At 43.3% G+C, this 72,089-nt stretch overlaps 2 protein-coding genes across 4 annotated transcripts; one reads left to right on the forward strand and one right to left on the reverse strand.

The window, feature by feature from the left end:
* Window positions 1-18,550: 18,550 nt before the first annotated feature.
* Window positions 18,551-39,130, forward strand: LOC136479420 (uncharacterized). The gene is made up of 5 exons (XM_066477295.1): window positions 18,551-18,706; window positions 19,410-20,211; window positions 36,736-38,222; window positions 38,632-39,011; window positions 39,127-39,130. The coding sequence occupies exons 1-5, from the start codon at window positions 18,551-18,553 to the stop codon at window positions 39,128-39,130; spliced, it is 2,829 nt and encodes a 942-aa protein (XP_066333392.1).
* A 7,503-nt stretch (window positions 39,131-46,633) lies between these two features.
* On the reverse strand, window positions 46,634-47,914 carry LOC136481533 (probable serine/threonine-protein kinase WNK6). Of its 3 annotated transcripts, XM_066478861.1 has the most exons (4): window positions 47,684-47,914; window positions 47,443-47,478; window positions 47,087-47,245; window positions 46,634-46,765 (listed from the first exon to the last, which is right to left on the reverse strand). In XM_066478861.1, exons 1-4 carry the CDS (start codon window positions 47,789-47,791, stop codon window positions 46,739-46,741), a joined length of 330 nt encoding a protein of 109 aa, XP_066334958.1. In that variant the 5' UTR covers window positions 47,792-47,914; the 3' UTR covers window positions 46,634-46,738. The 3 variants fall into 3 exon arrangements, 2 of the variants coding, with proteins under 2 accessions (XP_066334958.1, XP_066334959.1); XM_066478862.1 differs by lacking the exon at window positions 47,443-47,478; XR_010764746.1 differs by lacking the exon at window positions 46,634-46,765 and having other exon boundaries at window positions 46,982-47,245; window positions 47,441-47,530.
* Window positions 47,915-72,089: the final 24,175 nt, after the last annotated feature.

Here is a 72,089-nt window from a genome sequence, read left to right on the forward strand (position 1 = left end):
CGGTGATGTCATCAACAGGGAAGCGCAACCCAGCGTCGTCTTGAATAACTGGCAGCTCCGTAGAAGCACAACTGCTTTTTATCTGACCAACGGGGCTAATGGTGACTCCCGGCGTTGATTGCGATTGCATTTGACTCATTGCTAGCTGCACTTGCCTCTTGATCTCCTCCTGCATTCTTGCCTCAAGAGATTTTTCTCGTTAACGTGATTCAAGCAATGCTTGTCGTGACTCATCAACAAATTGCTCCAATGCACAGATTCGTTCTGCCTCCTCATCCTTCTTTCTTTGGCGGCTTCTGTAGGTATCCTTGTCTGCTGGGAATGCGTGTAGCCACGGAACCGCCCCATAGCCTCTTGTTCGACCACCGTGTTCGGGATTCTCTAGGGCATATGTCAATTCATCCTTCTCTCTGTTGGGCTTGAAAACACCACTATCAGCTTCTTCCCTAGCACGAGCTAGTCTCTGTGTTGCTCTCTCAATTTTTTGGCCGAAAATTAGCTTGCCAGTGTCTGGGTCTAGGCTTCCCCCATGAGCGTAGAACCAATTCTTCGCGCGTTGAGGCCAGTTCTTCTCTATTGTTTCAGGTATGATTCCCTTGGCAGTAATCTCTGCTTCTAGGTTCTGCCACTTGGGAATAGCACTCTTATAACCACCTGATCCCATGCGATAATGGTATTGCTTCTGTTGGGCATTCTGTCGATTCCTCATCACACGTTCCTCACTGTCTTGGGATGTCTTCTATTCTACGAAGGCATCCCAATGGGACTCCAACTTGACAAACGCCTTAGCATTGAAATTCGGCGTAGCATTCTTCAAGATAAACTTTTTATACAATGTCTTCTTCTAACTCTGGAACAATGTTGCCATCTTCTTCATTGTCCAATCCCTCACTAGCTCCTTCAAAGCATCATCTGCTTGTAATGTGAAATGTTGAGTGATATCTCTCCAAGCTAGGTTCTTGTCATGATCAGATACAAAACTAACATTAGGAGCGGATATCTTCTGCTTCCATTCACGAGCACTAACTGGGATCCTATCCCTTACAACGAACCCACATTGATTGACATATGTCTGAGCATGTGGTCCCAATGGTTTGCCGGTGTCGGTGTCGAATTCTGATATTATGAAACGGCCCTCTAATGGCTTTTTTGGCCCTTGGACTTTCCTACTTTTGTTGGTGGTTGATGTAGATCCAGAGACCGGCTACATGAGTAGAAACACAATGATTAACAACAAATATACGTACGCATGCATCTATAAGAGATGATAGATAATCGAATATACCTCGCCAGTATTTTCTTGCGCGACAATTTGTTGATCTTCAACCACCGGCATATTCAGGATATCCTCATAATCAGCAAAGTACTGACTCGTGTCATCTACATCCACATTGGTGCCGGCGTTGATAATATCCGCCATTATGTCATCACTCAAGTTATCATTCGGAGCAGCCATTTGTATCTTCAAGATAACACATAGATAGAATTACTATGGTACATAACATAAGTACATGTGATAACACATATAGAATTACTAAATCCAATTAAATATAATAACACATAATATTTCATCAACATGGAAATAAGTACATGTATATATATACACATAGAATGATACAATATATTTTCTCTCTCTCAACACATAGAAATAAGTGCATATGTCTATATCTCTAGATATGCATGTGATACACATAGAATGTCTCTCTAGATACAATTTTCTCTCTCTCTCTCAACACATGAAAATAAGTACATGTATATATACATATAGAAATAATTAAGTACATATGTATACATATAGAATCTCTCTCTAGATATAATATATATAGAGAGATAGAATATATAATTACTAAATCCAATTAAATAAATCTAACATGAAATTAGATAAACTAGTAAGATAATTCATTTTAATCTAACATATATCAAAAACTATAATAAAAAACTATCTAAAAAAACTATCTAAATAAAATACTAATTAAATTTTAATACATTTAAATCTAATATATCAAAAACTATCTAAAAATAACTAAAAAACTAACAATAAACTACTAATTAAAATTGAATACATTTTAATCTAACATACAACCGAGACTTTGTAAAAAAAAATCTAAAAAACTTGACCGATCGAGAGCAGCAGATCAAGATCGAATTCGACGGAGGCCGTACGGCGTGGGCGCGCGGGAAGCGTCGGCGACGGAGGGTGGGGTCGGGTGCGGCGGCGGAGACGGGATGCGGCGATGCGGGCCTGGAGAATGGCGTGGCCGGGCGGGGGTAGACGACAACGGCGGCGCGGCAGAGACGAGCTCGACGACGGCGGATGGCGCGGCCAGGCGGGGCTGAGCGACGAAGGCGAGATCGAAGATGAACAGAACAGACGTTCGATATGTATAGCCCGCGACCCTTTAGTCCCGGCTGGTAACACCAGCCGGGACTAAAGGACATTTAGTCCCGGCTGGTAATACCAACCAGGACTAAAGGTCCAACCGACCAGCCGGGACTAAATGTCCTTTAGTCCCGGCTCGTGTTGCCAGCCGGGACTAAAGGTATTTTTTTGGCGGGCACTGAAATTGCCGCCCACCCTTTAGTCCCGGTTCTTGGTCTGGGCCGGGACTGAAGCCCTGAAAATTTTGCCAACCCGCCAGCGTAATTGGAAAGGCTTGGGATTTTGTTTTTGTTTAATACTAGGTTAATCAATTAATTCCATAGCAACTTCAATACTTTGCAATATTTATTTTAAAAAATACTATTGACTAACTAATTATTTATTGTAAATAGGAAAATTTTGTAACCTAAAGTTTTTAATTTCTTTTATGAATATAGAATATAAATGTTACTAATACTAAGTATTTTGTTAATGCAAAAATATATTTCTAACTTAAAATTAATAAAACTAATATTATTCGATAGGAAATTTATTATCACATTATTGTAACGTCAATGTTTCAATTTTTTCTCGGTTTTTGACCAAAATTGACAGAATTTTTTTGTTGAACCTATAAAAATAGAGAAAATGTAGTATTTTTTGTTCTACAACTTTCTCAAATGAAAAAATGGCCTATATAAGGATTGTATATATTGATGAGCTTAACAAACTCGGTATTCAAAACTTTTCAATTTGAGACAATCTAGGGACCCGAAAACTAGTTTGTAGGCATCGAAATTTAAAAATCACAAATTTAAACCGTCCAAACTTTCTCAAATGGAAAGTTGACCAAAACAACAATTGTAGATCTTTTTGAGTTTAACAAACTTGGTATTTAAAACTTTTCAATTTGAAGTCATTTAGAGTTCATAATACTAGAGTCAAAGTGTTGTTTTTTTATTTGACCAAATTTGACTTGGTCAAACTTGCTCAAATGAGACACTAAATGACCTCAGATGAAAAAACTCTGAATACCAAGTTTGATCATCTCAGCAAGATCTACAATTGTTATATAGCTCATTTTTCCATTTGAGAAATTTTTATCAAACACTAGTCACAACTTCTTGAATCTCATATGTACTTTCTAAAACTATGTCACACACTTGTGAAATTTGAACTACATTTTGTTCAAGCTTTCTCAAATGAAAAAATGGCCTATATAAGGATTGTATATATTGATGAGCTTAACAAACTCGGTATTCAAAACTTTTCAATTTGAGACAATCTAGGGTCCCGAAAACTTGTTTGTAGGCGTCGAAATTTAAAAATCACAAATTTGAACCGTCCAAACTTTCTCAAATGGAAAGTTGACCAAAACAACAATTGTAGATCTTTTTGAGTTTAACAAACTTGGTATTCAAAACTTTTCAATTTGAAGTCATTTAGAGTTCATAATACTAGAGTCAAAGTGTTGTTTTTTTTATTTGACCAAATTTGACTTGATCAAACTTGCTCAAATGAGACACTAAATGACCTCAGATGAAAAAACTCCGAATACCAAGTTTGATCATCTCAGCAAGGTCTACAATTGTGAAGTCATAACATATTACATAATATCCGTCTCTAAAACATAATATATTAAACATGCATCGTTGTATCATGCGGGCACAACAGTGAATTTCTTCTTGACGTATGACCCTTGGTTATGATCTTGTCGTAACCATGGAGTGTCTTCATCATTTAACATGATGCTTGGATCTTTCTTCACTATGAAGGGTGGAATTCGGACATTTCTTTCATAATCTTCTGATATGTCTGACTTGTCTTCAATTCCCACTATATTTATTTTCCCAGAAAGAATTATGTGGCGCTTTGGCTCATTGATCATTGAGTTGATGTCTTCGTTTTTTCCTCTCTTTGATTTTGTAGACATGTCTTTCACATAGAACACCTGACTCACATCGATAGCAAGGACGAATGGTTCCTCTTTGTACCCAATATTGTTGAGGTCCACTGTTGTCATTCCATACTCTTTGTCGACTGTTGCCCCTCCTCCGGTCAGCTTCACTCATTGGCACCGGAACAAAGGGACTTTAAAATTAGGTGCGTAGTCTAGTTCCCATATCTCTTCTATGCAGCCATAATATGTTTGTATATTCCCATTTGGATCTGTTCCATCTATGCGAACACCACTATTTTGATTGGTGCTCCTTTTATCTTGGGCAACTGTGTAAAATGTATTCCCATTTATCTCGTACCCTTGGTACGTGAGGATATGCCACGATGGCTGCCTAGCCAACAAATACAGTTGCTCATCAATATTGTCATCGCCTTGACATTCTTTTCGCAACCAACCACTGAAACTTTCCATGTGTTGACGCCTAATCCAAGCTTCAGTCTTCCCTGAAAATTTGGATCGTAAGAACTCCTTATGTATCTCGATGTACGGATGCACCAATGACGAGTTCTGAAGAACTGTGTAGTATGCTTTATTGAAATAATCGTCTTCCATGCCGATATATGTTTTCTTCCCTAAAGTTCCTTTACCACTGAGTCGCCCCTCGTGTCGTGATTCGGGAATGCCAATCGGGGCAAGGTCAGGAATAAAGTCAACACAGAACTCAATGACCTCCTCTGTTCCATAGCCCTAGGCGATGCTTCCTTCAAGCTTAGAATGAACTTTCACATATTTCTTCAAGACTCCCATAAACCTCTCGAAGGGGAACATGTTATGTAAGAACACAGGTCCAAGAATACTAATCTCCTTCACCAAATGAACTAGGATGTGTGTCATGATATTAAAGAAGGATGGAGGGAACACCAACTCAAAGCTGACAAGACATTGAACCACATCATTCTGTAGAGTATCTAGTTCCACTGGATTGATTGCCTTCTGAGAAATTGCATTGAGGAATGCACATAGCTTCACGGTGGCTAGACGTACATGTGGAGGTAGAATTCCTCTTAAAGCAACTGGAAGCAATTACGTCATAAGCACGTGGCAGTCATGGGACTTTAAGTTTAGGAATTTCTTATCTGGCACATTTATTATACCCTTTATATTGGAGGAGAATCCTGATGGGACCTTGATGCTGCTTAGACATTCGAACATGCTATCCCTCTCTTCTTTGCTAAGCGTGTAGCTAGCAAGACTTAAGTAATGACGTCCATCATCTGTCTTCTCTGGATGAAGGTTGTCTCATTCTTTCATGCCCTGCAAGTCCTGGCGTGCTTCAAGTGAATCCTTTGGCTTCCCGTACACACCCATGAATCCTAACAGGTTCACACAAAGATTCTTTGTTAGGTGCATCACGTCGATTGCGTTGCGGACCTCTAGGACTTGCCAATAGGGTAGCTCCCAAAAGATGGACTTCTTCTTCCACATGGGTGCGTGTCCCTTAGCATCTTTGGGAACAGATTCACTGCCTTGTCCCTTTCCAAATACTACTTTCACATCCTTGACCATTGCGAGTACATCTTCCCCGGTTCGGTTATGAGGTTTCTTCCGATGGTCTGGCTTACCTTTAAAATGCTTCCCTTTCTTTCTTACTTGGTGATTCAACGGAAGGAATCGACGATGGCCAAGGTACACGACCTTTCGACATCTTTTCAAATATATACTATCAAGGTCATCAAAACAATGTGTGCATGCATTATATCCTTTGTTTGTCTGACCTGAAAGATTACTTAAAGCAGGCCAATCATTGATTGTTACGAACAACATTGCTCGTAGGTCAAAGTGTTCTTGTTTGTACTCATCCCAGACACGTACACCTGGTTTGTTCCATAAAACTAGAAGTTCTTTAACTAATGGCTTCAGATAGACATCAATATCATTGCCAGGTTGCCTCGGACCTTGGATGAGGATCGGCATCATAATGAACTTCCGCTTCATGCATAACTATGGAGGAAGGTTGTAGATACATAGAGTAACTGGCCAAGTGCTATGACTAGTGCTCTGCTCTCCAAAAGGATTCATACCATCTGTACTTAAGGTGAACCTTAAGTTTCTAGCCTCATTTGCAAACTCTGGAAATTCCCTGTCTATCGCTCTCCACTGGGACTCATCAGCTGGGTGTCTCAGCATATTGTCTACCTTATGGTCTTCTTTATACCACCGCAACAACTTTGCATGGTCTTTATTTCTGAACAAACGTTTTAAGCGTGGTATTATAGGAGCATACCACATAACCTTGGCAGGGATTTTCTTTCTAGGACGTTGTTCACCCTCGACGTCACCAGGATCATCGCGCCTGATCTTATACCGTGATGCTTTACATACCGGGCATTCATCCAAATTCTCGTATTCATTGCCATGGTAGAGGATGCAGTCATTAGGACATGCATGTATCTTTTGGATTTTTAATCCCAATGGGCAGACAACCTTTTTTGCTTCGTACATAGTGGTGGGCAATTCATTTGGCTTCGAAAGCATCTTCTTTATGAGGTTCAATAAATTCCCAAATGCCTTGTCGGATATACCATTCTTTGCCTTCCACTGTAGCAATTCCAGTGTTGTACCCAGCTTTTTTGCCCCTCTTCGGCCGTCGGGTATAGCAACTTCCTATGATCCTCAAGCATGCGCTCGAACTTAACTTTCTCTTTTTCACTTTCCCATTCTTGTTGTGCATCACGAATGGCATCGCCAAGAGCATCACCGAGATCATCTTCTACCGCTACCTCTTCTTCATCTCCCCCCATTGTAGTATCATCAAAGGCACCATACTGAGCAATAATATCATCAATGTCTAAATCTTCTCCTTCACCTTCTTCCATCATGATCCTGCTTTCTCCATGCTTAGTCCAACATATATAGTTTGACATGAAACCTGACTTAAGCAAATGTGAATGAAGACTCATTGAGCTTGAATATTCCTTTAAATTCTTACATAGGGCACATGGACAGCACATGAAACCATCCCGCTTATTTGCCTCGGCCACACCTAAGAAATAGTGCAAGCCCTCAATAAAGTCTTGGGAGCGGCGATCGGCATTGCACATCCAATGGCGTGACTTAATCTATATTACACGACAAATTATGAAAACCTTGAACATAATTTAGTATTTTATTACACAACATAAATGATACACACACGGTTGATTAATTAACTAAGTCTGGCTACAACGTAAGCAATCCCAACTATCACTAAACAAACTAAAACTACAATGCACTTCAGTAACATAATTGTTTCGTGATCGTACGCAACTAAAACAGACAAATCATTCTTCTGTTGAATATCAATAAGCTTCTCCTGCTGGCTCACTGCCTCATCAGCAGCAGCCGCTACCTCAAGCGCACCCAAATTCTGCACGTATGTAGCATAATCTTCCTCCCAGTACCAACCATCGCATCCATTGCCCTCCCACTGTAATTAAAGCCAAAAAATATTTAGTCAAAAATATTCAAGAAAAGCAAGTCAATTAGCCATAAAGATAAAATGCGTAAGAAACTCACATCGCGATCCGGGCACTTGTAGAAAACACGACCCTTGTTGAGTCCCTGTCTCTTGACTCGGTACTCCATCACAATCTTCTGCTTACACTTGCCGCAGATAATGAGAGGGAGTTCTGGCCTCAGTCGTTTCGCAACCGAACGAGAGGCCGATGATCCGGTACCAGTTGTCATCTACTTTCTATACTTATTTTTGCAAACTAGTGTAAATTTCATATTTTCTAAAATGATATATTTAAACAAAACTAGTACGGATTTCACATGTTTCAATAAATAACCATCCGTACTAGTTGACCTTGCTTACGTGATCATCTCGGCCAGCATTTCTCCACCGGACGGCACCGTACTTGGCCAAGGAAGAGCTCCGATTCTACGAGAAAGGGAACACGGTCTTCCACGACCGTTGCCGCTCTCCCTCGTAGCATCAAAGTTCCTCCTTGACGTCCGTTACCGCTCGGCAGAGAACATGTTGGCCGAGCTAAACACGGTCCGCAAGTTCAACTAGTACGGATTTTCTATAATTTTCTAACTATTTACTAAGTTTTTTATTTCATGGAAAATTTAATTCTAAAAAAAGGCATGATTTCTAAGTAGTTCATTTCATGGAAAAAATAATTCTAAGTGACATGCTCGATATCGGTGAGCTCGCGGACGTTTAGGTTGCCGAGGATAGTAACATTTGTAGATGACATTTGTAGGTCTGAAGTTATCAAATATCCATCAAATTATAGCTCAAAAATATGTTTCAATAAATAACCATCCGTACTAGTTGACCTTGCTTACGTGATCAACTCGGCGAGCATTTCTCCACCGGACGGCACCGTACTAGGCCAAGGAAGAGCTCCGATTCTACGAGAAAGGGAACACGGTCTTCCACGACCGTTGCCGCTCTCCCTCGTAGAATCAAAGCTCCTCCTTGACGTCCGTTACCGCTCGGCAGAGAACATGCTCGCCGACTTGAACACGGTCCGCAAGTTCAACTAGTACGGATTTTCTATAATTTTCTAACTATTTTTTAAGTTTCTCATTTCGTGAACTAATTTAACTTTTGTTTATCCAAACATATATGCAAATCATCATGTGATTTTGAGCTAAAAATGACATATAAAAGCATAATAAAGTCCAACATATAAAGTTACACATGCATCTACATCGCAAAATGAGATAAGCTACTGATAAAACATAAGAGGATTAAGTTTGTTACCTCCAAAATCGAAGAACAACACCAATGGAGGGGGAGAGAGCAAGAACAACAGCAAGCTGAAAAACAGAGGCAGTGAGTTTGAATGAAATGGCTCGGGCTCGGGGAGGAAGAAATGAGCTGAATTATAGGCCGGGATTATTAGTCCCGGTTAAGGGTCCAAACCGGGACTAAAGATTAATCTTTATTCCCGGAGCATCACCCAAACCGGTACTAAAAGCTTTAGTCCCGGTTGGTATTACCAGCCGGGACTAAAGGTTTACCTTTAGTCCCGGTTGGTAATACCAGCCGGGACTAAAGGCCCCTGCCCCACGGACGACCGTTGGGCAGGGACCTTTAGTCCCGGTTGGTATTACCAACCGGGACTAATCCCAGGAGCAAAAAATGCCGAGGCTATTGCCAAATTAGGACATCGTTCTAAAGTGTGTTCTCTAGCTGTATGCATCTTCCTCTGAAGTAAAAGTAATGCCAAGGTTCGGCACAAGTTCATTTGAGAGACTTTGGTCATTACCCTACGTACATCAAAACCAAATATCGCATATCAATAATTACTTCTACCGAGAGCATCTTTGTAGGCATCTTTGTAGCAAATTACTTATGAATTACTTTTTCATAGAAATATGTATGACTGACCTCCGGATCTGCTGAAGTAATTTCTTCAGATTTCTCATCATCATAGTCAGCGGCGGATCCACAGTGATTTCAAGCCTAATCACTGTAGCAAAAACTTAATTTCATCATTAAATCTTCATGCAAATCAACATCTCCATTGTTTTAGTCTCTCCTTATCCCGCATCGTGCATCCGCCACTCATAGTTGAAATCTCCACCACCGTCCTCAAAGTTGTGGCAAGAGTTCACCCACATCATCACGAAAAGTTGGCGGCAACATAGGGGCAAGCGGCGATCTGTCGAGACTTAGCGGCGAGCATGAAGATGGATAAGCTGCTGACCTCTACTTCCTTTTCTTTTTAATTTTGGTTCTCCAGCCTATCTTGAAGCAGCTGTGAAGCTTCCACTGAAAGGGACATTAGCTCTGTCGGTGGCTTTCTCTGGAAGACAACTGCAGGTCTGCAGCTGCCCGCCCCCTGCGTGTGCTGTGCTAACGGCGTCACTAGCTAGGATAAAATGGGTAGGCCCACAGGTTGCTTTGAGATTGGTGTATGCCACGTGCAAGCAAAGGAGGGAGGTCTCTTTAGAAGAAGGAAGGGGAGAGTCTCTTATAATTTGCCTCCCCCTGGATGGCTCCTCCATAGACCATCGCCCTATTTGTTTGGGCTTGTTTTGGCTTGTTTTTAGCCAACGAATAGTATTTTTCTCTCACACTAAATTAGCCAACAGTACTTTCAGGCATGGTTTATAAGTCAAATACGACCAAGCGAATAGACTGCATAGTAGTCCATGCCCACCGCGTCAACGCACGATGAAAGCGAGCCCCATTCTTCTCAGGTTTTGAAGGCAGCATCTTTGGAATTGGATCTCCGTGCAAGCCTGATCAGTTGTCCAACAGGTTAGTGATCGATTCTGCCACTGATTTCTCTCCATCCATGGCAAAAGCACTTCCGTACTGCCTTGAGCTAGTAACCTCTGCTTTACTGATCCGTGATTAAGAATGTTATAGATGGGTCTCTGTGTTAGTGTCTGTACAAAACAAATTCGGAGTAGATGACTTGGGATCTAACCCGGCCAAATAGGACCGTATGGAACGTAGATACTCCATGATGTTAGTTGAATTTACACCACACGTGGTTTTTTTAAGGTTTGTATAATTAATTTGTTTCCACTTCCTGCTTTTATGTTGCAAAAGGCTAGCATAAGCCTGAAATAAACGAGGCCTAAATTTGAAAATTTCCTGCTATTTCTTATTATTTCACTACCACAGAACGGAATTTTCTTGGCGGCCAAAAACCGCCAAGGAATATAGGAAAACCACCAAGGAAATGTTTTTTGGCGGTGCACCGCCAAGCATGAACCGCCAAGTTTGGATTGCAAGGAAAATAGAGTTTCCTTGGCGGCTGGCCCTCAAGCAATGTTTTCTTGACTGCCAACCTGCCAAGAAAAACATGGACATGTAACAACCGACAAGAGGACAGGAAAATGAGTAGATCGACAAGTAAATACATTTTCTTGGGGGTGAATAACCGACAAGTAAATACATTTTCTTGAGGGTCATACACCGTCAAGTAATCATATTTCCTTGGGGGTGCTTGACCGCCAAGTAATTGCATTTTCTTGAGTGCTACTTACCGCCAAGTTAAGGGTGTATTACTTGGCGGCCTTAAACCGTCAAGAAACCTTGTTTTCCTTGTCTGTTGTCCCGCCAAAAAAATTAATTTTCCTTGCTCCCTTCTCAGCCAAGGCAATACATTTTGCACAAATATGGTAGCCAAGGAAATATGATCTCGCCAAGGAAAAGGCAGAAATATTTCACCAGAACAATTAAATCGAATGGATCAAACAATATCCATTAATGATCCAATAGTCATATAGATAATAACATCAGAAAATCATACATAACATGCAACATCCGATGGTTCATTACAAGACCATTTTGCAGATATATACAAAATCTATATGGCAACATTGTTTCATGCCTTCATGTAGCAGCCATGCTTAAGGCAACATTGTTCACTACATTAGCAAAAGGATAGCTGGCACCAGCACCAGTCATGCCTACATGTCAGCAACACATGCTTAAGGCAACATTGCTTACTACATCGATCAGCAAAAGGTTAGTTGGTGCGCACTTGCATTTGGAGGGTACCAGCACCAATACACTACAACACTGTTGGTTTCTACCAAATTAGACCAAAAGGAAATCCAAACTGCAGCCTACCAGTCACTTGGAGCCATTGGCGTTACCATGTCGTGTGCCACTCCCATCTGTTGCCACTCTCATCTTTTTGTTGCGTGCATGGCCAGTTAAGTGCTCATCGTCACCTTGGACATTTTCAACATCTCTGCAGCCATTGCCATCATTATCCCTTGCACTCCTCAACAATGGAAAACAGATCACATCTACTGAGATCAAACCTGGTAAAAAAAGGCATGACCAGTTTACACATGGGTTCCCTGAAGACGAACACAATCAAGACGAACACATGGGTTCCCTGAAGACGAACACCAATTTCCATGTGAACTATCTAAAGTCCAACCAGATGTTTCAGATAGCAACAATTAATTTGTTTGAATCGAAAGCCTCAAAAGTTTAGAATATCCAATGTCTCTCAGAACTAATTTCAGACCTATGTCCTAGCGCACAGTATGTGTACTAGTAATGATGAAGAAAAACAAAAAAAAACAAAATAAGAAAGCCATCCTCACCAGGCTCTGAAGTGTTTGTCTGGATCTACAGGATATTGACCTCCGGAGCTGTCCAGACCATGGACCAGTGCGAACACCAGGGCAACAGCGTCCAGGCCAACTTGCTACAGAATCCCCACTACGGCAGCAGCGTCCACGACAACACACTGCAGAATCCCCACCACGGCAGCAGCATCCACGGCACTCAGCACCAACATAGTCCAACACGCTGAAGAATCCCCACCACGACGCCAGAGATAGGCTTCACATCATCACAGATCTTGCACGTCTGGGCGTGGGAACAGAGGGGATGAGTGGAGAAGCTGACGATGTCAAGCCAAAGGGTGGAGGACACCGATTTCAGAGCTAAGCCATGGAGATCTTGGGACGAAGGTTCGAGGGGGGTGGAGAATGGAGAGGGTGGTGCTGAGGGGGGTCGGGAGTGGAAGAGAAGGGCATTGAGAGGAGGCGGAGGGCGTCGAGGAGAGACGACGGAGGAGGTTGCGTCGAGGGGAGGAGGTGGCGTGGGCGGCAGATGGGTGGCGGCGGCAGGGGGAATTTTGGTCTGTGTTGGGGACGTCCCTGTGTTGGATGAGTTGCCTTTGGGGCGGCGGCGGGTTAGGGTTACGCGCGGGAGCCAATTTTTTCGCGGGAGAGCGACGCGGGACTTGGCTAACTTTGGCGTTGGCACCCAAAACATTTCCTTGGCCGCCGGCAGTCAGAAAAATTTATAGTTTCCTTGAGGGTTTTGCGAAACCGCCGAGAAATATCTATATTTTCTTGGCGGGTCTCACCAACCTTCAAGAAATATATATTTCCTTGACTGTTTTATAGCACCGCCAAGGAAATACCATATTTCTTGGCGGTTTCAATTTGGCCTTCAAGAAAAATCCTAGCCCTCAAGAAATTTCAGGATTGTGGTAGTGTTTGCACTTAAATAGATTTCTCTAAACACACACGGATTACAATTATTAGCATTTCCTTGCTTCATGCTCTCTGCCCTTGGTTATACTACTTTTTGAGTGGGGGGCCGAGATGGGATGGAGATTTCCCCTCCTGTCACAGGTTGCTACAAAGCTGTGAATGGAACAGCTTATCTGTTGTTATGAATGAAAGAAGGCATGATCGAATCATTAAGCTTAGAAAAGTAAGTACTAAGCTGTCGTTAGCAGCTACGCTAGAATAAAATAAAATTTTTACCGTGTTCTACTAGAACAACATGCGAGTAGGAGATCATAGATCATTACCACTTGACGCAGCGCAACAAAAGAAGAGTTGAAGCAGCCTGATCCAACATTGTGCGCGTCAATGTGTCGGCTTCCACGGCACCGGTGGTCCGGTGCCACAGCCGCAGCACGAGATGGAGTACCGAGCGATGCATGCGGCCATGCGGGTGGTGTCTACTCTGACCTAATGAAGATGTTCTTGACTAGCTAGCTAGCTATTCTCTCGTAGCATGCACCATCGATTGGTTACAAACTGTAGGAATCCTGAAATCAGTCCAAACCAAACCGTTTGTGTGCTCAAACTGCTTTGCCCCATCCAAACAAGACCCAAAGGTAAAACCAAACCACGTAACCCGGTTTCAATCCAAACCATTCCCAGCTTTACGGTGCTCTCACATGGGCTAGATTTTATGAAACATAAGCATTACTTATTGTTTAATACAAGTAACTAATAAAAAAAGTATATTGAATTGTATGTTTTTCTCTTTGTTCCTTTTCTAACGCAATATACATAATAGATATTCCGTAGTCTCTGTCTAGTTATGATAAACTTAATTATAATTTATATGTTTTTTCATTCATATCCATATTTTTTTCTATTTTCTTGGTACCTCTATGTATCTTCAATATGCATTTAGTTGACACCTTAGCTTAAACTATGACGACTCTGGTTGTAGCCCATATCTTATGATGTCATGAATCTAAATTATTGATTGGTAAGATTTTTTTCCCTCAAATTAAATCGCAGCTCTTGTTCGTATTATATCTTTTATTAGCACTCATTTTTTAACTTTATAAAAATAAGGACCTTATCCTTGTGCTTATTATATCTTTTGTTAACACTGATTTTTTTACATTATAAAATAAGGACATTAAGTCGTAGACTACACTCTTAAGTACCACAATAGCATAAATACTTATTTAAAACCCGCAGCACTTGCTTAAGGTCAGTGGTAGACCTTGAAAGAAGATCTTGGATGCGTAGTAGTGATGATCTTAAGAGAATATTAATGTTTAAGTCTTATAATGACTATTACTCCAAAGAAATCTCAAAGGCCATGAAGATGTTTGAATTTTCTAATCAAAGAGTTATATGTGCAATAACTATTGTATTGTCAATATAGATATGCTAAACGTTTCAGTTAAAATGTATAAACACTACTAAAAAATAATTTTGCGAGACACTGCCCAAACATTAACGGAGGTGGTCACAAAATCTAACCGCCGCGTAAAATGCCTGAAGATTTTCGGAGGCAGACGCTTTCATTTACGGAGGCGGTCACAATTAACCATCTTGCAAAATGTATTTACAGAGGTGGACATTTTATTTCTGGAGACGGTCAGGATTGTCCGTCTCGTAAAATCGATTTACAGAGATGATAAAAAATAACCGTCTTCTAGAATCAATTTACGGTGGCCCACCTCCGAAAATGGAGGCCGACGTACCTCTTATGAGGCCCGTCTCTGTTAATCGTGGCCGAGGGCTATCTGCACCTCAATAATAGAGGTCCATGGACCATAGGTATACACACATGTATCTCTACTAGCTGGCCAGGGCTAATCTGCATATCAACTCGACACATACTTCTCTTAGCGTCCACGACGAAAGCCATAAGATCCCGTCCCTTGGACTGGAGGCGCGCAGCAGCTAGCAGTCTCAGCCTGCGTACGTAGAGGGCGGCGGAGGGGACTGTGGAGCGGCGGCGTGGGGAGGGCTGTGGGCGGGGAGGTGGCGACGACGCGGCCGGAAGCCGGGTGTGGGGGGAAGGTGGCAGGCACGGTGGGATAGGGACGAAGGATTCACTAGGGCGCGTTTGGTTGCTTGTATGCGGCCTGACCAGGCTCGACGCATGCATTCGACGAGTGATTGGTTGGCTGCAGCACCGCTAGCCAGGCTCCGCGCGTGCATTGCTTGCATCTCCGTCTGGCTCGTGCCTTCGCGTGCAGAAATCAGCACTCAACCTGGCTCCCGGGAAACGAAACCGGATCTCGATTCTCCGGAGCCTCGCTCGCTCGCTGCTGGCCCGTGAAAGCCTGTCTTCCGAGAGCCGAGCCGGCCGGTACCCAGAAGAGAACCAAACGCGCCCTAGGTTTCTGCGACGGAGGGGCAATGATTCTCAGCTGGCTGGAACAAGCCTGGGACAAGACAACCAGAACCGTTCGTTCAAACTCTGCGGCCGGCTGTCCGCTACATTGGTTGGCTGGTGAATTTCTTTTGTCGTTTGGGCACACACAAAGTCGAGCAGTAGGCCCTCCAGCATGCAGTGGTGCAGCTTTTGTTGTCTGGGCAGACACAAAGTCGAGCAGTAGGCCCTCCAACATGCAGTGGTGCAGCCTTATCGTACATGATGGCGACGGTTCAACGTGGTTCGATGCCTTGAAAACTGCGCCTCAATAATGGAGCTCCAGGGGTAGATACATTTCTCGACACATGTTTCCTTCCCTCTGCGTCCACCACGAAAGCCATCCCCATTCCCATCTCTGGGAGCGGAAGGCGCGCAGCGGCTAGCAGCCCCAGGCTGCGTAGAGGTCTCCCCCGTATTCATCACCTACTACCCGGCTAGTTGTCGCTTTTTGCATTGTCAATATCTCCAATGTGTTTCTAGGTCTTGTTTAGATCACCTCCAAATTCTAAGTTTTTTCACTCTCTCTCTATTACATCAATTTTTAGCCATTTGCATGGAACATTAAATATAGGTAAAAAAAATAACTAATTGCACAGTTTAGTTGGAAATCACGAGATGAATCTTTTGAGCTTAGTTGGTCCACGATTAGACAATATTTACCAAATAAGACGAAAATGATACTATTCATCGGGTTGTAATTTTTTGCAATCTAAACATGGCCCTAATTGATAAATACCAGCTCCTACATCTTGTGTGCATACATTCTTAAACCTTACCAGCGCCCAATCACTATGGGGTGCGCATGCGCTGCTAACCGAAGGATTTTGGGGGTACTCACGGGCGGATCTAGTACCGGGCCGGCTGGGGCTTGAACCCCCGCTACCGTCGCTAGAAGCATGGAGCCGCTCCTAAGGCTGGCTACAAATTTATACTCATTAAAGTTTAGAAGAAGAGACTAAATGTCCAAAATAATAAGAATAAGTCTCTCCTAACATGTGTTTCTAGATCCGCCACCGGGGGTACATGATACATCTGAATTACGTTGATGTATTTAGCCTGCGCAGGATGACAATAGGAAAAATGGACTCAAAATCTTTTTCTTCTTCCCTTTTGTTTTTGAAGAACAAGAGCGGCATAGTTATCCTGCTGCAACTAATAGTAAGATGCCTTGTGGTTTCCAAATCAGCATAAATCATGCTTCAATTGCCCTCTTTTGGTACTCCAATCCGGCTTTTGTAGTACATAATATTTGTAAAATGTATTTAGATATAATGTATATCTATATCCATGAATGATGTGAACAATATTTTTTGTCTCCGAAGATATTTACATGTGTGTAATTTAGATGCAAATAAAGGTATTACTTTGAGCTATTTTATTTATAACGACGAGTAGTTTTTTTCAAAAACAGAACAGAATTAATGGCTATCATTATCACTGATGATTACTAGATTATATGAAATTGATGTCAAGATGTTACTGATTTTCTGTGATAATTTCTTTGATTTATTTTTCCCTAGTATGTCTGGTAAGGATTAAATTTGAGCCTCCATTGGGGTCGTCTAATTTGTAACATAAAGTGTGGTAATGGCCATCATTACCACACTTTCTGTTGGGCTTGGAATCTTCTGCTTCAATATATGTGCAATTATGACATCACCCTCTAGTCTTCTCTGAGATTCAACCAGTCACATAGTTTTGAGGCGTGCAGCCAGTGTCTTTTACGTTCCTTGCCCCTCTCTGTATATATGACTCTTTCTTTTTAATTGAAAGGGCCACTTGCGTTTAAAAAAGAGAGATTCAACCAGTCACCTGACAGAATTTGATTGTTTTCTCATGTGCATGGATCTCAAAGAATATTTGAGGTTCATCGTAATATGTAGGTTCATAGTAATATGTATGCACATAGTTTTGAGGTTTATTAATTATTTCTCTGTTTCCTATGTGTACTAATGTACCAATTTTCTGTGGCAGCGATTTGGTTAATGCCAGAGTTGTAACTACAGAGTACATATCCCACATGATGTAGCCAAACTCTTGGGGCTGTTTGGCTGATACGTTTTACGGCTGATTTTGGCTGATTTAATAGTGTTCTGTAAGAGAGAATAAGCTGAGTATGACTGATATCTAGGGGCAACCTTAACGTTTGGAAGATACAACGGTTCAAAGATAATGCCACGTCAGAGTGTCTAACTTAGGAAATTTCACTCTAATGTATAGGAAACCATCAAGTATAAAACAATCTTTCCACTGTATCCGTCTCTTGCGGTCTTTCCCAGCACTCTGGCAGGTGGTGCCGGTCTTCTTTGGTTTTCTCTAGAAGAAAATGATTTTTCATGTTATGAACCTGTTGCCAACTCAAGCTTCGGTGCCAAAATTTTCATGTCTAGCACAGGTGCTGCATTGTATTGCACCTCTGCTGCTTTTCTTTCTCCCTGCGCATACCACCTTAGTAACAAGGTTGAGCTACCGTAAGGTATACTCCATCTGTGAAATATGTTGGTCGAAATTTTTCAAGTTCGATTAGGTTTTAGAAAATATTAGTAATATTTGTATCGTCAAATAAGTTTATTATAAAAGTATATTCAATTATCTATCTAATGATACTAAACTCTAAATATTAATATTTTCATCTATATATTTAGTCAAAATAAAAAAAATGTTTGGAAGAGTAACAATTTTTATGGGACCGAGGGAGGGAGTATATAAGGAGAATATATGGCAAACAATGATTATTCTGATGCAACACTGGGTAATTAATGTTTTGCAACAGCTGTGGTAAAGACAAACATGCATGGTCTAAATTCTAGGTTTACCCGTTATCACTCAGTGAATAGTAGTAGCAGGAACTAACTAAATTCATGTACTGGCACAGGAATTCACCATGGGAGATACGCCTGACCAGGAGATGTTGGACGTGAAGTCGGCCGGTGACGGTGAGCTGCAGGTCGGGCCGGGGGTTCCAGCAAGTAGATGTAGGCCAGCGATTGGCAAGCTGGGAATCTGTGATGCTGCAGCAGATCAGGAAGCACCAGTGAAGGTAACATTTCGAGGGATTAGCGACCACAGTACATGTTGTGCGCCAAACATCAAAGGCATTTAATTCATTGTTAGTTTTCCTTCTTTTAACGGACACGTCCCTTGGACACACCGGTTCGACGCACACCTCACACACACACAAACCTACAACTACACACAGTGGTGGATCCAGCAATCAAAACCCCACAGGTTGAACGTGCATCCGCCACTGACTACACATAGATACCGAACGCAGCTAAAAGGTATCCAAAGATCACAAGACTCCGAGCGTGACCGGCATGTCACTTGACCATTGTGGCATATTAGCATGTAGGGGTTGTTTGGTTGCTGCAGTTGGGGCGGAAAAAAATGGCCGCCACAAAGTGTGGCGAGATTCCATCGGATTTGCACTACGGTTTTCCGTGGCTGCCTACGCGTATCCACCAACCAAACAGTCACTTCGATATCTGTGGCTGCCAGACTTTGTGGCGTAACGTGCTGTGGCCGGAAACCAAGCACCCTCGTATATGTGCGCTTGTGGCTATATATAGGAGATGGATAAAGACCCTGGTGAATGCCGGTGGTTGGCGCACCGCTGAATGAGCCCTCGTTCGCAAATAGAGATTAATGAAACTACTGATTACATTCCTATTTGTCTGAGTATCTTGCTTTACGATCAAAGCACTCTATTCTAAACACTAGTAACTAATAAATCACAACTGCAGGACGTCGAAATGGCAGAGGATCAACCTCCAGCTGGACTGTCGTACACCATTGACGATCAAAGGTCGTCGTTCACTGAATTCATAAAGGATCTACGTGTCATCCTCGCTGATCACCAAGACCGTGAGGATATCTGTGATCGCCACGTGGACCCAAATATCTCGAGTAGCCGAAAACACCCACTGCTCCCGAAGCCGCGTGCTGAACAACCGGTGAGGTGGATTCGCATCAAGCTGCAACTGCAAGTGGTGGAGGGCGAGGAATCGTCTTCATTGGCAACCCTACTCATGAGGGATGACAATGTGGATGTGATCGGATTCATCAACCAGTCTGGAGTCTGTTACGATTTTGCCGACCCAAAGAGAAGCGCCCGTTGGATCCTCCCACAAGAATACAAGCCAGTATTTCTAGGCTGGGGCAACAGCTACAAAAGCATACTAGGCGTCAGAAAGGAGGAGGAAGTCATGGATATGCTTACGTCCGCGAGGCTGGGCAAGAACTTCGCCACGCACGCCGTGCGCTTGTTGTCGCGCTACCCACACGAGGTGGATGGTATCGAGATGACACCCATGCTGGCACTGGTGGGCCTGAAGTTCATGGTCTCCGAGTCCGCAAAGATGAATCCTGTGCACGATGCCATTGCACGTGGCTGGGACACCGGGACAGGATTCACCAAGCAATTGATGACAGATTACGTGTGGAAATATGCAGAGATGTCAAGGCGTATGAGGCATTGGAAGAGAGGACACTATGCAGAACGGCGCCCCGACTCAGAGCTACGTTATATCTACCTCGTGCTCAACGGTAATCCCTTTTCTTTGAAGTGTGCATTCAATCCTTTAAAGTATGACCATTTTCAAAATATTATTGCATTTTTTATGATATGATATATCATTGCCACACCGCTGATCCCTGTTTTTTTTGTATTTCTTGTAAAAAGTACTACGCACACACTAGTCCGTCAATTTGTGCTAAGCATAGACTAAAATGGCTAAGGAACATAAGCATTATTAATTCAACAATAAATTTAAGAACCACATTGTTCGCACACGATAAATTTAAGAACCGACCTTGATACACGGTTAAGATTGATCCTTAAAGGCGGTGGAGCACCGACGTACAAGCGGGGGGCTGACCAGCGGGCCCCATGGGCTGGCCGGCCCCACCCAGGCTCCTCTCGGCCCGATCTTTGATGATCTGTCCTGGATGGTGGATTGGAGGTCCTCTAAGTCGGTTTCGTCACTAATGATCGTGATTTGCTTTGACGGATAGGTCCACTTTGCCTGTTTTATGATTAAATCCTCCTGCAGACACATATTCACCAACACTTGTGGAATTTGTTAGTTTAAACCCCTATGCCTATGTTGGTGATCATATTTATTCAGTTTTTCATGTTATATTGATGGTTTATTTTGAGGGTTAATGACCGTCAATAGTTTGCAATCCTTATCACTAGCTTGTTTTACTTGTACATACTTGTGCTAGTGTTGTTGTTCTTGTGTAGCTAAGTAGCCTTGCTTAGTTTGTGTAACTAAGTAGTTGTTGCTCTCTAGTTTAGCTTGTGTAGCTTTGCTAGTTGAGTAGTGTTAGTGTGGCTTAGGCTTTGTGCGCTTTGCTAACTAGTATGAGTAGGAGCTCCTGGTGTGTTTTGTTGTACTAGTTGCTTAGATTTGTGTGACCTTGCCAACGAGACTTGTGTAGGTGAGCTCTCTCTAGCTCGGCACCTTAGTTGCTAAATTAGGATCTTTGTAAGGTACTTGTGAACATAGATAGAGGGGTGTAGTCTTGACTAGACCGATTAGTCTATTTTCGTATTTATTTCGGTTAGTGTCGGTGCAGGACCCACGGGATACCCCGCAAGGAAGGGAGAAGATCTAGTCTAACTAGGATTCTTCCCATGTAATCTTAGTAGTAGTATTATTCTGTAATCCTACTAGGAACTCTCATTATAAACCGACTAGGACTCTGGCCTCCTGACTATATAAAGGAGGGCAGGGTTCCTAGAGAAGGGGAGACTTGACAATCAATCCAACGCAAAGGCTAACGCCGACTGGACGTAGGGCTATTACTCGATCACGGTCGAGGGCCCGAACCAGGATAAATCGACTGTCTCTTGTGTTTACCGTCGAAGTCCTGCATACGCTGAAGCCCGAACAAACTGCCCCGGGTACCCCCGTGGTAGGCTATCGGTGGTGAAACATCGACAGCTGGCGCGCCAGGTAAGGGCTTTCAGCGAATTTGCATCCGAGAGCTCGACGGACCTCGACAACATGATGTTCTCGACGGGATCAACCTTCATCTTCAGTTCATGGATCTGCGAGGCAGGCGACAATGGCAAGCTCCAAGGCCGTCTCCTCGAAGATTCGGACCACCATAAAGACCTTTCTATTTCGACGACTACGACAGATCAACTCGCCGGAAGATTCACGCAGCTCGATCCAACTCAGATTTCGCGGCTTTGCGCATCTGACTCAAACTCGGGCTCTGCATCCAAGATGGAGTCTTACCCAAGTTCTTTCAAGAAACCAAGTTCTTTTCCGGCAGGGTTCCAGAACGCAGCCTCGGCCTATCAAGAATACAACTCAGAGTACACTCAGAGTCCTTTCAAGAAGTCAGGTCCTTTTCCGTTCGGACTCCACAACATGGCAAAATCTTATCAGGCACAGCCTGAAGGATCCCTCGATCCGGTGCTTAGAATGCCACTGAAAGGAGCTCAGGAAGGTCTCGTACTAACTATAACATCTCAAGACTTCATCGTCCACTGGCCAGGTTCTGTTCCTGAGGATAGCGGTACCCGACTAGTTGTCATGACGACAAAAACAATTCTACCCTACCAAGAAGGAGACTCGATCTGCGACCTTGAAGCCTCTACTAAAGTTATCAACAACTCCGACAGTGTGGAAACCGACGCCGATAATAGAACAATTCACGCACGAGAAGTATTCATGGTTCACCGTCCTCGATCACCATTGGCCCCCCTAGAAGCACCCGATATCAGGTCATCGGATGAATCTGAGTCCAACATATCACCCTTTACCTAGGGGCACGATGGTGAGACCGAGAATCAGAAACAAGCTAGAGAAAGAAAAAACAAATTGAAACAAGGACGTCAACGCCGTGCTAGGCAGCGCAAGGAAGCTTGGATCAGATATGAGTCAGATCTGGCCAAGTACAATAGAAGAAAATCAGAACGAGAAGTCGAAGAAAGACGCGCGGTGAATACACCCCTCAATAGGATCCGAGAAGCACTAGAAAAACTCGGAGCGACCTCACATCCCAGTGAAAAATAGGAACAGCTCTGGGACTTTCTCCTATCAACGGTCCTAAGGATGCACAACGGAAGGACCCGCTCAAGACTACCTGCCAGGTCAACATCTCATGAGCAGGAAGATCAAAGTCAAAGGAAGTCCGCTTTCGAGAGACTTGGACCAAGTGGAAGTCACAACAGAGAAAGTAGAAGGGACCATAGTCAAAACTACCGAGTCGAACAACCAAGAAAGATCAAAAGGAAAGTACATATTCAGACAGCCACGCAGAACTACTCTCACCAAAACAACAGTTGGCTAGAAGGGGGTGCTGAATCAGAATACATAGAAGCCGGAACGTACGATAGATTCCCCTGTTTTGCAAACGGACTTGCTTCAATACAACTACCTCACAAGTTCAAGCCGTCCAACCACTCTAAATATGATGGCAAGACCGAACCAAGGCAGTGGCTCAGGATTTACTCGCAATCGATTGAACTAGCCAGAGGAGATGATGATATCAAGACCTTGTTCTATCCCATGGCCCTAGAAACCATGCCCCTCCAATGGTTCGACAAATTGAATCCAGGGTCAATCAGAAATTGGGAGGACTTGCAAAGAGTTTTCTGTGAAAATTTCATGGGTATCATTACGCACCCCATCACCCACGCATAATTAAAAGGACTCAAGCAGAAAGGGGGCGAAAGTCTCAGAAATTACTATTAACGATTTGGCGAACTACGTGCTCAAGTACATGACATCACCGAACGAGAAGTAATCGAAGCTTTCTCTCACGGAATCATGGCTAGATGGCAATTTCAGGACTTTTGCAAAGAAAACCCGAGAAACAATGAAGAATTCAGACGTACAGTAGAAAACATAATTACTGCAGAGGAGAAGACACGAGAAAGGTTTCTGGATAGAAACAACCGAGGCAACCCGGACAAGCCAAATCATCGAAACATCATACATCAGGAAAGAAAATGTGAACCAGACAACACCATAGCGGTGGCCGACAAATCAAGGAAGTTTTCCAAACCCAGAAGGTATGACGACATTGAAAACATGCATTGTATCTGGCACCCTAAAGGAAATCACACCATCGGGAATTGCTACACCTTCAATGATCGATACACAAGAAAAGATAGTAAGAGAAACACTAAAGAAGACAATCAGAAAAAAGATGAAGACAACCACGAAGACAAGGGATTCCAAAAATCCAGGGGGACAGTAGCAGTGATCTTCGCCGGGGCCCTAGATTCCAGAAGCAAATATCAAGAAAAGCTAGCTCTACGAACCATCATGGCAGCAGAACCGGCTACTCCAAGATATCTCAATTGGTCACAGTATCCAATCCAATTTTCAAGAGAAGACCAATGGACTAGCGTAGGAAACGCAGGCCATTACCCACTGGTTCTAGATCCAACTATCGCCGATATGACTGTCACAAAAGTACTAATCGATGGGGGAGCTGGACTCAACATCATTTTTTCAGAAACGCTAAGGAAGATGGGACTACAACTCGCCGGGATGATTACACCAACGAACATCCCTTTTTACGGGATAGTACCCGGCAAGGCAGCCATGCCACTTGGACAAATCACTCTACCGGTTACTTTTGGAACTCCCTCAAACTACCGTACAGAGTTCATCAAGTTTGAAGTTGCAGACTTCGATTCATCATATCACGCAATCCTCGGGCGCCCAGCACTAGCAAAATTCATGGCGATACCACATTACCCATACCTATTGCTTAAGATGCCAGGGCCTAACGGTGTCCTTTCCCTTCGAAGTGATTTGAAGTGCGCTTTTGACTGCGACGTTCAGGCAATCCAAATTGCAGCCAAAGCACAAGCCACCAATAGTAGAAAAGAAATAGCCACTATTGCCGCAGAAATGAGCCCAGAAGAACTAGAGATACCGGCTAAAAAGCCCAGCATCCTCGCACCACCAAAACAAGCCGACGTCAAGCAAATCGACCTGGGCACCGGTGATCCCTCCAAAACGGCAACCATCAGCGCCCACCTCTCGGCAAAATAGGAACTCGCGCTCACCAACTTTCTTCGGGACAACAAAGATATCTTCGCTTGGAAGCCAATCGACATGCTAGGTGTCCCAAGAGAGTTGGCTAAGCACAGAATCGATATCAATGAAGGCTCCAAGCCTGTGAAGCAACGGCTCCAACGATTCTCACCCAACAAGAAGGCAACAATTAAAAAAGAAATCACAAAGCTAATGGCAGCCGGATTCATCAGAGAAATCCTTCATCCAGATTGGCTAGCAAACCCAGTTCTAGTACAAAAAAAGAATATGGACGAGTGGCTCATGTGCGTCGACTACACAGATCTCAACAAACACTGCCCGAAAGATCCATTCGGGTTGCCACGCATTGATCAGATAGTTGATTCAACAGCAGGATCTGCCCTATTATCCTTTCTTGATTGCTATTCAGGATATCACCAGATTGCATTAAGGGAACAAGACCAGAGCAAGACATCTTTCATCACTTCGTTCAGCGCCTACTGCTACAAGACCATGTCGTTTGGACTCAAGAATGCTGGTGCCACTTACCAAAGAGCTATCCAAACGTGCCTTGGTGAACAGATCGGCGAAAACGTAGAGGCATACGTGGATGACGTAGTAGTAAAAACAAAGAACCTGGACACACTAATTGAAGACTTAAAGCAATCCTTCGAAAACCTAAAAAGGTGGAGGTAGAAATTGAACCCAAACAAGTGTGTATTCGGAGTTCCTTCAGGACAACTACTTGGATTCTTGGTCAGACATCGTGGAATCAAAGCCAGCGCCAAGCAAATTCGAGCCATAACAGAGATGGGCCCTCCTCGAAGTGTCAAAGATGTGCAGAAACTAACAGGCTGCATGGCGGCCCTCAATCGTTTCATATCAAGACTCGGCCAAAAAGGGTTACCTTTCTTTAAACTACTAAATAAGACAGACAAGTTCGAGTGGACAGAAGAAGCCAACAAAGCTTTCAAAATACTTAAGGCATACCTCACCTCCTCTCCCGTTCTCACACCTCCAAAGAAATACGAAGACATGATGTTGTATATTGCAGCAACTTCTACTGTGATCAGCACAACGATAGTCGTAGAAAGAGAAGAAGAAGGGCGCGTATATAAAGTACAACGCCCCGTATACTACATCAGCGAAGTACTGTCAGAATCAAAAATCCGGTACCACATGTGCAGAAACTACTCTATGCCCTCCTGATCACTTCACGCAAGCTTCGCAACTATTTTGAAAGCCACAAGATTACCGTGGTGACAGATTTCCCACTCGGAGACATCCTACACAATAGAGACGCAACAGGGCGCATATCTAAGTGGGCAGTTGAACTTGGTGCTCTCAATATCGATTTTACCCCACGGAAGGCAATTAAATCTCAAGCCCTTGCTGATTTCGTTGCCGAGTGGACAGAAATTCAACAACCTATGTCAAATACCATCCTTGACCATTGGAAGATGTACTTTGATGGATCACTCAAGCTAGGCGGAGCCGGTGCAGGCGTTCTCTTCATTTCTCTAAACGGAAAACAACTCAAGTACGTCCTTCAGATATTATGGCAAGCTACAAACAATGAAGCAGAATACGAAGCCCTCATCCACGGGCTCCGAGTAGCAATTACCCTCGGAATCAAGCGATTGCTCATATACGATGATTCGGCAGTAGTCATCAACCAAGTCAACAAAGATTGGGACTGCACCAAAGAAAACATGGGCGCTTACTGTGCTAAAATACGAAAACTCAGAAAACATTTTCAAGGATTAGAAATTCTACATGTCCTGCGTGACTCTAATATTGCAGCAGATGTCCTCGCCAAGCTCGGATCGGACAGGGTGAAGGTCCCACCCGGTGTATTCATAGAGGAGTTATCAGCTCCCTCTATCAAACAACCCGGTGAGATAACCCCTGAACTCCCAGCTAAAGGCACCCAGATTTTGGTAATCACCACCTTATGGACCCAGGTTTTTATTGATTATATCAAAGAGAATAAGTTGCCAGCAGATAAAGAGGAGGCTACCCAAGTTGTTCGCAGAAGCAAGAACTACGTCCTAGTAGGGGACAAGCTGTATAGAAGAGCCACATCATCAGGAGTACTCCTAAAATGTGTCTCGTTTGAAAAAGGCAAAGAGATCTTAGACGAAATATACTCAGGTTGCTGTGGAAATCATGCCGCCTCAAGAACACTAGTCGGCAAAGCATTCCGCACCAGATTCTACTGGCCAACCGCTTTGAAAGACGCAGAAGAACTTGTCAGAAAATGCAAAGGTTGTCAAATGTTCGCAAGACAAGCTCACGTACCAGCTCACAATCTCATCTGCATCCCACCTGCTTGGCCTTTCTCCTGCTAGGGGCTAGATCAAGTAGGACCTCTCAAGAAAGCAAAGGGCGGTTTCGAGTGCATCTTTATAGTAATTGACAAGTTCACCAAGTGAATTGAATACAAACCACTCACAAAATACAGCGCAGCCAAAGCAGTCGAATTCATCCAAGACATTATGCACCGCTTCGGCATGCCCAATCGAATCATCACAGATTTGGGTTCTCCCTTCACAGCTACAGAATTCCAAAGTTGGGCACAGGATTGCGGCTTCAGCATAGATTACGCATCAGTCGCACATCCAAAAGCCAACGGACAGGTAGAAAGGGCTAATGGACTCATACTAGCCGCATTGAAACCAAGATTGTATGAAGAACTAGTGGACTATGGATCCAAATGGATTGAAGAATTACCCAAAGTAGTATGGGGGCTACAAACTCAAATAAGCAGAGCCACCGGATACTCACCTTTCTTCCTAGTTTACGGATCGGAAGCCGTACTACCTGCCGACTTGATCTGGACGTCACCAAGGATAGAACAATATGATGAAGGAGAAGCAAAACACACCCGAAGATTAGAACTCGACAGTATAGAAGAAGTCAGAGTAAACGCTACCCTTCAGTCAGCCAGATACCTCCAAGGTTTAAGACGCCACTACAACAAGAATACCCAGCCTCGATCACTCTAAATCGGAGACCTAGTACTAAGAAGAATACAAAAAACTGATGGACGCCATAAACTACTCAGTCCATGGGAAGGTCCTTTTATTGTCACAAAAATCACCGGACCAGGCACGTACAAGTTGATAACTGAAGATGGAAAAGAAGTCAACAATACATGGCACATCAGCCAACTAAGAAGATTCTACGCATGAAAACAACTCAAGGAAGAATATATATACAAGCCACAAGAGATCAACGATCATGATCAACAGAGATGGTGTTCCTCGACAACATATGTCTTATAATGGCTTTTTCCCAGTTGTTTTTACTAAGCATATCAACGTTCATGATCAATAAAGATGGTGTTCCTCGACAACATATGTCTTATTATGGCTTTCCCCCAGTTGTTTCCACTGAGCATACCGGCCAAGAGCAAAAGAGCTAAAAAGATGCTTGAGCCCGCCGATGAGGGTAGCTAATAAGCTAACACCCGAACCAAAAAGCAAAATGGCTGAAATTATGCCTGAGCATACCGGCCGAGAGCAAAAGAGCTGAAAAGATGCTTGAGCCCGCCGATGAGGGTAGATAATAAGCTAACACCCGAACTAAAAAGCAAAATGGCTGAAATTATGCCTGAGCATACCGGCCGAGAGCAAAAGAGCTGAAAAGATGCTTGAGCCCGCCGATGAGGGTAGCTAATAAGCTAACACCCGAACCAAAAAGCAAAATGGCTGAAATTATGCCTGAGCATACCGGCCGAGAGCAAAAGGAGATGCTTGAGCCCACCAATGAGGGTAGCTAATAAGCTAATACCCGAACCAAAAAGCAAAATGGCTGAAATTATGCCTGAGCATACCAGCCGAGAGCAAAAGAGCTAAAAAGATGCTTGAGCCCGCTGATGAGGGTAGCTAATAAGCTAACACCCGAACCAAAAAGCAAAATGGCTGAAATTATGCCTGAGCATACCGACCGAGAGCAAAAGAGCTGAAAAGATGCTTGAGCCCGCCGATGAGGGTAGCTAATAAGCTAACACCCGAACCAAAAAGCAAAATGGCTAAAATTATGCCTGAGCATACCGGCCGATAGCAAAAGAGCTGAAAAGATGCTTGAGCCTGCCGATGAGGGTAGCTGATAAGCCAACACCTGAACCGATCCTAAGATGTTTCTACAACCAGGGAAAGGGCCAGATGCTGGCCACATCTCAAGTTAAGCAAAAAAGCTAAAAAGAAGAAGCTGAAGATAGTTGAGATCGCTGGTCCTAAGTCTTTTCAGTACTAACAAGAACAAAAAGGTTGTCAAGACAAGGATCTACTTACCCCGAGTTGTTTACACGGACCAGGCAATCGACAAATCAAGAAAGTTTGTCAAGACAACGATCTACATATACCGAGTTGTTTACACGGCGCAGACGAAAGCACTTGGCAAATCAAGAAAGTTTGTCAACACAACGATCTACATATACCGATTTGTTTACACGGCGCAGACAAAAGCCATACAAGCACTCGGCAAATCAAGAAAGTTTGTCAACACAATGATCTACATATACCGAGTTGTTTACACGGCGCAGACGAAAGCCATACAAGCACTTGGCAAATCAAGAAAGTTTGTCAACACAACGATCTACATATATCGAGTTGATTACACGGTGCAGATAAAAGCCATACAAACGCTCGACCTATCAAAGAACGATCCTACAATGGATGAAACAACACGACCACCATAAACCGTGGATGCGCACCACGACCAACAAACGACTACTCGGAAAAAATTCTCATCACTTGGACAACTCATTTAAAGAATAAACAAGGCGAAGACATCCAGGCAAAGAAGACATCAACAAAAATAAAGAATCTTCATTCAAGAAAGAAGTATAATATCCTATTACGGAGGCTAGAGTACAAAGGTCAATTACATCAAACATCGTCATCAGGAGAAGAAATATCAATATTAAGATTATCCACAATCCTCCTGGCTAAATCTTCGACCTCAGGCTCCACCTTTTCAATGGCATCTAGATATTCTTGACTCTCGGCTTCCTCTGCAATCTTGGACAAGGGGACCTCCGGAGCAAGAACCCGGACCTGGGCAAGAACGTTTCTAGTACATAGTTGGGCGCACCTGTTCACGAACTCCGGGAAACGGGTTGGAACTTTGGGAATAAACTGAGCCCAAGATTGACCATCATCTGTTGGAGTCTGAAGAAGGTCCGCCACTGACCGAAATGATTTCCACAAAGCATTCCAGTTCTCAGTAGCTGTCGTCAACTTACCAGTCAAGACTTCAACAGTTTTTTGGGCCTGCACAAGATCCCTATCAGCTCCATGCCTAATCAACTTAGCAAGCGCGAGTTCTTCTTCAGCACGAGTAATTACCTCCTTAGCCCTATTGTGATTATTGCGAACAAGTATCTTCATTTCCTCAACACCCTCTGAGAGCTTCTGCTTTTTAACTCGGAGAGCTAGACCAGGCACCAAAAAACAAGTCAGCAGAAAGGGAAATTTGAATACAAAAGGAAACAAAAAAGAACCCACAATACCATTGCACTCTTTCTTCATGGCCTCCACATTCTTCAAGGCCTCCTAGACACCAACATCCCTCCGCTCTTCTGCCTCAACCACCCGGGCATGGAGAGCCTGTTCCTCCCTCTAGTGCGTTTGACGCTCGGCCTCCATCTCGGCCCGACAGAGATCAAGCTCTATTTTTATGGCACTAACCTCAGAAGACAACTTTTTCTCGGTTTCAGACGAGAAAAAGAAGCTGGTATGATCCCGAGAAAAAGACTAAACAAAAAGAGAGAGAGAAAAACAAGACATAAGAACAGAAGAAAGACGCACATCCAAAGAAAGAACTTTAGAAAAACTTACCTGGAGTTTTTCCCCAAAAGAAGTCGCAAAGGTTCCCCAGTCAGTGGTCAGCTCTGACAACCGATAAGTGGCATCGAATTGTTGCAACACATCATCATCCAAACACTGACCACCAGTACCACGACGAGCAGAGGGAGAAGCCGGTTGATGCAAAGAAGGCAAGACCAGGGCCGTATCCTAGGAAGCCCCGACTACCTCCACAGACGAATCAACCGCCATGGCCACAGTCACCCCCGGAATCAGCAAATGCGCAGCAGCGTGATCACTAGGGAACCTTGTCTCCTTCACAGCCACCTCGCCGACCGTACATTCCAGGTCCTGAGACTCAGTACACACGGGCGCACTAGAGGACTGACAAGAGGTCGACTGAGGGTTAAGGGAAGGCAAGGGTCTGCAAGATGATAAGGAAACTTGACGATAAGAATATGAATCAGAAAAAAAGGAAAACAGAAGCAAAGAAACATAACCAGGATTCACTCAGTTAGCTATCTTCTTCTTCATAAAGCCCTCAAGATGAACAGAAGACCTTAGAGGGGGAACTATAGCAGCAAAAATATCACCACCACTCTACGACAGGAGTGGCGTGGTCGGTACAGGAGCCCCAGAAGAAGTCGAGCTCGACGACCGCTTACTACAAGAGAACAAGGCCAAAGTTAGAACAAAAAGAGGTGTTCAACAACAAAAAACAAGAAAACAACTCACCGACGCATGTCAAGGGCCGCATCCTCATCCTCATCTACCTCACTCTCAAACAAGGCAACCACAGTGCCATCTGAAAAAGGAGAAAAGTACACGGTTAAAGGCACAAACAGACAACAAAAAGACAAAACATATTACTATGCTCACCTAGGAGCACGCTACCTACAACTTGAGTACCTAGACGAGTACTCGATTGGCGAGACTTCTTGGTAGCAGACAAACCAGAAGAAGAACAATCCGCTCTCCCCCTTTTTCTGTCACTATGAGGACCTCGAGGAACTGGACGAGGAACATACTCTACATATGCGTCAAGAACTGCGGAAGAAACACCAGGAAACATCGTGGTGGTTTGAAACTTACTCGTTAAAGATGCCCCAACAAGACTATCCCTAGTCTCCACAATGGCAGGGCAGTCATCAAGGGGGTTCGGATCAACAAAGTTACGCCCCAATTCCTATAAAAGAGTAAAACAACCAGACAAGAAAGATTAAGCAAAAAAGTAGAGACAGCAAAGGAAATACAAAAAGTTCCCACATAAGAAAAAACAACTCACAGCAGGAGGCGGGTTGTTAGCACAATACTCAAGGATAGCATGCGGAACGACGCTTACTCCTTTCAACATCTTCTGAAGGCGCTCGAGCACCTCCTCATCAGTCAACTCAAGGGCAGGGACCATACGAGAAGGATCCTCCGCCCCAGAGTACTCAAATCCATAATTCTCTCGCTCCTTCAGAGGCTGAACACGGCGGTGAAGAAAACTGGAAACGATACCGAAGCCGGTCAAGCCCTGCTGTTTTTCAGAGTACATATCCTCTCAAGAAACGGCTTGATTGCCTGGAGCCCATCCATTGTCAGGGGATTCTTTTCCCATCGGTTATTAACCACAGGACCAGAACTAGAATGAACAGCAAGAGGAGGAATCATATTGGCGGCATAAAACCAGTCAGCATGCCAATCCCTCATAGAATCAACCAAGTCATTATCAAAGAATTTACTCTTAAGACCCTGACAAAACTGAATCCCACAGCCACCAAGAACATGGGTGTCATCGCGACGGGGTTGTGGCTTCAGACGGAAGAAGTAACGAAAGAGAGAAAGAGAAGGAGGAATTCCAAGAAAAGTTTCATAAAGATGAACAAAAACAGAAAGATGAAGGACAACATTGGGAGCAAGATGGTTCAAGCTAATCCCAAAAAACTGAGAAATCGATGAAGAAAAGCAGAAGCAGGAAGGCAGTGTCCAGCACGGATAAAGGAGACAAAAAGAACAATCTCACCAGGGCCTGGAGTTGGGACCCGATGCTAGCCTAGAGCTTTCCATTCAGCAAACTCCTTGTCCTAGATCAGACCATCACTGACAAGCTCGCGCAACTGATCCTCAGTCGTAGTCGGAGCCGGCCAGATCTTCTGAGCAGCCCTCATGGCCATGAATTCTTGATTTTCAATCATAGAAAGCGATGCCTCCTCGTCTACAAAGGTTGCTTGGGACTTGCTCGCTGATTTCTTCCTACCCATATGCTAGCAAAAGCAATAAAGCACTAAGAAACGATGATGCTCAGACGGCGGCGCTCAGATGACGGCGACAATGGCGACGATAGAGTTTTGAAGACTAGGGTTTCAAGGCAAAAGCAGGGCAGCAAAGAAAAAGAAGAAGAAAGGCCTTTAATTAGATTTTACAGCAATAAAAACGTGGCCCACCAGGCCCGTTTAAACACGGCATGAGAACGCAATGATTCATTTCTCACCACAACTGACACAGCTAAAATGATGGATAGAACGCTTCTACACAACGGCACAGTTCAATGGGCAGATTTCAGACTTATCCATCTAGCACCATGGCAGAGTCATCATATTGCTACAAAAAGAACTCATCAACCATGAAGCAACGAAGGGTTACCTCACAAGGAACACAAGAACCCGGTTCTTATAGAAAGAACTCGGGAATCTCCTAAACAACCAGGACATCAGCAGAAAAAAGAATGACAACTCAGAAGACAAAATTCTTTCCATTACAAATGGCTTCAAAAAATACAAGATTACACATCTTACAAGACCCAATGAACTCGGTACTACGACAAGCAAGGTAGCAAAAAGGAACCCGGACACAAGTAGGCTCTGGAACGACTACGTGTTCCAAATTGCTACTCGGTAGAACAAACCGCACTTGGCTACACTATTTTCTTCAAAGGACGAACGCAGTACATCCAAGGCAGAAATCAACAGCACGACGAGACAACATGGACCAGGGGAGGCCTACAGGCATCTGTCTACCCAAGTCCGATATGATGCTGGATATGGTGTTGATATGCACCGGACAGTCGCAGGGCAGGCGAGGAGGATCAACCCAGAACTGCTGGATGAAGGAACGTATCCCACATCACAAGACTTCCTCCAACTACCACCACGTACTTCCCAGTACAATGCCGCTGCGGGATTAGTCTACCTCTAATCCCTATCACAAGACTCCCTCCAGCTACGACAAGATATACAAGAACTACAAAATACGCCCGGGGGCTGCTCTACTTCACAAACTATCATATTCATGACTACAGAGATTCCAGACCACGCAACAAAATACTCGATGAATAAAAACAGCACACCAGGAGGGTATTTATAGACCAAAGAAGCGGTGCACATGGACCGGGAGCACCAATGGAACAAACCTAACAAAGGACATAGTGAAAAGACAGAATTCAATGAAAGAGGACTCAGGCGTGAAGTAACAGTACTCAAGAACGAGCATATTTGGAAGAATATACCAACACTGTATAACTCGTGAACAAACATCATTTACACTCAACCACCACCATACAGCTACATCTGACAACAGCAGACTACTAGAGAATATGCCAAGATCCTGTATCCAAGTTCTTTTTGAATAAAAGAACCCGGATATATGCTCGGGGGCTGCAACAGGAAAGGTTTTCAGTTCTTTGAACAACTCAGATTCAAGACCCTCCAACTCTTTGTTCCAAATAGCAAGAGGCTCAGGGGCTACACTCAGTGAGTGCACTTTTTCTTCAAAAAAAGCGCACATCACTCAGAACACTTCTTCAACACAGGAGTTTTCAAAAAACATAAGATTCAAGACCCTCCAACTTTTTGTTCCAAATAGCAAGAGGCTCGGGGGCTACACTCAGTGAGTGCACTTTTTTCTTCGAAAAAGTGCACGTCACAAAGAAGACTTCTTCAAGACAGACTACTTCAAGGCCTCACGACAAAAAGAACCCGGACCGAGCTATATCCGAGATAAAGAACCCGGGTATATGCTCGGGAGCCCTTCAACGAAGAATCAGAGCGATTTCAAGACGAGATCCTCCAGCTCCTTGTTCCAAATAGCAAGAGGCTTGGGGGCTACATCCAGATGGGAGTACTTTTTCTTCAAAAAAGCACACACCACTCGAAGATCCCAAGAAGCGCTACATGGTTTCACTCAAGAAAGCACTTGGGCGACACTTGTTCCTGCTCTGCAAGACCTAGAGGAACAAGACAAGGCTTCTAGAGTTCAACCATGAAGTGCTCGGGGGCTTGTCGGTGCGGGACCCACGGGATACCCCGTAAGGAAGGGAGAAGATCTAGTCTAACTAGGATTCTTCTCATGTAATCTTAGTAGTAGTATTATTCTGTAATCCTACTAGGAACTCTCATTGTAAACCGACTAGGACTCTGGCCTCCTGACTATATAAAGGAGGGCAGGGTTCCTAGAGAAGGGGAGACTTGACAATCAATCCAACGCAAAGGCTAACGCCGACTGGACGTAGGGCTATTACTCGATCACGGTCGAGGGCCCGAACCAGGATAAATCGACTGTCTCTTGCGTTTACCGTCGAAGTCCTACATACGCTGAAGCCCGAACAAACTGCCCCGGGTACCACCGTGGCAGGCTATCGGTGGTGAAACATCGACAGTTAGTCAGTGCATAATTAGTTTTAGAAAAGACTATTCACCCCCTCTAGTCGGCTAATTGACCCTATCACCCTTAAAGTAGTTCATCGGCATGCCAAAGGAAGGATTCGTGGTCTTAAGATCGAGAAGAAGACACCAATACAGACACACTAGGCATAACAGGTCCATAATCCGTAGGTTTCTTAAGACTAGCATTGTATTGCATACTATGAAACGTATTTATCATAGCCGCATCACAATCCGCCATCATTTTATTGAGTTGTTCCATGGTAACAACAGAAGATGTATTAATTACGGGTGGTGTTACCTTGGGTTTAGCAGTGGTTCAATGAGCAACCTGATTGACTACCTTGAATTGTTTTGCCACCCCTCCACGCCGATCTAGCGAACAAATTGCAAGAGCGGCTTGTAGGTTAGTAGCGTTCTACTCCTCCACCATCTTACGGAGATCCTCTAGTAGTTGATCAATCGTCGTAGGATGAATGATATTGTCGGGGTTGAACGGATCCGTGGGATCACCCTCCTTCTTGTTGTGTTCTTCAAACACGTTGCTTGTAGATTGATCTTTTTTTCCCAGCGGAGTCACCTAAAAGTGTGTTGACGTCGATTTGGATCACACACCAGCAAAGATTAGCTTGTCCAAGGTCGCACACGACCTATCACGCAACAAGGACGTTCGAGATCAGTAAGACCGACCAGCCAGTTGGTAGAGCCGATTCGATGCCCGTTCTTCGCCTAAAAAGCTCAAGAACACCTCTCGGGAAGATCCGTCAGGGAGGGGCACGTTGAGGTTGTCCTAAGGTCGGCAAGGGCCACCTAGAACGCCACCGAATCTCGTCGAGAGACGTGCCGAACAGCAAGGGTTGGAAAAGCTAGGGTAAATAAAAAAGGGTAATAGATGTTTTTTTGATCGATTGGAAGTTGCATCCCTCAACTGGCCATGATCCTCCAATATATAGAGAGGGAGATGGCCTTATCCCATTAAGAAACATATCCAAGACATAATTTACAATTTTTCCACGTCAAAACATGAGCTAGGACCGAGCTAAACTCGAAGCGGTTTCAGACCAGGCAAACTGGCCTAGCCAGTATTCGGGGGGCTTAACGGCCCTTGCCAGACAGGATCAGAGAAGCCATACAGACCCCCAAATCATCCTTTCTTCGTTTGAACTCCAAATTTGATGATTCAAATGTATTTCTTGATCGTCTTGACGTCAGGAACTTCATGTTGGAGCCCATTGCACGTGTGCTAACATTTTTGCTGTCAACAAAACATAGTTTGAGGCATATATTTAATATGAAAATCGATATACTCATAAGTTCTCGCATTCATAATGATATAGTTTATGTTAAAAAAGGTCGTTTTGAGACTTTTTTCTAAAACAACAAATGTAAGTAATTTTGATGCATATTTCGAAGTTAATTTAGTTTACTTTTAACAACGTCGAAAGTGAGTAATAATTTATTGATATCTCTGATGAGACGATACGTGGATAATTAATTTGCTACAAATTAAGTTCAAAACTATAACTTGGTCTAGGCGTGCGTGCGCGCATGTACATGTATATATTGGGTTATTTTTCTCATGTGTTAATTTAATTATTGTTGCAGTACATGCTGAACTGGTGTATACCATCGGAGATGAAATTTCATTCATTTCATTCATGACGGATCTACGTCGCAAACTCGCCGAGCATCCAGAGGCCGAGGATATCTTGGGCGGCCACAAAGACCCAAATCTCTCCGAAACTGGAGATCATCCAGTGCTGGCCAAGCAGCGTGCTGATGAACAACCGGCGAGGTGGATTCACGTCACGCTGCAAGCAGTGGAGGGAGAGGAAACGTCGTGGACAACCCTATTCATGAGGGATGACAACGTGTACGTCCTTGGTTTCATGAACCAGCAAGGAGATTCGTTCCAGCTGCTCGACGACAACCGGAATGCAGCCACCAATATACTGCTCCCAATTACTAATGGACGCGATCCCGAACTCTCAAGATGGGGTGTCAGTTACATGTCCATGCTGGGAGCCAAAAGTAATGATCATGCCGTGCACAAACTGGAGGCGGCTCATTTGGGCCGTGATTTTGCGAAGAACGCCGTGCGCGTGCTGTCGAGCCACCCAAATCCGGTGGCTGGTATCGATCTGAGGCCCAGGGTGGCACTGGCGGGCCTGATCGTCATGGTCTGCGAGTCCGCAAGGATGAATCCTCCCCACGACTCCTTTTCACGTGGGTGGAGCACCGGCACGGGATTCGCCAAGCAATTGATGATTGAGAACTTCTGGGAACATGGGAAAATGTCGAGCAAGCTAATGGCATGGAAGACCCGAGGGTACGCCAGCAATGTGAGCACACAGAATTGGCAACCGCACCCCATTATGGAGCTACAAACTCTTTACCTCGTGCTCAACAACACCCATACAAGTGATCAGGCTAAAAAAGTAGAAAAGAAGAAGAATCAACGTGGGAAGCCTGGCAATGTCAACAACGATGGAGATTCTATTAATAAGCCCGGCAACACTGGCAGTGGTCGCGGCCCTCCTGGACAAAGCAGAGGTGGCCACAATACCAAAGGATGTGGCGGCCCTCCTAGCCAAAGCGGAGGTGGCCGGGAGCGTAAAAGGGGATTCAACAATGGCAGCAATGGGAGCCCACAAATCCAACACAACAAGGCCTGCAACATTGGCATTGGTGGCATCTCTGCTAGCAAATCATCGGAGGAGGCTAGCGATGCTGGCAGCAATGGCGGCCGTGATAGCAAATCAGAGGAGGCTAGCGATGCCGACAGCGGCAGCGGCCCTGCTAGCCAAGCCGATGAGGCCGGAGACGACACCAGCAGCAGTGGTGGCGATTCTTCTAGCCAACCTGGAGAGGCCGGTGATGGTGACAGCAGCGGTGGCTCTGCTAGCCAACCCGGGGAGGCCGGTGACAACGGGGATCTTGATCTACGATGCCAGGGCCACGGTCGACCTCGGGTGGAGCTATTGGCCATACATGCTGATCTTCATGTCAAAGGCACGGAAATCGTCGTCTTTGACGGCAGACGAGGCCAGATCATCTATAGGAAGGAGGAAGGAGAAGAGGAGACAGAACAGGTATACATATATTATGTCTTACTAATTTGTCAACTTAGGGCCGGTTTGGATCCCCTTCTCTAAACTTTAGAGCTCTAAAAACATTACAGTATTTTAGCTCACTTTATAGGTCTAAAGCTCTATTGTGAGGGGGCATTATTATCATTGTTTACTCCAAACAAATCTCAAACACCATATGGTCATAGACACTATTTCTTAGTGCTTCTTGTGAGTATATTGTATGCAGTAGTAAGATGATGCCTAGAGTATAGAAAATTAAAGGCAATTTGTTTTTGATCATTGCGAAAATTTTGCAGAATTTATCTTTTCTTTCTTTGTGTATCTTGGGAGGATTAGAAATAGTAAGATGTCTACTATATGAATCTTTTTTACAACCATGCCATATTAATCAAGCAGTGCATACATGTAGGGAATGGTCGAGTTGGTACTGACTGGACCCTACAAAGGCATCTCAGCTTACGGGTGCTTCGCCATTAAAATTAACATCCCACCTGCCACTGCCAGTAGCAGCAGTGGCGATGCCGGTGGTCTCATCCAATGGGAATGGGACTGTTATGACCCCAAGTATGCCGCCCAAGTCGACCAACTACCCGTGGGCCATACCATCTGCGCTCCAGACATGCGCCCCGAGGTAGCTGTGGTCACCTACGTTGTGATGTCAGATGCCCTGGAGGCCACAGTGCAGGTCAGGCTGCGACTCAAAGATGGGCATAACACTGCTGGCATTGGTGGTGAGATCACTGCACGTATCGACGGCTTTGAAGACAAATACAGGAGCGTCCTCTTCAGGTGTGCAAAGGGGACGCGTCAGTGTTTCTCCCCTACCGATTACGACTCGTGGTTCCTTCTTGAGCTGGCGAGGAATGTGGTTGCAGTGCCATGCGGCAGTGCGCTTCAAATAGAGGTGAACCTCCAGATTGCAGCTGACGATGGCAAGAAAGTTGAATTGAATAATGTTCTTCTCCGCTTCGCCAATGGAATTAGTTCCAGTAAAACTGACGACGGCAATGAAGTGGAAGTGGAAGTGGAAGTCACCTGGTACCCGGAGGTAAACATTATATTGAAGACATCTTTTTATCATTTCTTATTCTTTTAACGAATACTAATAATCTTGTTGTCTACTGAATGATTATTATATACTACTAATCCACTGCAGATCGCACGACCAATAAGTCACCCTCCGGAGCAAATAATAACCAGCAAAGAGGCTCATCTGGAGAAATCTATTACTGCTCCGTCGCCGTTAGAACAAATCATCAGTGGTACACAGGAGGTAAATTAAAGGAGGACTAGCTACTATAGTGCTTGCGCTAAACATTGAAGACATTTGTTACTCCCTCCATCCCAAATTAGAAGTCATTACAAGAATCTTGAAGAGTCAAAGCATCTTAAGTTTGACCAAAATTATAGAGAAAAATATAAAGATTTATGACATCAAATAGGTATACTAGGAAAATATATTTAATAAAGAATCTAATGATACTTAGCTGGTATCATAAATGTTATTATCTTATTATATAAATTTGGTCAAACTTGAGATGCTTTGACTCTCCAAGTTTCTTGGAATGACTTATAATTTGGAAACGGTGGGAGTATCACTTTCCTTCTTTTAACTAAACTCTCGGGTAATGCATGCAGGCCAAAATGGTTTCAGGGCATCGAACTGTAGAGTACACCATCGGAGACGAACTGTCGTTCAATGAATTTATAATTGCTCTCCGTGGCATCCTCGCTGACCATCCAGACCGCGAGGATATCTTTGATCGCCACCACAGTTCAATTCTCTCCTCCACCAGAGAACACCCAGTGCTCGCCAAGCAACATGCTGAACAACCGGCGAGGTGGATTCACGTCAAGTTGCAAGCAGTGAAGGGAGAGCAAATGATGTCGACAACCCTAATCATGCGGGACGACAACTTGTATGTCTGTGGCTTCATGAACCAGCAAGGAGATTCATTTGAGCTCATCGAGAACCCAGATATATCTGCCGATATACTCCCACTTGATGAATACAATCCCCAACGCCTAAGCTGGGGTGTCGGTTACAGATCCTTACTGGACTTCGACACTAAAGGTGGTCTTGTGAGAATACTGGAGCACGTGAATCCGGCCAGGACTTCGCCATGGATGCCGTGCACGTGCTGTCGTGTTTCCCAGCTTGGGTGGTCGATCGTAATCGTATGAAATCACCCAGGTTGGCACTAGCGGGGCTGATCCTCATCGTCTGCGAGTCTGCAAGGATGAATCCAATCTACAACTTCTTTACAAGCTCGTGGAGCAGGAGCAGGGAAGATTACACGGTATTTTCCGACAGGAAATTAACCCAGGATCTGATGCATGGTTACGTGTTGAATTAGAATAAATATGGGAGGATGTCACGCCAGCTGCTGGCATGGAAGAGTAGAAGATATCCTAACCCGCACCCCATTTCACTGCTACGAGACATTTACCTCGTTCTCAACTACCGTTTGGATCCACCTCCTCAAGAGGCTGACGGCGCCTGGCACCCACCTCGGGTGGAGCTGTTGGCCATGCATGCGGACCTTGGGGTCCTTGGCACAACTGTAATAGTCTTCGATGGGAAACGAGGCCATATCATCTATAGGAAGCAGGAACAAGGAGAAAAGGTACATGTATTAGATCATGTCTATTAACTAATCCCTGGTATCCATAATCTATATGAATCTTTTTCGCATGAAAGCAATAATAGATTAGATTATTAATGAAGCAATGTGCATGGTTGTAGGGAAAAATGGTTGATTTGGTGCTCACGGGACCCTGCACAAGCATCTCGGCATACGGGTGCTTTGCCATCAAAATTGACATCCCAGGACCCTACACAAGCACTGGTGATGGCGGCGGCGGTTCCATCAAATGGGAATGGGACTGCTATGACCCAGAGTACGCCAGGGAAGTTGACAAAGGACCCATGACTCGGACCCTAAGCTCTTCAGGCCCTGGCCGCAACGTTGAGATCACCTATGCGGTGATGTCTAACGCCCTGGAGGCCACAGTGCAGGTGAAGCTACGGATGAAAGATGGGAACAACCCTTGTAGCGTCTACGGTGTTATTACCGCTAGCATTGGTGATTTCAAAGGCCAGAGCATCCTCTTCAGGCGTACAAAGGAGATGGCACAGCATCTCTCTCCAATGACAGACTCACTGCAGGGAGTCCTGTATCAGCTGGTGCGGTCCCTTGAGCTGGCTAGGAACGTGGTTGCAGTGCCATGTGGTCAACGGCTTCACATAGGGGTGGACCTGAGCATTGAAACTTCCAAGAACCAAGGGGCTAGTATTAATCCGCGTTTCAATAATATTATTCTCACCTTCGACAACCGCAGTAGCTGGTTGAGTCAACGTCGTGAAGTGGACGGGTATGAAGTTGAAGTGAACGTCGCCTTGTACCCTTGTGATCGATATGGCCCGGGAGCATGGAAGGTAAACATTGAAAACATGACTGCGCACTCATTGCTCAACACATTTCTTATGCTTTCCTTTTGTTTTGTTTTGTTTTGTTTTTCGCTAATCATCAGATATGTCATATGTAGTCTTTTGCTTGATCACTACTACATATGTACTGCAGATGGATAGGATGTGGCAACCTGACATATCCTACATGGTTGGGAATGATGCAGAAGGATTCAGTACATTCATCATTGAGCTGCGTAGATTGGTGACCGACCACCCACGCTGCAGGGATCTCGTGGCTGATCATCAAGATCTCTCATCCACAAGTAACAACAAAGTGCTCCGCAAAGTAAAGGATCCTGACACTCACCGCATCCAACGAGAAAGTTTGTTTCACATCAAACTGGAAGCGGAAGCGGAGGAGGGTGTGGAAGAAACGTCATCGATAATCTTAGTCATGCGGTGTGACAACTTGGACGTAATAGGCTTCATCCACATGCAGGATCGTCGAGCCATCTGCTACGAGCCTGGCTTTCGTTGGGAGCTCCCAGGAGAATATAGTTCAAGACTTCTACGGTGGTGGGACTACGGAAGGGACAGGGAGCAAATACTGGGCCCAGCGAGGCTGGGCAAGACCTTCATGGCGGAAGCCGTGCGCGAGCTATCGCGCTTCACAGGTAGAGGTAGTGAGGAAGCCAAGCGGTCACTGGTGGGCCTGATGATCATGGTCTGCGATTCAGCGAGGATGGATCCTGTCCGCGAAGCCATAGCAGGTGGTTGGAATAAAGGCAGGACGGCCTTTACCAAGCAATTCAAGAATTACATATGGATGTGGCCAGTAATATCAAGAGCACTGCTGGACTGGAGGGATCACGCCTACCAAGGATGGCCTCAAAACAGGACGCTAGAGTCGATGGGAATCACGAGCCCAGAAGATGCACTAAAACTTGTCCCCCTCGTGCTCAATGATCGGGATCCGATATGAGCTCGTCGTCGACCACCACCGTACTAGACTTCGCCAAATTATATATGTTATTTGTTGTATCCCTTTTAATTTGTTGTCACAAAATCATGTCGATCTGGCACTGGTTTATGGTCATATGGCGTGAGTGGCCTGGAAAACTTGTCGGGTTAGGGGCCCATGCATATATTTGCCAAATCAGGTACCCTTTTCCCTTTTTTAATCCTATCTAGTTTACAAATAAATAAATAAATAATGTCGTCCAGACATGATGCGTGTGACCATTGGAGCTAGTATTTGTCATTTGATCTTGTAAACCAGACAGTACCGGCCGGTATCAAGAAACTATATGAGCAAATATAAACACTGCTGCATTTGGTTTAGCATGTAATGGTTAATTTGGAATCACAATAATACTGCTTGCCATCTATGTCCTAGCTAGCGAGCAGTTGAAATCCTGCTCATGTCATTCCTTAGGTACCAACTGCTAGCTGAAGTTTGCAACGCGAGCTTTACTTTGTCTTCCCAGTTGTGCCTTTGGGTTCCATTTGTTTATATTACCTGAAACAGCAGGCCTTAGGACCTATTTGGATGCTTTGAAAAAAAAATCATTTGTGACTGTCAATTATATTTTCTGCTTTCAGTTTTCAGGTAGATTATATAAAATCCTTCGCTGGTCCACGAACTTGACTCGGTAGGTAAGGATAGGGGTGAAACGATCTATGGGATCTCCTCTAGTCCAACTTAATAAACTATATATTTGTGACTGTCTTCAGTTGAAGAAGAAGAGATCCATTTGGAGCACCATCCTCATCTTTATCGAGAGGGATGAAAACAGAACCGAAAAATCCTGCTCCGGACGATGTTGTATCCATATTTTCCCACCCGTATTCTGTTTTCTTAGGAAAAATCCGAATACAGAATGGAACCAGGAAAACAGAACCGGCGCACCAGGAACAGCTTAGGACCCGTTCGGTTTTGCTGGATTGCACCAGGAATTATTCCAATTGATCAATGCTTATATAATTTTGCAAAGCAATCCAGGTAGGATTCATTCCAGGCAATGATTTCCTCCCAAACGAACGAGCCCTTAATAAAAACGGGACAGGAACGAGTTGACGCAGTCTCCTGACTGTTTTGCCAGTACCCGTGTTCTATATTTATACAGGAATTCACGCCAGCATTTTCGTTCTTGTTAGTCGCTTCCAGCTTTGATACTGCTACGCTAGATCACCTGCGTACTGAGACATATACTAGGCAGCAGTATTACTGTGGTGGAAGCCGCATGCGCTCGGCAGCACGGCAACCGCCAGTAGCTTCGTGTGGGCTGTGGCATGGTTTGGCCCATTTGTTGAATAGCGTTTGATTAATTATTTATTTCAATCTCACCTCACACCAACTTGACACGCATGCATGCAAGGAATCTTTTCTTGATTCGGTTCTTAGAAATGCAATTTCTCACAAACCGTAAGTCCGATCCCCGATCCGTTTGAAGACTATTGTTAAGAAAATCGTGCCGAACAAAATGAGATCCATGAAGGCTATGTTTTAACAAAGTTTTTTAAAACAAAAAGCAAAAAATGTTTTTAAACACAATTCTACAACCAAATGAAGTAGACAATTACTACTACTCAGTTATAACTTAGTGTGATTTGTAGTTATAAATTGTTTTTTCTTGTAGAGAAACAATTATATTTTCTCTGAAACACAACTCAACAAAATAAAATGACACAATTACAACATGAATTACTACTCAGTTACAATTTAATGAAGTTTGTAGTTATAAATCAATTCTTTTTGGAGAGAAACAATTACATTGTCTCAAAAACACAACTGCAACCAAAGTAAAGGACATAGTTACAATATGAATTACTACCCAATTACAACTAGTGTAGTGCGTAGTTATAAATTGATTTTTTAGAGACTCGATTTACCTACAGCACCACGCTGCCTCCCCCCACCGCCCAGCCGCGGTGCGGTAGGGTCTCGCCGGGGCTCCACTGCCGCTGTCGCGGGCCTAAAGCTCCATGGAGTCCCTACCGCGCCTGCGGCGACCCCTTCTTCCCCTCCCCCCATACCCCCAACCCCCGCCATGGCCATGGCCTAGGAGGAAGGATGTGCTGGGTGGGGCCACGGGAGTGGCGAAACAAGTCGCGGGGGAACGACCGGCCCAGGTGTAGCAAGCTCGCTGGCACCGAAGTAGCCAGCAGTCGTCGATGCTCACAATCAACTAGATCTTCTCGATTGCAACCATGGCGACGGCGAGATGATGGGGAGGACGACAATGACAGGCGGACCCACAGTGGCGCCTAGGTAACATGCGGGGATAATGGTGGTGCGACGTGCGAGGAGGATAGCCGACCCTGGTGCGGCAGCGGCAGATGTAACCGGTATTCCACGATCTTCTAGTCGCTTTGGTTTGTCCTGGAGATGTGGGTTGAGAAGGGTCGACAGTAATGGGATAGATGAGGATGGCGGCCGGCAGGCAGAGGTTGAGGGGCAGCACCGGCACGGGGAGGTTGAGAAGGGTCGATGGCGGTGGTGGGGATCAGTAGCGGCACCGGGCAAGCTTGGGATGAGGAGCCACGCTAGACATGTAAGGAGCTGTGCAGGCGAGGGGAATGATGATGAACCGAAAATGATTGTGGCCTCGTTGGTGGGACAGTGGTTGGGCCTTGGCGAGAAATAAAAATGGGCCAGGCCGGAAATTCGATAAACGAGTAGATGACATGTGCCCGGGTAATGAATAATATTTATTCATTACCCAGGGTGCTATATAGAATACCTATATAATATCTCCTCAAATCTACATCTAAATTATCAACATCTTCTATAAGAAAAAATATTTAAATAACCATAAAGCCTATATATGTTACTATATTACACACTTTTATCAATGTTATTATATTGAAACTTAATAAAAGTAAACATACACATCGTGACAGTATACATGAGCCATAAATATACATATTATGTTTTAGTATATAAAAATATTTCCTTAACAACTCATAATTAATGGTACTAACAAATTGTTTAATTTAAAAAACATATTCATAAACATGACATATAATTTATGTCATGTGAAAAATAAACTTGCGTGTCTGATAAAAAAAAACTTGTGCATGGAAGCTGCATGCGCTCGGCAGCACGGCAACCACCAGTGGCTTCGTGTGGGTTGTGCCATGGTTTGGCCCATTTGTTGAATAGCACAGCAGGCATAAAGATGCTTTATGCCTCCGTAGTCCAATCGAGTTTGTCCGTTTCTGTTTTTCTTTTTTCTTTTTCATTTTTGAACCTGGAGATGTGCTCATGCGTGTGTTGTGAATGATCGACACATATATGAGATGTCTGAGACTTTTCCAGTTGAATCAAATTTCATATATGTTTGATTATGCTAATGACTAACCGGAGGTGTCATGTTGAGTTATGTTGTGTGTGATGTGCATCATGTCTCTTGGCTTGTGAATGTGCTGGTGTTTGGTGCGTCAAGACGGTCAACGGCAATAGAGAAGGTGAAGTGCGGAGTCCGTATGCAATGGACCGGAAGCGGTAAAGGGTAGATGAGAATGCTTGGACCAAGCGACCAGGAGCCGGAGAACCGGCCGGCTCACATTGGGCACAAGAAGAGCAAGAGCACATGGGTGATGAAGACGGTGTCGACTAAGTCAAGGAGAAGGACGATGGCAAAAGAGTATATATCCACCAACTCATTGTAGTTTTCATCAAAGAGCTCTGGTGCCATGAATTCTAAGGTGCCTGTGTTTCACGTTAAATGTTACTATATCCATATCAAGCTCACCACATATGTGGCAGCGTGGCCTGTAGAAAACCATACCTTGTATACTCCATGTTTTCCTCCGCTGCATGACCATTGCCAAACCGAAGTCTCCGATCTAAGGTGTTTGGCTGATGGTTTCTGTGACTAATAAGCCAGTTGATGCTATTTTGTCGTGAGAAAAAAACATTATACCATAGCTGATAAGTAGGGATGATAAGTTCAAGCGATCATGGCGTTAACTTTCCCATGGTTCCCATTGAAGAAAATGTTCACACTTCGAGTCCCTGTGTATGATTGGTGGCTTCTGGCTGTGCAGATAGCCTAGCCCGGTCTGTATCTGTTTGGCCCATCGCCTCATAGCCTTCATGTCAACTTTCTTGTGCTTCGTACGGTACCTAACCACACTATAACATGGAGTAGATCATTAAAGGGGGATGGTGAAGGTAGCTACTTCTGTACAGCTGTTTCCCTTCTGAATGGAAAGCAAAAAGAGCCAACTCTGTATTTCTTTTAACCCTGAAAAGTGAGAACTAAAACTACCAATAAACTATTCAGACTTTAAATTTGAAAAAGAAAGAGTTATTCAGATTTTGTTTGCCATTGGTAAATAACTGAACATTCATCATGGCACAAAAAGAATGTACGAGGCACAAATAGTAAAATGAATTACACTCCATCGTAGCAGCACATACAAGGAGGGGTTATGTCATATTTACATTCTCTCTCAAGTTGCCGGACGTGAACAGCTCAGTGACGATATTGACGGTCCTTTTCTTCTTGTCGAGCCATGAGGCGTAGAGCTTGAGGATGTGCTTGTGCTGGAGACTTTGGCCCATGCCACCTCGATGACTTCCACCACGTCGAAGCCTTTGTAGCTGGCACCAAATCGATCACGTGAATCAACAAACACAGAAAGCATTCTTACTTTCTTCATATTTTGAAACAAATATTCAAGGCTGAATCTTTGTGATTTCTCGAATATCCAGTGTGGAATTCAGGAAACAAGTTACTGTCATTTAATTTGCTACTGAATTACTGCATAAACAGCTGAGGAGAGGGAACGGAGGTACACTGTCTTGAAGGCCCCTGATGCCAAGGCCTCCTTGTACTGCAATGCACGCACGAAACCGCAGAGATCAGGCAATTTTCAGACGAATTCACTGCGCAGGATGCAAAAAGATTCAAAATTCAGGAACTGAAAGCCCCCCGCGCTAACAGGCGATGAACCAACCCGGCAACCTGACGAGACTAAACAACATGTCGACATTAGCAGCAGATGCGAAGGGACGGCGGATGGACGGCACAGCACTTACCCGGAAGTAGCGGCCGGTGGGGTCGACCTCATCGACGTCGGGGTCGTCCACCTCGTCGTCGGGCGGCTCCGCCTGCTCGCCACCGTCCAAATCCGTATCTGGAACCATCTCGCCGGCGCGCTCCTCCACCCGCGAGATCAGAAGTCGAGCCGGCGATGGATCGACGATCAGCGCGAGGGACGGCGTGCGAGCCCGACGAATCTGAACTCTGAACTACTCTTGTGAACTCGAAACAGCTGTTACAAGTTCCACGGGGACCGCGCCGCGGGTGTTTAGGAGCGGGATCACGTGAGGCTGCAGGTGGGCCCGGCAACCTGGTGGGAATTGATCATGAACGTGATAAGAACCCACGTGACAGATCAGATATAGTTCTACTCAGATAAGGGTTTCGACTTTTCCGTAAAATGTTCAAGTATAAGGGAAACAAGTTTCAGATGAGGATTTACCAAAATGTTCAGATAAATGAACGAAATTTGAGATAAGGATTGTCCTTAAATATTCAGATATTGATTTTTGTGATGATCGTGTGCATAATTAAGAGCAAATTTCCAGTGTTATTTTCTCACCTTAAATCATGTTAATTTGGTCAAGAACAAGATAGTTACTGAGCTGAGAGGGGTCTATGATCGATCTCCTGCTTGCTTGACTTGCACTTGACCAAACATGCTTTGTGTTTGCGTGCTGCCATTTTGTAAAGGCAACGTATCAGGTGCAAACCAACTAACCTGTGCAAACTTGGAAACTACCAATCAGGATCACTAGATGCTGATCCAATGGATAGGGTGAGAGGTGTGATTTTTTTACACTTAAGCCCCCCACCCGCCGTCCTTTTTTTTGCGCTTAAGCCCCCTCACCCCATCCATTGGATTAACATCCAATGGTCCTGATTGATAGTTTCTAAGTTTGCACAGGTTGGTGGTTTGCACATGATATGTTGCCTTTTGTAAATAGTAGAAAAAATATTCTTTGAGTCGGTCAGAAAGACTGTCAGAAAGCATAATAGACTCTGCCATCATGTTTCTATCGTCAAGACGATCAGAAAGCATACTTGGATCATCGCATTTGTCGCCCGAGCGAAGAAAATGACTTTTCGGGAGGCTGACCTAGCCAGAGTCGACTGAGCCGACTCCCCAAGTCGCCTAGCCAACTTTCCTAAGTTTCTCAAATGCAAGAACTGACTGCCCCATTGCGTTCCTCTCGTTGCGTTGATCGAAAAACATATATGGATCGCCTTGTTTAGAGTCCGGAGCTTATGGAAGTCGGCTTAAGCCGACATTGGCAGGTCCGAAACGGATCTGAAACGCGTTTGACGCGATTTGGAAGGGGTTTTCAACTCCTTGAGGGATAAGGCCACCCCACCTTATTATAAATATAAGGTCCATGACCAATTGAGGTGCCCAACATACACAATCGTCATAAAAATCAATCTACAACATCTCTTTTTACCCTGTCTGTCCATCTACTTGTCCTCGCTCTTCCTCGGCGCTGCATGAACGGTGGATGGACGACGATGAAATTCTAGAGTGGCCAGGCCGGATAGGGCAGCCCATAGCCACTGCACGCCTCGACGGGGACTCTCGCGGGCATGTGGGGTTTCGGGTTCCAAGAACCCTATTTGGCGTGTCTTGAGCATCGCGTCCTCCTGGCGAGGCTCCTCCTCCGACGTGTCTTGCGTATCGCGCTCATCGCTAGAGACACAAGGTCCAAGTGTGGACATACCCTAAGTGTCGGCCGACCTAAAAGTCAGCTAGGCCCTACCTCGAGCGATCGAGCTCCTTATCGGTGTGGTGACCTAATTACGCGTCAACACAATTTTTGGCGACTCTGCCGGGGACAATTGGTTTGGCTATCTCCTATAGATGATTTTTGTGACCTAGCCAATTTATGGGTTCCCATCTATATTTCTTGTGTTCTCATTACCGTTGTGTAATCTGGCCCAAAAGGCCAATTACATCTAGTATTGATCCCCTTTATCAGGATGTGGATCAACGGTCGCAATGACGAGTTCACCCATCCAATGGATCAGGGGAACATCGTAAGTCTATAACCAGATCTGAGATAAAAGGCATGTGGAATAGCCGAAGGTTCTCCTCTTCTTCATGGTATGAATAAGCTTATGTCTAAATTTGATGAATTAGAGGGAAGAATGTTTGGTGCTCCAATTTTTACTTTACCTCATGATGCACATACCGGTGAATCGGCCCTGGCTTTTAGTCAACCTCAATAGGAGAGGCCATTTTGCTATTATTTTGATTAATGTGGCAGGTTTGTTTTTGATAATTAATCTGAGTTGGCCTCTTCGGCGTCTAAAACCGACGGTGCCAATTTAGGAGGGGTTAGCATTATTCTTCCTGTTGCTACATATACACCAAATTCAGTTCATACCTCTCAGAACCGATGACAGGACAACAGCACCGCATGCTTCATTTCCTCATATTACGGTGTTGTCTGACTCTCCAAAGTCATCGAGCATGGTTCTAATGCCTGATGCTTCATGTGATGCTTCCTAAACCGATTTACAGGACTCTGTTTATCAGTTTATAGGAAATCAAAGGAGGCAAAATTAGACATGCAAGCTACACATGACAGAGATGCACGTCCATTACCTTGCAATAAGACATTTTTCATGGCTGAAACTCTTAAATTAAATAATCCGGTCGTCTTGATTGAACTGGAACAAGCCAATTTCACTGTTGAAAAAATGTGATAATCGGTGAACCCACGGAATCAAGGAAGGGAAAGAAAGTCTTGGATCGGATCGTCGATGAAAGCTTTTAAGCATGATGCGGCCTATATATTGCAATTTGAAAAATTTCTTTTCTTTGCCTCGGTTTCTTTGACTACTACACAAAATATTTTACAAGGCTTTTCGAAAATAGGCTCCGAGGCGGTTGGGCCGGTTGCCCGCCTCGGTTATTCGTGGCAGGGTAGCCGGCCCAGCAACCGCCTCGGTTAATGATTAATCATGGTGGGCAATGTAAAAGAAAATGCAACCGACTCGGTTAATACTTATTAACCGTGGCGGTTGTCTTAGGTTGCCTACCTCCGTAAATCTATTTTCGGAGGCGGGCAAGTATAAGACCTGCCTCTGTTAATGTGGGCAAGGCAAGCTGGCCCATCTAGGCCTAGTAACAGGTCCGAAGTATATACTGGGTGTTAGAGTTTGGAGGCCACACTCATCTCTCCCTCTGAAACATCTCACGCCTCCCTCTCCGAGCGACGGCGCTCGTGCCTCCCTCTCCGCTCCCGTGACCGAGCGACGGTGCCCATGCCTCCATATCCCAGTCCCCCTCTCGCTCTCCCACTCCCTCTCCCTCTCCCTCACCCGAGCCCTAACCCATAGCAGCGATGCCTCTCTCTCCCTCTCCCGAGTGCAGATCTAGAGGCGGCGGCACCCCTGAGCTCCTCTCCCAGTGCTGAGCTCCTCCCCCGGCGGTGGCGCTACACCGGAGGAGGTCATGGATCCAGCGACCCGCGGTGGCAGCGGGCGTAAATCCGATGAGGAGCAGCGGCGCCGCAGGGGTGGGCGCTGCGTGGTGGTAGGAGATCTCTTTCTCTCCCCATCTCTCTCTATCTTCCTCTCTTTGTCTCCTCACTCTTGCCTCTCTCTTTGCAGATCTGGCGTGGAGGCGAGGAGGAGGCCGGCGTGGAGGTGAGCAGCGGGCAGATCCGGAGCAGGGGGCAGGGGGTCAGCGGATCCGGCGAGGAGGCGAGGAGGAGGCCGACGTGGAGGCGATGGTGGCGTCCTGCATCGCCGGATCTAGTGGGCTCAGGAACGAGCTCGTCGACGGGCTCGGTGGGCTTTTTTTATTTCCTAAAATTATTAACCATGGCGGCCTACATAACTCAACCGCCTCAGATAATAGCATTAACCGAGGCGGTTTCAAAAACCGCCTCGGTTAAGGCCACGATTAACCGTGACGTTTAGTCTGAGGCGGTTGCAAAAACCGCCTCGGTTAATCCTTTTTGCCCGCTACGATTAAGATTTGTGTAGTATGAAGAGATATTTACATGTATAGTCTTAAAAAAATGCTGTCTTCCTTCATGGCCCTATTTTTTTGAACTTACCTGTATGGCCTGAAAACGAAAATCTATTCCTTCTGTGGCCTTCCGTCCAATTCAAGCTACGGACGTGTTAAGTGTGGGGTAAAATTACTATTTACCCCTGGCGAAAAGAATAAAGTTTCAGTAGAACAATTGTATCTTTTTCGTATGATCTCAGATGAAGATGATTTTTATATGAAAATTGTATCTCTCGATGAGATATATAACTTTCTAGTTTTGAGTATTTTAATTTGAGGTAGATAAGATGCTCAAACAAATCAAACAAAATTTCAGCAGTATATTAATCTAGTACAAGCACTTGTCACCTTGGAAAAATCATATCTTTTGTTATATGGTGTCAAATGGAGATATTTTATATATGAAAGTTGTAGCTCTCAATGGGATCTATAACTTTATAGTTTTAAGTTTTTTTATTTAAGATCATTAAGATGCTCAAAAAAATAATATAAAGTTTCAGCAACATATTAATCGCGTGCAAGCCCTTAAACTATAATTTATATAATGTTACGTGTGACCTTATTTACGCAATATTACTCTAAATCTAAAACAGACAAATTAAACTCTACACTTTATTTTTTCGTCTACCCCACACTTAACACCGTCAATATCCTAAACTAGATGGAAGGCCATAGAAGAAAGAAATTTTCGTTCTCAGATCATACAAGTAAGTTAAAAAAAAAAATAGGACCAAAGAAGTAAGGCGTATTTTTTCTAAGGCCATACATGTAAATATCTCTTATTGCATCGAGGGCAGGGCTAACAAAATCTACAGCCCATAAATGATCAGCTGCTTGCATGCATTCCCCGCCGGCCGGCCCTAGCACTGGTAGAGAAATGACCTTTCATCTGCTTCGATTTTGGGCTTTAGTCTCGGTATTTTTTGCGTCCGGGAGTAAATGAAGAATTAGTCCCAGTTGGAGCTACCAACAGGGACTAAAGGCCCCTGTCCTGGCACACTTTCGCAGCAGGCCACCTTTAGTCCCGGTTGGTGTTACCAACCCGGACTAAAGGTCCTTCATCCTTTAGTCCCGGTTGGTAATACCAACCGGGACTAAAGGGTGACATTTTAGTCCCGGTTCGTGTCACCAACCCAGATTAAAGGTCTCCCACCCGGGACTAAAGGTACCCCACAGGTCAATTCAAAAGGAGAGTGTCCAGGACCCTGTCACATGTGGTGTACAACTGAATTGGTAAGGAGTTTATGCGCGAGGAAAGAGGTCCTGGATTCGAATCTCACACATCGCAAGAGAGGTCTCCCTACAATTTCTTTTATTTTTTTCCTGAGGATGGACCTTTAGTCCCGGTTATGTGACCCGGGACTAAAGGCCAGGACCTTTAGTCCCGGATTCGTAGTCCCGGTTAAGAAACCGGGACTAAAGCCAGTTCCCAACCGGGACTACAACCTATTTCTCTACTGGTGTAGTAACGGCCCAATGAATTGCGAAGCATTGATCCATACTTTAGAAGCAGTCAACTCGGATGCGTCTTCCCTAGTCCACCACGGATTCTTTCTGTTTTTGTTTACTTGAGCTAATTCTTTACTTGCTTTCGAGCTAATAACTATATTATTTTTCTCTAACAACAAAACAGCTTCAGCCGACTTTAATACCAGCCGAATAGGCCCTTTACTTGGTGGGTCGGTTCACCCTCCACATAGATTACGCAAAAGTCGAGATCAATCCTTGGCTTTATCCACATAGATATATACACCTGGATGGCTACTCCGTACCCACCACGTCAATGGTTGGCTGCCTGAAGGCAGCAGCTAGGGAGTAGGGACGAATCTGGGTGCAAAGCCTCTGTCTTCTCTACCAGCTAGGTTAGCTATAGCTATAGATTCTGTGATTCCTCTGATTCTCCATACGCGTCAAAATTATGTCAGTAGTGCCTTTTAGCTAGAAACCTGATTGATGCATCAATCGTGATTAATCATGCATAGATGGGTCAGTGTGTTAGGGCCTATTTGGCTTGGAGGAGCTGAAGCCGGCGAATCAAAAGAATAGTACTGCTTTTTCTATATCCTGTGTGCATTCTAAAATGCTAACGCTTCTCTGCATATCTAAAGGATGATAATATTTAGAGAACAAAAGAAAGAAGTTGTTGGAGGGTACTTTTAACCAAAAACTCTGTTCATATATCAATAATAAAGGTTATAAAGAGCATGTTAGAGTTGCTCTTAGGATAACCCGGCCAAATGAGTTCCACCCTCTGTCTCTGAATAAATTAATTTTTAGAGTTGTTTTAAGTCAAATGCTTTTTAAGTATGACCAAATTTATTGAAAAGAGTGTCAAGATTTATGACACCAAATTAGTATGATTAGATAGTTCATAAAATATAGTTTCATAATATACACATATTAATCATAAAAAAGTCTAACCTAAGATAACTCAAAGAATTGCAACGCGTTCGGCTGGTACGGTCTCGGATTATTTCAGCTTATTTTCTCTCACATAATACTATTAAATCATCCAAAATCATTCAAGCTACAGTGCACATGTCTACCAGCCGAACACCCCCTTGATTTATTCGGAGGGAGTACCATGTAATTCGTACGACCTTTACTAGTTTAACTCAAGTTGGATGAATCACGACCTATAGCAAGGAAGCGACGGCTGTATGACGTGCTCATAACTTTGCTTGTGGGTCAGTGGGTGTACATGTTTGTCGTGTGGCAGCTTTAAGTCTACAGGACTTGTAATATGGTCGGTCATGCACTACCGCGCATAGTATTTTTCTCCAACACTATTATCAGCGCCGGTTCTATTAAAACGGCGGTGATAGGCTTTCATCAAGAGTTCTTAATAGAACCAGCGGTGGTAATACATTTTAGCCACCAGTTTATAACAAAACTGGCGGGCATAATGCTTTTCACCACTGGTTCAAGAAAAAATCTGATAGTGAAAAGTATCACGAGTATAAAAGAAAGTCTCAAACCCTAGCCCCCACGCACTCTCTCTCTCTCTCTCCGGGCTGCCACTCTCACCTCACCCACTCTCTCTCCCAGCCGGCCCCACCTCTCTCCCTCAACCACTCTCCCCCTCTATCCCTCACCCGTGACACCCAGTGGTGGACCCCGACGAGCTATCTATGGCGCGACTGAGTCCTAGTGGCATTTCACCATCCTCTCCCTAGGTGGGCTCCCAATAGCGCATCGCCCCTAGCATCCTCCCGGCGGGAAGGCGGCCCATATCTGCTCGTGACGGTCTCTTGGCGGCTCGGTGCCCCTCGGCAAACTTCTGGTAGCGCACTGCCCCCCCCCCCCTCGATGGGAAGGTGGCCTAGATCTTCCCACTAGGGACCCTAGTGGCCTCCCAGTGGCCTAGATCTTCCCACACGGATAGACTCCATCAGGCTTCAATTATGCCCGTTTGCCTATGACTCCATGAATCGTCTGAGTTATCAAGTGAGCCATCCGAGCTGTCAAGTGAGTCGTCCGAGCTGCCAAGCGAGCCGTCCGAGCTATCAAGCGAGCCATCCAAATCACACCCATCTACTTGGACATCATGACTCGCCGGCTCCTCTACTCCACTTGGCATCAATCAAGCTGAGTCACACCTTATTATTCTTCTAAATATTCTCTAATCTTCATACAACTAAAATAGAATAAGGATTTCGAGACCAATTCCAACTAAAACAGACAGATCATTCTTCTGCCGGTTCTCTGCCTCATCATACAAAGGTGCACTCTCATCAGTCGCCTTAGTCATCTTTGCAAGAGACTTTTTGACATGCTCAACATACTCTTCCTCCCAGTACCAACCATCACATGATCCAGTGCCATCCCACTGAAATTACAACACCAAATCAAGAATTTTAATCAAAATCATCACAAAAAATGGCTACAAACCATGACAAAAAAAAACTCACATTCCGATCCGAACACGTGTAGAAGATGCGCCCTTGGTTTGGAGACTTCTTCACCCTATACTCCAACACAATCTTCTGCCCACACTTTTCACACGCAATGAGAGGGAGGTCCAACCTCAGTCGCTTAGGGACCCCATGCGAGGCTGAGGACCCAGAAGTAGTCGCCATCTACGACTCTCTATACTCATTTGCATCAACTTCTATAAGTTTCTCATTTTGTGAACCATGAAATTAAATGAGTTATATACTAAAAAACATTATATTTCTCTATTTCTAAACTATAAAATGAGGCAATGAAAGGTGCGTACAGGTTTTGACGAGCTACTATAAGATTCCTTCATCTACATATGCAAACTATCAAGTGATTTTGAGCTCAAATGGCATATAAATAAAAAATATCCACCATTATTCCCAATCTAGAAAACAAAAAATTTCTCTATTTCTAGACCATGAAATGAGGCAATGAAAGGTGCATACTAGTTTTGATGAACTACTATAAGCTTCCTTCATCTTCATATTCAAACTATCAAGTGATTTCGAGCTCAAATGGTATATAAATAAAAAAATCCACCATCATTCCCAATCTAAAAAACCACAAATTTCTCTATTTCTAGACCAAGAAATGAGCCATGCTAGTGATGAAACATGGGAGAATGAAGTTGGTAACCTTTAGAACCGAAGAATGGATGGAGGAATGACGTCTTCACCAATCCCGCAAGCATGAACTCCTTCCATGAGCAAGAATAGAGAGCAGGCAGAGAGCAAGAAATGGCTTGGGCTAGGGGAGGAAGAAGGTGAAAGTTATAGCCCAGGACATGTAGTCCCGGTTTGTGATATAAACCCGGACCACAGATAGAGTTCTAGTCCTGGTTGGAGCCACTAATCGGGATTAAAGGTTTAGTCACGGTTAGTAGCTCCAACTAGGACTGGAGGGTGACCTTTAGTCCCGGTTTGAGCCACCAACCGGGACTAAAGGTCCCCTCCTGCTCCCCTCCTGCAAAAGCTACACCTCTAGCCATTGGGTAGGGGACTTTAGTCTTGGTTGGTAGCTCCAACCAGGACTAATCCTATCTCTAGTCCCAGGCCCAAAAATGGCTAGGACTAAAGCCTAGAACTGAAAGACTGTTCTCTACTAGTGCTTCCTCTGTCCCCCAGCGGCACATACCCCAAACAACGATTGTCGAGGAGGACAAGTACGATGTAGATGAGGACAGTAGATGCGTGGGCGAGGACGTTCACGGTGGCGCTGGTGTAGATGGGAGTTTTATTTATTTTCTATTCACTATTCACCATCAGTTTGCAAACCGACGATAATTATCTCGATTTTTACTCCCCAGTTTCTCCACTGCCGAGCAAAACCTACAGTGAAAGTGGGTTTAGGCTTGGCGGTAATGAGATATATAGAGTAGTGATGGTCAATAGGTTGTAGAAGTTATCACTGAAAAACAGAGATATATAGAGTAGTGATGGCCAACAGGTTGTAGAAGTTATCATTAATGTCTCGCTGTCAATGCACACAAATATAGATGTTTCTTAGGTTACAAAGTCACTCTGTTTTTTAACATTTCTTGAAAAATGTGAGCATGTCGTTATGGGGATTCAGACAAGGCCACCTCACGTGACCCCTCCTTGTTCTATATTAACATGTACAAATAAATATTTGGTTCACTAAATGATCTCAAATGAAAAAATGTCAACAACAATGTTTCAGATCTCATCAAACATTACAAGTTTGTTAAGAGCATGTCTCCATTCGAGGTCATTTGAAAAGAATCGAAAGCCCAAATTTCATATAAAAGAACTTAAAACGTATGTCTAGGCCCCAAATGATCTTACATAAAAAGTTATACAAGGTTTTAGATCTTGTCTAGCTCTAAAATTGCGATATAAAGTTTGTCTTCATCTAAATTTGTTTGAAATAATTTATTTGTAGGGCACTTATTATTCAAGAGGCGACACATGATACCAACTGTGTTTGGATCTGGCTACGGAGCTCTTGACTGTTTTAATGCAGCCCCGATTTTTTCTTCCTATGGTCCTTCATGGGGTTTCCCATAAAAAGTCCCCTCTACGCCCACCTACCTCGTCTCTCTGTCGGCTCTCTCCGCCGCTAGATCCACCTCCACCCCAACACTCAAGCCAACCCAACTTCACCAGAGAATCATCAAAACACCCTTGTCCCTTGCCTTGCCCAATCACATTCCTCCACTCCCCAAATGGTAGAGTCACTGGCACTGTCGTGGGGTCAAAACCGCGGCAAGCATTGTTTGAGGTGGTGTCAGAGTGCGTGTCTCCGGTGGCTCGAGTGGACTCAAGAACACAAGAATCACAGAGGGGATGCAACGGTTTATCCTGGTTCGGGCCAATCGATGCCCTACGTCCAGGATGCAGCTGATGATCCTTTTACTCAAGAGCATCCAAAATTGGGGGTTACAACAGCGTGTAAAGGAGAAAGAGAGAGATTTGGTAGGGGATCGCTTGGTGTTGATCCTAGGGTTGCCTCGCCGCCTGTGGAGCCTTCCCCCTCGTCGGAGAGGAGGAAGACGATAGATCTGGTGGAGGAGCTCTCGGTGGCCCTCTCTAGGTTGCCCTGCTCTCGGTGTAGAGCTCGAGCGGAATGGTGAGGATGTGAATGATTTGTCTCGGATCGTTCTCTCCCCTCTTAGGATCCGACCTATCCCTTATATACAGAGATAGGTCAGGTACATGGCAGTTTGGGGGAGTTGAGCCTATGGTCTACATGCGCAGGATTGTAGGAAGATCTTATAGTGGCACTCTATGGACTGTGGCGATGTCGTGGAGCTGAAGATGCCCTGGGCGTCATTCGGTTGCTCTGTTTTGACACGTTGAGTGTTAGGCTATGTCGGCTTGGACCGGCCTCCCCTAGGTGCGCCTTCTGTAGGCTTCTTTGTGGCGAAGGAGACCGGCTCGAGGGGTTGATGTGTGGACCCAGGAGTCCCCGAGCCCCTGGAGGCCATGGAGGAGTTTGTCTTCTTGCATCATGCCCCATGCATGACCCTGTTGGAGGAGTGGTTAACAGCGCCGCGCCAGCGGGGCATCGCTAGGGAGCCCTCGAGCCTTGGTGGCTCGGGGCGTACCTTCTTGTGCCCGAGCCTTGGCTAGTGCCGGAGGCTGGGTGGATGCCAAGGATCCGGTCCAAGCTCCCGACGATCGGGAGCCTAGGGCTTGGTCGAGCCCCCAAGCCCTGAGCAAAGGCAGCGGTCACGCTCGTGCTCGGCTGGATTCCTCGGCCTGAGGGTACGCACGAGCGTACCCAATGGGTATAGCCCCCGAGCCCTCGGGTGATCCTGGAAGGGTCGGTTGGGGGTCTTTTGGTCGGGAACCCTTGATCCCGAGACTTAACATACCCATATGTTACCCACCACCATGGTAGGTCCGGCATTCCTCCCCAAATTTCCTTCTAAGGCCACCAGAGTTGAAGAAGAAGTAAGGGAGAGACCTTCCCAAACTCTAACCAAACCAATCACGATGGCAAAAGCTTCAATTGGGGGTGCTCATTCTCCATACCTTAAAAATGGCATGTTGGATTCCTAATAAACATCCAAGAGTCATTTAGCATTTCTCTTGTCGTCTTTACGAAATTGATTTCTAACCATGGTCAATGTTATCAAGTGGCCCTAGAAATGACTGCATTCTCAGGGATGGTCTGTTACCTAGCCCCTTCTACAGCACTTAGAATTACAACCATATGGAAAAAAGAGGCGCCTCTAAAAATTATTTATGTAGTAGTGTTCGTGGTTATATAAGCTTGTGGTGGCTTTCATTTCATAATTTAGTATTACATGTATGCCTTTTGCTTAGGTATGCTGTATTCTTAATCAAATTTATAGTTTATTAGGATATCTTTCGTGGGATCATAATACTTTGGCTTCGTTTGGGAACCATAAACCCCGGGCCCATCCCGGTGATTCCCTGGGTTGGAGGGCCACGGGACAAATTGTCCCAACGTTTGGGAACCCAGCCGGCGGAGTAGGATGACCCGAACCCTGACTTTTCCCCAGGGTGGCTCCTCCTAGACGCTCTCTTCCCCGAGCAACACATCGAAGCGACGCGAGAGGCGAGACGAAAGCGCCGCAAATCAGCCTCTATCGTCGACCCACCTCCATAAACATTCCTCGTCTCATCTCTGTCGCTGGCCACACCGTTTTGCCGCGGTCATGGACCTATCGTCGTCGACACAAGCGCGACTGCCGTGGTCCCCTCTCCGTCGACATAATGCACTGCTTAGTAAGCCTAGGCACCATTTGCGTTCTGAATCTTCAGAATGTGTATGAAGCTGTTATGGTTCATACACACCATCTAATTGTTGTAGTCTTGTTGCTGTCAGTTTACACTAGGAGGCTCTGGATAATTGATGGCGTTGTTGTCATTTCAAGTGACTGTATGGTTCATGCTTTTGTTAGTTCTTTTCTCTTTTATACTTCATATATTAATTTTCTTGAGTTAAAGTTATTAAGTGTCTTAGTCTGAGTTAAGCTGGCAACTTTGAAAAGAGTTATGCTATCATAGGTCAAGGTCAATTGAAAAAACCTTTTTAACTTCTTGAATATAGGAAGATTATTAAGAGCTCTCATTTTCTGACTTACACGTTAGGCTAAATTTAGTTCATTGCAAAAGTTTGTGTACCTAAGTCTGCGGCACTCAGCATCAAAGAAAAAGAAATTATGTGTAACAACCTGACAGTAGGCCAATAAACTTATTTCCTGGTAGGAGACTAATATTAAAAATAATTGATTGCAATAAAATGTTGTGTTCGTGCTTTTCTTACAAATCTTTGTACCTATGTCTGTGTTTAGTGTTCATTTTCTAAAATATCATGTTTCCTTTTTAGGTTACTGCTGTCAAGTTTAATAAAGCTAGATAGAATGCTCTAGTGTAATTCATCTGTGATTGCTTTGGTCCTGTGCTTACATATCATTTTCCTGGAAATATGCTACTATGCTGTCAGTTTGTTCTGCATCTGTTTCCTCTGTTATGTGCGTGGTTGTCTCTGAATGTCAGTGCTAGCGAGTAGCGATGAATGCCATGTCAATGTTTAGGCCCATCTACCAAGTTAAATTAGTTCATGCATTAGTAAGACTCTGGCTTATTGCTCTGAGAATTTGTATAGACTTTGTCGAGTTCTATGTCTTTGCTTTTGAATTTTGCATATTCGGTGAATCTAACTTGTCCTGCTCCTGTATCACTGGTTTGCCTATATATGCAATTACTTCATGCATGCAACAATAGTTTGGTCATACCTGATTCTAATATCGTGCTTGAAAGCTTTTGTTCATTCTGTTACGGTGTATGCTGACCTAGTACGAGTAGTACTGAACTAAAGTAAAAGAGCTCACTCATGTGAGTTACTGAATGATATGCATGCATTTTTTTAGGAAACACTAGTTCATTAAAGTTTATTATTTTTTATTATATAGCCATGGATGATGATGAGTTGGGTTCTAATGCTCAATCTGTAAATGGTGAGAGTGATGATGAGTTTGATATGAACTCTGAAGAAGATAACAACTCTGATTCATTGAATATTGGCAAGGTAATAAGTTTACTTGATTTATCTTGTTTATGCACCTGTGTATATAATATGATATATCTTGTTGCCTTTTTAGGATCCAAATTCCTCATATGATGATATTGATCCTGCTGTAGCTGTCCAGGCTTTGAAGCATCTGAAAGGAGTGTTCTCTAGAGTATGTTCTGAAACTTTTTTTTTACTAAACTATGCATATTTCTGTATCTCTTTGGACTATTACCTTCACTATGTCATAGTTATAGGAGTAGGACATCAGTCTGTCTCTCATTTGCACATATCAACCTTTTCTGTTCTTATTCTCCAGCAGTTAAGTTACTGGAATCCGTCCATGCCACTATGTTTTTTATGAACTAACTATTGATATTGTTTTTTCAGTTCTGTAAGTCTATTGAGAAGAAAGGGAAATCACGACATTCTGGAGTTCAGAAGCATGCTGGAAAGGTAAATTCAGTAGCATGTGCTTTTTTTGACACCATGTTTAGTGAACTGATGATTAGTTTCATAACTAGAAATTTATTTTTTAATCGGTTTTTCAGAATCTTAGAGATGTTAAAGGCACCAGTAAAGGAAAATCAACTATTGGTGAGAGGTCATCTGCTAAAGCAGGAAGCAGGTGCAATAACAAGTATTTTGCAGAGAAAATAAGAGAATTGGATGAGCGTAAGAAAAAGATCATCAGGGATCATGGATTTGGAATCTTGCTTGAGTATGATGGATGTTCACTACCTAGAAACTTTGTGCAATGGATTGCGGATCAAGTCGATGTCAACTATTGTGATATACTTGTTGGAGGCAAAGTAGTCCCTTTTTCTGCAAAATCAGTTCTCCTTTTCTTAGGGATTCCAATTGGTGGTGAAGACATCAGGTAGCAGAAAGATGAGTCTACAAAGGCCAATTTTCTTAAAGAAATCAATGAGACTTCTTTGCCCCTCATCAAGACCTTAGCCAAGAAGTTGGTAGGCAACACTTTGTCTGATGATGAAATCTTCCGATACTTCATGGTTGTTGCATTGTCAACTTTCCTGTGCCCAAACTCAAGTACTCTTCCTAGCCCCAAGTATCTAGGTGCTTTGATTGATGTTTCGACTGTGAAAGATTGGGACTAGTCCAAGTTTGCATTTGAATGGCTGTTTGCTTCAATATCATTATACAGAAAAAAGCAAAGAAGGACAATCAGTGGCTACATATACTTCTTTGCGGTATGTCTTTTTCCCATTGCTTATTTTCCTATCAATTCCTTTTTTGTCATCTATATGTAATGTATTTACTGACCACTTTGTAATTTCTTGTAGGCTTACTATCTAGACTTCCTGAACTTCGGATCTCGTCACCAGCTTCCCCCAAATTTGGCAAGAATTCTGTGTTGGAAAGGTTCTATGATCAGAAAATATTCTTCATATGATTGTGTCTCTGCTGATAAGTTTGGAAAGTGTTCGGTAAGTCTTGGTTTGAGGTTTTATGAGTGTTGTGATGTTTGTTTTATTCTTGTTGAGATTACTGACTGACTAACTGTAATATATTTTGTGTAGGTCAAATCTATTGAGGAAACTTGTTATGCTGAATCTTTGTTACCGGTTGATGCTTGTGCTTCTTTTAGGGATTCTCTGTATACTGATTGCAATTTATTCGATGAACAAATAGGTGCCTTGTTCAGTATGTTCATGAGTATTTAATTTAATTTTTGTGAAGAAATTACTGGTTTAGTTCATTGATATTTTAATATGCACAATCTGCAATTTTTGTAACCCAGCCTCTATATTGAACTTTACATGATTCATATGGCACTATTAATTTGACATGGCAGGACAATGAAGCTTTGTGTGGCATTTTCCAAGAACATAACAACACATGGTTTCAGGAGCCTTGGCAAACTTGTTATCTCAATGTTCCAATACATGAAAAAGCGTCATGGTCATGTAGTTGATGATGATCCACTGCCTAAGAATTCTGCTGTTGGAATCTCTTCTCTAGCCAATGTTAGTGAGAAAGATAATGATGCAATGGCTCATGAATATGAAGCCCCAATGCCTGCTAGTTCAACTCATACCATTGTGGAAGATGTTTTTGATACCACATTGGCTGCTGCTACTGCAGTTAATGTGGAAGATGTGGATCCCACGATGGCTACTGCTACTAAAATTAATGATGAAGAAGTTTCTGTGACTGAAAATGTGGATACAGATAGTGCATACAATGTTTTTGGTAGTGAGAATTGTGGCTTTTCTCAGGCAACTATAATTATTTCTTCCAATAACTCATTAGTTCAAGGTACATGAAGTGTTCTCTAACATTGTTTCAGCATTGAGTTAGCTTTGTATCTCTTGTTCGTACTCTTATGAATATTTTTCAGGTGCAGATTCAGGGAGAAGGAAGAGGAAGAGGAAAAACAATGCATCACAATCTTCCAGCCCTGATAGTGTAGCTTCTAGGACTAGACTTGGACTATCTCAACATCTTGGCAAATCCCCTCTGAGCTGTAGAAAAGATGATGATGCTGAGGTCAATGTTCCTACATCTTATTTACTTTCCTTCAGTTTTTTATTTTCTAAATTGATGTATTATGTGCATTCAAAATTTTCTTTTTGTTGATTATGTTCTTGTGTTTTGAATAGTGATTTCAGTTACAAATTATTTCCCTGAATAATATGTATTTGTGAATTTTAGGCAAATGTGCTGGATCATACCGGAAATGGAGGTACAAAGGATAATCCTGTACTTGTTGAAGAAGCCCCAATGTTAGCTTCTAAAGCTGCAACCAAACGTCAGAAGCTCGAACTAAAAGTGAGTTTTTGTGTTTCCCTGTTCTTTTTTTTTTCTGTGTGTGCACCTCACTGTTATATGTAGATAGCGCTGCAAAATATCTTGTATGTATAGGTTGCACCATGTTTCTGATGTTTGGTATTGGCTTTTTTTGGATTTGTACAGTGATTATGTGTGGAGTCTGCCCAAGTTGACCTTGTTAAAATAAAACCTATGCTAATCATTCCTGTGACAGTGTAGCTGCTGCTGCTGTTACAGCTCTTCTCTGACATGGGGATCCTTTGAGCATTGCTTGGGACATCTCCCCTAGTAGATTGTTACCCGCCCTACATGCATCAGATGAAAAGGGAACAAAATTAGTACTAGCTATGTAATTAAATCTAATAATTAGCAAGTGAGTTGACACAGTTCTGGAAGGCTTCTGTTGCTGAAACACAATCAGAGAAAGATTCACAATTGATTAGTAAAATTTGGCGTGCAAGGCTGCTATATGCATGTGTTTAAACTTATTTTATGGTGGAATTTACACATAGTGCTGTTGGCATCAATATTTCATAAGATAGAATATGGTAATGGCACAAGGGAATTGAGGGCTGACTGCATATTTTTTGGGGGTTGACTTATTAATGGCACAAGGGAATTTGAGGGCTGTTTGTAGGATTAGCTATTTGCCGAAGTTCTTTCTCCTTGGGAAATTGGCATGTGGCTGCTTGTGCTCTTGCATCATGAGTTTGCAACTCTGTATGCCCTTGATGTGCTCCATCTAACACTTATAGTACTGTCAATTCAGAGCTTTAGGGCCATAGTTTTCTGTTATCTTTTAGCAAATCAAACCAAGCTTCCAGCTGGTTCTAATCTTCCACCTGTTTTCTTTAACTATTATTTGATCGATCTTCCTATTGCATCCTATTCTGCAGGGAGGAAGTGTACCTGCTGCTTCTAATTCTCAGATGCCACCTCTTCCTCATGAACCAGTTGGCTTGTACAATGATCGTGGTGCGACACTGGACATACCTCTTGATTCAACAAAGGTAACAGACTTCCATTGTTTTTGTTATTATTGTGGGATTCTGTATTTTACATCATCTGTTCTCGCTAGGACAAAAATATTACCATGATCTTTCATTCCAACACTCTTAAGTATGTAATTGTTGTGCATGTGTTCCTTTTGGATTTTTTTTTTCTGAAGGTCATGTACAATGTTATTGATCAAGGGTGGAGGTCATGTTATTTATTTTTAGATGTTCAATTCAAAATAAATTGCACATATTCTTTTATTGATGTGTCTATGGTTTTTTTTATTATGTGATGCTTGTTTGTAAATGTAGGACCTAAGTAAAAAGGAGAAAGAACTACAGGCAAGGGAAGCTAAGCTGAACAAACGGGAAACAGTATGTGCCTTTGTGATCAAAACTTGAAACCACAATATGCACTTGCATGGTTGGCTTTTGTATCTAGTTCATTCTTTTATCTGCCAATGATATGTTTTCTGTTCAAATAAAATCCCAGCTACACTAAATTTATATAGGCTTGAGAGTTGAAACCCACCCTAATTACCTGAATGTTTTGTTTCACTCTTCTTACCTCTGTCTTTATTGTGCCTAGAGATATAATCTGTAGTGCATGACATATCTATTGCTTGATGCTCTGGCACAAAACTAAAACCATTTACCAGAACACTGGGAGGCTATGAGTTTTTTTATTCTCTGGTGATCTATTGTGATTCTAGTAAAATTTAAGTGTGAAAACGGGAAGGAATACTTGATATCAAAAGTGTAGTGCTAATTAAACTATCATAGACATTTATTAAGGAAACACCCAATGTATTCTGGGTTGCATTGGCTTACTATGAACCATGCAGAGTGTCATATGTTTTAGTTCTTCTACGAATCATCTCATTAGTATGTCCAGTTGAAATTTGTGAGTCCAAGTCCATGGACTTTTTGTGTTTTTATGTTGTGCTTTTTGCCCGTGCACTTATGAACAACGGACCCCCTTTTTATTTTGCCCATGCAACTTATTCCATCTGTTTGTCATTGTTTAGGTTGGTGAAAGAACTAGTGGAGCTGCTGGACCCTCGACGGATACGATTGAGAAGACCCCAGGTTTGTGCTGCTGATGAAAAAATGTTTAAGAAATCTATGATACAAATTGTGCACATGTTTGAGCATTTTTCTCTGTGCAGGAGGAGTGTCTAGAAGGAATCCTATTGGTTCTCTAAATCAGAGTGATCATGGTCTTTGTGCAGTGAAGAATGTCCAAACTGCTTCTAGTCCTAATTTGCAAGTTTTAGAGCCAAAAACTATTTCCTGCCATTCAAAAGAAACTCAAGTGGCTGAAAATGCAGCTCCTGCTTTGGATCGTACTGGTTAGTACCTATTCTTAGATTGAACATTTATTAGCAGTAAATTGCACATTTGAAATACTACAATTATGGTATTTGACATGTGTAATATCTATTCTTGTCACCTGTAAGTTTCAACTTTCTTTACCAATTTAATATTTAATTAAGCAGGGAAAGCACCTATTGAGAAACTTTGTATGAAGAAGGCTCCTTACTTTAATAGTCCTAGCATACCATCTTTTAGAATGTTTGATTTTGAGGATGATTTAGGAAATTATGTTGAAGACCCTAAACTGAGGCGTCCTGTCGGTCCAGTATCTGGTACAACTTGTCCTATTGATCGAGTGATATCTATGATTTGACATGCTGTATCCAATGACATGCATAAAAAAGTCAATTCTATGGTACATGTTTTTGCCATTTCCTATTCTTCCCTTGCTAAATCATCATATTGTATGTATATACATTTTTTGTGCTTATTTAGTGTGTGTTGCTGCAGCTGAAAACAACTTCTACTTTAGATCAAAATCGTGGTGCTAATATATGCCATGGAGGTGTCCCTGTAAATGTATGTTTGACCTTACGTGAACCTAATTTACTTTTTTATACATTTGCACGTGATTTACTTGCTAATATATGTTTGTAACTTGTTCTTTGTAAAATCGTGGTTCTAATATGTATGTCTTATTCGCTGTACTAGCACCTGATTTACTTTCACTTTATGATAGGTTCAATCTGAGAGCAGCTTCTACTTCGAATTTTGCCTTGCATCAGAGGGTTGGACGTTTGTTTACCGGATGAGGTCTAATCCATTTGGTGGAGGCAGTATGTGAGCAATCAGGAAACTGTTGACACCAAAAGAAATGACAATGTTGAAACTATAAGCTTGTTTATTAGATTGGATCAATTTTGTATTGTGACATATCTTGTGATCTCTTTTCTGTAACTAATATGGTAGTATTTTTTTATTAGGACCTTCTCCATATGGAGTCTTTACCTTTTACTGATTATTCTGAGACTGCTGAAGATTCAACTGCTGTTGTTCCTCTAGCTACAATCAGCCCTTCTGGAGAACTCTATGACATTGTAAATTGGCATTTCTAGTTTTATCAATTTAGAACAATTGTCTTGTGAGATAACCTGCTGATTTTTGCTTTTGCTGTAGCCATGGTATTGGAAGGACAATTGTTAGTAGTTGGGTTGCTCTCAGTCATGTAATAGCTAGTACAATTAGTTGTAGTACTATCCATACTCTAGTGTATCTTAGCGGTACTAGTGCTATATATATTGAGAATAAAGGCAATAGAAGCATTTCTGTTATCCCCTTCTTTATACCTCTTAGCCGTGTTTGTTTCTGTGCTTGTTTGTTAGGTAGTTGGAGAATAGAATGAAATAGTATGAACCCTATTATGTCAATTTTTACTTTATGATTTTTGAACAACTTTATGTTTTTCCTGATTTTGCAGGCACCTACACCTCTTCCATCCCATCGATGTGGGAGTTCTATTTCTGCAAAAAGTATGGGAAGCAATGGTTTATCAGACGACTCTGAGTCCTTTTCAAACCAAGGTCCTTGGTACTCTTCTAGTGCAAAGTTGGCTGTTCATCATCCTAGGAGGACAGTGATCCCAAGCAAATACATGTTTAGCCCTTATATGATGCCTCATTCGAAGATAACAGTGTCCAGACTTGAAGCTGACATGTATGAGGTTGTTTTGAAGATGGCAGAAACTGAACATTCCGAGTACGTTTTAAATGTTTACAACCTCCTTAGCGTTTTCACCACTCATGAGTACACTTGAATCAAGTAATTATGAATTGTTTTCATTTGTTTCAGTCTTGCAGTAATCGATTATGGGCAAGTGGTTGTGAAATTCAGTGCACTTGTAAGTTCTCTTAAGCCTCAAGGAAAGGTCCATTGCTTTGTAGTGAATGCTTTGTGCAGATTGTTATTCCATAGGAAACACCCTAAGAATTCTTACAAGCATTATTGCTTCTCTAAAGTTGGTGTAAGTGTCATTTATTTCTTTTGTTTCTCAATTACATGTGGTAACTATATCAAATAAAATAATATTGACCAATCTATTTTTGTAGGACTATTTTATTGGAAATCACAGTCCTAATGATAGCAAGGAGAAGGAGCTATATGTGAATGCAGTGAAATGCTTTAAGGGTGCCTGTCGTGCAAGGTCATTAGCGTACAGCCAATATGTGAGTAACACATCCTTTAAATTTTTTTTAAGCTTTAGCACATATGTTGTGTGCATTGCTGTTGTGCTAATAATCCCTTCTTTTTCATAATGTGTTATTTTGTCAGCTTTATTTTCCAATTCTATTTCATGATCGGTGGTATGTCGTTGTTGTGTATTTCAATCGAAGATTGATTGTAATCTTGGATTCTTGTAATCTACATTTTGGAGCAGACCCACATTTCGATAATGCTGTCCATGATGAATTTGTAAGTAGCAGCACCACATGGATTCAAATCATTTTGTTTGAATGCAATGTGAAATTTTGTTCAAATAAGAAAAAATATATATATGCACTCTAATTATTTCCCCTACCTGCTTTTAGATACCAAACTTGACCACAATCTGGAGTGAAGTTGTTCAAATTGACTTTGGGTTCCATGGATATGAAGTTATCTATGCAGATGTACCTCAGCAGACTGAGAAGTAGGTTAAGTACAGTCTTTTTTGATTTTTTTTTAGATCATATCATTTTGTGTGGTGCTTATAATATTATGTCTTGTCTTTCTCATATCTTGTTTTAGCTTTTGCAATGATAGTGGTATCTTTGCAATGAAGAATCTATAGCTTTGGGACCTAAATGTCTATTTGATGGACAAGTCTTCTGAAGCTAATATTGGGCATCTTTGTATCAAGTATATCAACGACATGATTTTCGATGAATACAATTGCTCTGTTGATGGTCGATCTAAAGTGATGGAATATGATGTTGAGGTAATACTAGTTGCAATGTCACTTTGTGTATTGTTCCATCATGTACTCAATTGATACTTGTTTCTAATATTTTTTTCTCAGGTCTCTGAAAAGTACTACAAGAGAGCATGACCTGCATGTTGTGTTTACTTCTTGTGTTTAGATTCCTGTCATATAGGGTGTAGGTTCATGCTATGAGTGCATGGTACTTTGTAAAGAAGCAGCTTCGTTGATGAGAATAGTTGGTGGTTGTAAATATTACTTGTTTGTACTAATGTGGTTCTAAATATTAATCTACAACCATGTGGCCAAACATAAGTGGATGGTATTTGTTGGTATACTTTGCTGAATGTCCTCTATGTTCTAATGACACATGCTTTCTCCCATTGCCCATTGGAATTTGATGTTGTCTCAAGGATTGTATGATTGACTTCTACACCAGTTCTAGGAAAAGAAAGCCTGACCAAGTCATCATCTTCTGGTCTGTTAGCAATCCTCCCACCTTTGTTGACCTGGGTGGTGGTGTAGTGGGCTGTAGAGGGTTTCTTTTCTAGCTTTCATGCAACCCACAGTGGACTTGCACTTAATATCAGTCTATTCTTATCATCCATATGACATGTTTTAATCTATATAAAGGACAATGATTATTTCTCTCTATGTAGAATTGTAATTTTCAATATATGGGTATTAGTCTTAACATAGTTGAGTCTAGTTGTGTAATGTTGTTTTTTATGTTCACTCTGAAACATCCAGTACAATGATTATCATCCAGTTGAGTCCAGTTGGTCTCTAGTGCTGTATCTTGCTTTTGTAGATTCACACTGAAGCATAAAAATGGTAATGGTGACTCTAAAGAGATCACTGTTTTTTATTACTTCATAAAGAAACATGGCATAGAGCTGCAATACTCTAGTGATCTTCCTTGTATTAATGTGGGAAAACCAAAGCGGCCAACATATTTTCCAGTTGAGGTAACTATTATTTGAATCCTAGTGTTGTTCCTTTGTTGTAAAGCTCTTTTCCCGCTAATGTTGTGAAGATTGTTTCTGTGTTTATCATTTATGCAGTCTTCTGCCTTTACAAAGATACACTAAAGCTTTGAGCACACTTCAGAGGTCATCACTTGTTGAGAAATCTGGGCAAAAACCACAAGAAAGGATGGATGTTTTGTCTGATGTGAGTTTTTTGTGTGGATTAAACCTAGCAATTTTTTATTTTTGTTATTATATATAACAAGAAGGGCGGGCCTGGTGCAAGTGGTAGAGTCTTACCGCCTATGACTGGAAGGTCCCGAGTTCGAGTCGCGGTCTCCTCGCATTGCACAGGCGAGGGTAAGGCTTGCCACTGACACCCTTCCTCAGACCCCGCACAGAATGAGAGCTCTCTACACTGGGTATGTCCTTTTATATATAACAATAACAATTGAGCCTAGCAAGTTGGGTTATTGCCTTATTGGTAGGTATGATTTTCTTAAACTTGTTTTCATGTCAAATTGGGTAGGTACTGCAAAGAAGCAATTGTGATGCAGAGCCCCTGCTGAAGTCATGCGGGTTACAATTGCTAGAAGTTTCACAGAAGTTGATGGTAGGATACTCCACCCCTCCAAGGTTGGTCATTACTGTTTATCCTTTATCATTTCAAATATCCTTTGTGGTTATGGAATTTTGAAGGCATAAATCTTATGTGTCTTTTCGTTTAGCTTAAAGATGGCAATGGAGAAGACATCTTTACAACAATAAGGTCAGCATGTATAGCATATTCTTTCTTGTGTATGTGGATTTTAATGATGTCACATGTAATATTTTGAATTCTGTTTTTCAGAGGCTCATTAGAGCTAGCAGTGTTGAGAAATGGGCAGTGGTCAACTTTTCTGCACGATGCAATGTCTGGGATCTTGTCTAGGATCTCATCAAGTGTGGAGGCATGAAGGGGATCATAAGTTTATTCTCCCATTATGTTGTGCATTTAAGATATGCTCTAATTCATGTTTGGGATTTCATTCCACATGTTCTTATTTACTTGTTTGGTGTTGCAGATGGTTGAAGCACCTTTCGATGTAATTGATGAGAATCCTTCAATGAGACGGTCACCTGCTGTAACAAGGGTCGAAGACATGTTTGAACAAGTCAAAACCAAGCTTCCTAGAGCACCCAAGTTTCTTCTGTGTGTTGTAGCTGAAAGAAAGAATTCTGATATTTATGGTTGGTTAATACTACTAAATCGCTGTTAACTTCTGTGGTGCATTTTGTTTTCCACTGTATCATTATGCCATTGACCTTTGCAGGGCCTTGGAAGAAGAGCCTTGCTGATTTTGGTATCGTTACACAGTGCGTGGCACCAACTAGAGTCAACGATCAGTATCTTTACAAATGTCCTACTAAAGATAAATGCAAAGGTCTGTTTCTTTTTGCCTTGAGATTTGAGAGCATGGCTACATTTGTACATGGCAATTATATATTTTTGATATTTTGTCCCTTTTCAAACTGTCAGGTGGCATGAATTTGTTGCTCCAAATTGAAACATCCCTAGCAATTCCTCAAGTGTCCAAGGTCCCAAGTATAATCTTGGGAATGGACGTGTCGCATGGTTCTCCTGGACATTCTGATGTACCGTCCATTGCTGCTGTAAGTATAATTTTTGTAATTTTCTGTGATAAATAATAAATTGTAGGTACTGTGACAGTTTATATTTTGTTGTTCTTAGGTTAGTTCTCGTGAATGGCCTCTTATCTTGAAATATAGAGCTTCTGTCCACACCCAGTCACCAAAAATGGAAATGATTGACTCATTGTTTAAGCCACGGGAAACTGAAGATGATGGTATGAAATTATTGGCAGCTTCTCCATTTACCAGATAAGTACTAGCCAATTATAGAAG

The sequence above is a fragment of the Miscanthus floridulus genome, chromosome 9 (assembly GCF_019320115.1).
Source record: "Miscanthus floridulus cultivar M001 chromosome 9, ASM1932011v1, whole genome shotgun sequence".
In the NCBI taxonomy this organism is placed as follows: Eukaryota; Viridiplantae; Streptophyta; class Magnoliopsida; order Poales; family Poaceae; genus Miscanthus; species Miscanthus floridulus.

What these genes read in the sequence shown, in the direction of transcription:
- LOC136479420 (XM_066477295.1), top strand. Translation starts at nt 18,551, where the DNA reads ATGGGAGATACGCCTGACCAGGAGATGTTGGACGTGAAGTCGGCCGGT. An exon ending in TATCTACCTCGTGCTCAACG is followed by an intron (nt 20,212 to 36,735) that starts GTAATCCCTTTT and finishes TTATTGTTGCAG; the next exon opens with TACATGCTGAACTGGTGTAT. An exon ending in GAGAAGAGGAGACAGAACAG is followed by an intron (nt 38,223 to 38,631) that starts GTATACATATAT and finishes GCATACATGTAG; the next exon opens with GGAATGGTCGAGTTGGTACT.
- LOC136481533 (XM_066478861.1), bottom strand. Translation starts at nt 47,791, where the DNA reads ATGGTTCCAGATACGGATTTGGACGGTGGCGAGCAGGCGGAGCCGCCC. An exon ending in CATCAGGGGCCTTCAAGACA is followed by an intron (nt 47,246 to 47,442) that starts GTGTACCTCCGT and finishes ATTTGGTGCCAG; the next exon opens with CTACAAAGGCTTCGACGTGG. An exon ending in CCGGCAACTTGAGAGAGAAT is followed by an intron (nt 46,766 to 47,086) that starts GTAAATATGACA and finishes TAGTGTGGTTAG; the next exon opens with GTACCGTACGAAGCACAAGA.